This window comes from Balaenoptera borealis (genome assembly GCF_965194805.1).
Source record: "Balaenoptera borealis genome assembly, chromosome: 16".
Lineage (NCBI taxonomy): Eukaryota > Metazoa > Chordata > Mammalia > Artiodactyla > Balaenopteridae > Balaenoptera > Balaenoptera borealis.
In genome coordinates, this window is record NC_138872.1 from 21,288,915 (window position 1) to 21,346,358 (window position 57,444).

Here is a 57,444-nt window from a genome sequence, read left to right on the forward strand (position 1 = left end):
TTTGTTACATTTAACATTTGCAACCAAATTCAGAACAGGATGAGAGCCCATATTTTATCAGAACAGGTTCTTTGGGCCAGTTTTCTACGGCTCTCAGGAGACTGCTTTTCCAAGCTGGCAGGGGAAGAGGGAACATCTTTCTTATCTGAGATACTCTTCACTAGGAATTGTCAATAAGGAGGACCTCCAGTCTCAAGGCCAAGCCCTGGAATCCCATTAAATAGCAGGAAGTGAAAAGAGCAAACTCAAACTCAGAATATGTGAAAGAAAAGGGCAGTGAGAAGTTTTAAGATTCTGCCTCCAGAATTCACAAAGAGCTAAAACCAAGTTATTTCAGGTTCCCAAGATACACCTCTGCTCTGACTTTCTTCATCCAACCAGATTTCTCTGGAAACTTTTAAAAATTTGGTCCTTCTCCAAAATCAGCCCCAATTCAGAAAAGAACCTTTGGGAAATTTTGCATGTGTCATCGTTCATGCTCCCCAGAAAGCTGCTAGGTGGTACCAAAGAATCTGTTCCATAACCCGTGCCTTGGCACACACAGAGGGGATGCTGGGATTAATTGGGTGTAGTTGGTAGGTCCCCAAATTTCCCAGTGTATCTCAATAATCTTGTAAGAGATTTCTACTGTCAGATCCAGAATGTGGGAAAAGCTGCCAAGAAAAGGGGAAGATCATCCTGCCCCACATCCCGCCTGTCTTAGCATTTGGGCGTACCTTCTCACAATGGCTAAAGGACTGTCTATGACAAAAGCTGACAGGATCGCTATCAACAAAAGGATTAGTTCATACTCTTGGAATGCCCTTTACTATGAATAATGACCAGGGCACGGATACTGCTGGACTATAAAGCCTTACAGATTTAAAACAATGATGAAATCCAATCCAAATTACTGCTGAAGTGTCCCAAGCTGGGGAATGATCCAGCACGGAAAGAGGAGCTTTACCTCCCTCCACCATTAAAAGTAAAGAGTTTCCAGAAGTCCGTCCAGGCTGGGGAATGCCCATCAACCCGACTCCCAGGCAATCCCCAGATGGTTGCCCCGGCTGGGAAAGGTCTGGCATGATAAGATATAGCCCACCCTCAGTCAGATGTTTATCAAAACGTTATGCAGGCTGGAGAGTGCCAAGGAGCTGAATTCATCCCCCAATTCTTGTTGTTCAGGTTGGGGAATGGCTGTCAGGAGAATCCCACTGCATTTCCTCTGGAACAGCTAGGCACCAGCCAGAGGCGAAGCCCCCTCCCCCATCCTGTTCCGCATTCCTGAGAAGAATGTGCAGGCTGAGATTAGTAGCCAAGGAAATGTCCTCCTCCTGTCCCAACTTTCCTGTCCCAGGAAGAGCTGACAAGGAGGTAAACGTAAAAGACCATCTTTTTAGATTTCTCCAAGACTATTGACTAAATAAAACAATATTAACAATGTAATGTGGAACATAAGTAATAGTAAGTAATATAAATGATTGTAAAACATTAGTAATAGTAATAAGAACATAAGTAATAGTAAAACATAAGTAGAACATAAGTAATAGTAAAACACATGACACCGAAGGCAAATTCCCAAAGCGGCAAAAGGAGTTATACATGGTAACATTGTTACATTGTATGTGAAGTGTTACACATTAATTCATGGCAGACTGTAACAAATTAAGAATGTAGACTGTAATCTTTGGAACAGCTACCAAAAAAATAATATAGAGAGGCACAATTAGATAGAGATGAAATGGAATACTGAGAAATTACACGTGGCTAAATGATGTGCCTTGGTCAATGAAAGTTGAGTAGGTGTGACATGTGTTACTTCTGGGTGGAAGCATTTCGGAGCTGATACTTGACTCTGGAAGTTCTATTTTCTTGCTTTGTGTTGAGATGGCAGGATCCTAAGATGGTGTGTGCAGTGATTGTGCACAACAATTCCCCCCAACCTACACACACGCTGACATTCACTGAACACACAACATAGGAAATAAACCTTGTGTTAAGCCTCTGAGATTTTTGATATTTGATGGATACACTTGCATTCCTGGAATAAAATCCATTTGGTCACCATATAGTATTTTTTTAATGTGCTGGTAGATTCTGTTTGTAGATAATTTACTTGTGTTTACTTCATTGATATCTTTAAGTGAGATTGGGCTATGATTTTCTTTGTGTGTGTTTGTGGAACAGGGCGGGGGGTGGGGGGCGGTAATCTATCAGATTTTGATAACAATGTTATACTCATTACATCAAAATAATTTAGATGGTTTCTTCTGTTTCCTGTGTTCTGAAAAAGTTTAAGGAACATTGGAAATATCTAGTCTTTAAAGGTTAATAGAATTCTGTGAACTTAATTGGACTTGGAGTTTTCTTTGAGGGGATAGCTTTGGGGTACCTTTCTTTAGTTCATCTACGGAAATAGGTCTGTTTGGACTTTATGTATCTCTATTAGGACCAACTACATTTTTCTAAAAAATTAACTATTTCACCTAGATTTTCAAATGTATTTGCTGAGACTTGTGCAAGGTAGTTATACTCTTTTTCCTATTTTGATAATTGTTTCTTTTTTATTTTGTGTATTTGTGCTTTCTCTATTCTCTCTAGTAGTTTTAAAATTTTGTTGGTCTTTTCCTAGTAGGTTTTCTAGTAGTTCTTAAACTCTGTTGAATTAAAAAAAATAATAACAGCTGATTTATTTTACCATTTTTGTTTTTTAATTATTCGGTTTCTTTTATCAACTTTCTGGTCTTATACATTTCTGTTAGAGTTGGATGCCATTTAATTTTTCTTTATTGTGTAAGTCATCTTGTCTTTTTTTTCCTAGAGGCCAGAGGGTTTCTTTTTTTACCAGCACTTAGAGTTTGACATAATAATTTTGCTAGGATCTTTCTTAGAGTTAACACTTCTGAGTCAGTTTTCCCAACCATGCACATGGTGTGTCTTTACAGTATTTATATTCAGGGAGTTTTCCTTTCAGAGGGAGGAAAGTTTTACTGAATTACCATTTTGTTTATTTTGATTTATTTATTTATTTATTTTTGGCTGCGTTGGGTCTTTGTTGCTGAGCGCGGGCTTTCTCTAGTTGCAGCGAGCGGGGGCTACTCTTCGTTGCGGTGCACGGGCTTCTCACTGAGGTGGCTTCTCTTGCTGCGGAGCACGGGCTCTAGGCTCACAGGCTTCGGTAGTTGTGGCACGGGGGCTCAGTAGTTGTGGTTCTCGGGCTTAGGTGCTCCGCGGCATGTGGGATCTTCCTGGACCAGGGATCGAACCTGTGTCCCCTGCATTGGCAGGTGGATTCTTTTTTTTTAAATTAATTAATTAATTAATTTATGGCTGTGTTGGGTCTTCGTTTCTGTGCGAGGGCTTTCTCTAGTTGTGGCAAGTGGGGGCCACTCTTCATCGCGGTGCACGGGCCTCTCACTGTCGCGGCCTCTCTTGTTGCGGAGCACAGGCTCCAGACGCGCAGGCTCAGTAATTGTGGCTCACGGGCTCAGTTGCTCCGCGGCATGTGGGATCTTCCCAGACCAGGGCTCGAACCCGTGTCCACTGCATTGGCAGGCAGATTCTCAACCACTGCACCACCAGGGAAGCCCGGCAGGTGGATTCTTAACCACTGTGCCACCAGGAAAGTCCCTGAATTACCATTTTAAATATTAATTTTTTCCACTGTTTTTCTTCAATTCCTCTTCAATACAGGTCAATATAGTTGAATTTTCTTCTTCGACTATATTCAGTTTGACTCGATTTCCATTGCCTCTTTTCCTTACCTATAACTTTCTCTGATTTTCTTTCATTTTTTCCTTTCTTTTCAGTTGGATATCTTCACCCTTGTGCATCTTGAATCTAGGTTTATGAGATAATTTTTCCTTTTTATTCAGTTTCTTTGCTGAGTCCTGCCAGTTCCCGTTCCACATCTACCTCTGCTCAAAGTTTTTCACTTGCTTTGTGACTTCACTTGCATTGGCTTGTCTAATTTTTTTTTTAAGATTTTTTTTGATGTGGACCATTTTTAAAGTCTTTATTGGATTTATTACAATATTGCCTCTTTTCTATGTTTTGGTTTTTTTGGCCGCAAGACATGGGGGATCTTAGCTCCCTGACCAGGGATCAAACCCACACCCCCAGCATTGGACGGCAAAGGCTTAACCACTGAACCGCCAAGGAATTCCCTGGCTTGTCTAATTTTAATTCATGCTGGAATGCTGCATTACAGTTTTCTTTTGCCTGTAGTGGCTATTTCTTTTTTTTTTTTTTTTTTGGTTCTATCTACTAAAAAGTATTGGTCTTTTCTTACTGTATCCCCATAAGAGTGCCGCAGTTTTATTAATGTTCATATTTGGGCATGTTAAATTTACCTAAACGGCTATTAGCAGGAGGATGTGGACGAGGAGCGGGGCAGGGAGAGGGTTTGGGTTTTCTCAAGGGCTCCCCCTCCTGGTGCTATAGGGAGAGACAAATTCTTTACTATTGGGCACCTTTTTGTGGTCAGGCTTCCTCTGATCCAAACTTGCTTTAGTAAGTCTCGAATTGCCAGCCCCTTCTGTGCTTCCCTTCACGCCACCTCTGGCTTCCACGGTGCCTCCCTCACCCCCAGAAGGGGTGCCTTTCCAAGACTGTAAGCTCTGGTCCTGTGTACTTTCCAAGCCCCTCCCTTTCTTCTCCATCATTGCCAGTGCTTACTGGGGAATAAACCTTTGTTGTTATCCAGATTCTGATATTGTTAGGAATCCTCCCTCTTATGGGCAACTTATTTGCTTCTTTATGGCTTAACAACTTCCCATCCATACTCAGATTCTTTCCCAGACTCAACTTGGCCATTTGTTAGTTTCCCAGGGAGGCCATAACAAATTATCACAAGCTTGGTGCCTAAAACAACAGAGACTTATTCTCTCACAGTTCTGGATACCAAATCAGGTGTCATCGGGCCACACTCTATGAAGGCTCTAGGGGAGAAGCCATCCTCACCTCTCCCAGGCTCCTGGTATTCTTTGACTTGTGACAGCGTTAACTCCCATCTCTGCCTCTGTCTTCACATGGCCTTTGTCCCTTTGTTGTCAAATCTCCCCCTCCTTCCTCTTATAAGGACACCATTCATTGTATCTGGGGCCCACCCTATATCCAGGATATTGTTATCAAGATCCTTAACTTAATTACATTTGCAAAGAGTCTATTTCCAAATAAGGTCACATTCACAGGCTTAGGGCCTGGACGTATCATCTGGGGGAAGAGGGGACACAGTTCCAACCACTACACACACCACCCTGACTTTCCCCATAGCACAGACTCATCTTGAGCTCATGGTGACTTTGGTCAATGAAAATGTGGGAGACGTCTCCTGAGTCACCAGGACAATTGGATTCCACGGGGGTCCCTGGGCCTGAAAGGAAAAGGGGCAGATGGGCGAGCGGCAGTGAGAAGAGTGCCTGGGCCACGGTGGGTGCTCAGAACCAGAAGCTGAATTGGAGAATAGAGGAGAGGACTTTATGGAAGGAAGGGAACAGAAAGGGAAACACCAGAGTCTGTCTGTGTGACTTCCCAGCGCTCAGCTGTCTTAGTCGAGTTCTGATGCTCACCTGGCCTCCCTGACCTTGGCTTCTCCCCAAGGTGAGGCTCCTAGCCACCAAGCAGAGTGACAAGAGGACAGAGGTTTGCTGGGCAAGGGGAAATCCTGGGGCTGCCCTGGTTGCCAGGGGCTGCAGGAGGCTGAATGAGGGGAAGCAATGGAAAGAATAAAGTGGGGGGAAGGGGAAGGCTCAAGTCCCAGAAATCCCCAAGTCACCAGAATGCACTTGGGGGAATTATTTGCCTGTTTTTCCTATTGGGTTTTATCCAGCAGCCTCTGCATATGCCTGCTTCTATAGGAATGGCCCACAGGGTTTTGAGGGCCAGAGGGGCCAGCAGAGAGGCCAGAGGGAGAAGAGGAGGTAAACCTGTTGCTAGAGGATGAAAGGATGTGGCTTCTAGCTCAGGGTCCTCCCTTCCTCCTGAGCACAGCCATTCCAAAGACCATCAACCCCCATCCCAGCATTTCAGTGAGGCCAGTCCTTGGGAGGGCCCTAGGGAGAGGCTAGGAGTCCAGGTACGGCTGCCTAGCCTAACGTTCTCCTTTGCTCTGCCAAGGTACTGGACTTAGCCCAGAGCCTAGAAGTACCAGACACACCCCATTCCTGGATCTCATCTTCATCACAGCTCCTAAATAATGACCTCCCAAAAGCCAGGCACTATTTGTCAATTTCACTTCATGATTCTGTCGATTTGTGCTTTATACACTTTGAGGCTATTTTATCAGGGGCATATACGTTAGGTTCAGGCTCATTCTTTTTGTGAATTGTTTATTACTAAGTAAAGTTTCTCTTTCTAATAATACTTTTTGCTCTAAAGACTATTTTCCCGATGTTACTATTGCTATAGCAGATAAGCTGCTCAGTGTTCATTTGCCTGGTTTACCTTCCATTCCTTTACCTTTTATCTTTGTACCAAGTTTTCAAAGCATCTTTTGCAAACAGCTTACAACTATATGTGTATTTTAAAACCAATCTATTTCTTTTGTTTCTTTTGATAGGCCCATTTATAATTAATACTTGAACTCATTTATACCATTTTATTTTGTACTTTTTATTAACTAGGCTACCTCTTCTCCCCACCCCACCCACTCCCAAACTTTCCTTCTACTACTGGATTTGGCTTTCCCTAATGTTTATATTTACTTGCTCTATTTCTAGTCTCGCTCAGGTTACCCTTGCTGCATTAGTATTATTTATTCAGGGAGTTTATCCCTGGTTCCTCGTTTCATGAGGGCCCAGGCTACATATCTGGTCCCTGGTTAGGCATTTCAAAACTCGTGGTCCCTACCTACCCTTAGGGCTTATTTCTCAAATAAGCCCTGAAACCTCAGGCTTGCCTCAGTGCCAACTTTTGGTTACCAATCTGGCTATGATTTTTTGTACTCATTTCTGATTTCCAAGGTTTTCTGTGATATCTATGATTCTAAGTTCAGCATTACAACTTTTTAAGTTCTACTTTATCCCCTTTTTGTATAACTTTGTAGCAGGTGCAAGGGGGTCTTTCTGGGTCAGCTTAGTCTGCCATTTTCCTGAAATCCTTAAGTGATTTCATTCATTATCTCATTTACTCTTACTACAGGATAAAAGGAATTATTCCCATTTCCTAAATGAGGGGATAACTATCTGTCACACTGTTCTCTTTGTTTCATATTATTTAAAAAATTTTCCTCCTTAACAAATCCCCAATTAACAAGAAGTTAATGGGTTTTATTTTTATTTATTTTTAACCTACACTTTTAGTTAGAATAATGCTAGCTGCTGTAACAGATTAGGCCAAAGTTCTCAGTGGCTTAACACAGTAAGTTTATTTCTCACGCACTGAAGAATCTGCAGGGTCTCTGCTCTAAGAAGTCACTTAAGGATTCAGCTCCCTCCATCTTGTGGCCCCGTGCTCCTCTTGGGCCTTAGACGGTTCTCTATTCAGCCACACAACATGGAAAGAGAGGCTCTTGTGGGAGGTTCATGGAAGCCAGCCCTGGAAATGGTGTATATCTCTTCTGTCCATAACCTAGTGGCCGGAAGTCAAGCGGCTACCTGTTTGACGGCAAGGGAGGCTGGGAAATGTAGTGCAGCTGTGCGCCCAAAGGAAAGGGAGATGGATTTAGTGATCAGCCAGTCTCTCTGCCTACATTTTTTAATCCTCTGTTCTACCGTTTTCTAATTATCTGGAAATGATTTAATTACAAAGTTCTGTAATGATAAACTTCATCATATTCATTTAATCCCTTAGGTAGGCATGAAATAATCTTTGCATATGGTATTTGTATGAATTCAGTTTCTCCATTTCTTGGTTTAGTGTTCTCTGCCTATATTTTAACACTTATATTACTCTTAACTTCTATTTTCTTACCTTTTCGCCTTCTTTGTTGCTTTGGTAAAACTTTTTATTTCCAGAAATGCCAATGGAAGGCAGTGGGGGCAGAAGGAGGGACACCCCTACCACATCTTAGCCGGGGAGAGCGGCCCTAATCGCCCTAGGTGGCCACCCAACCTTCAGAGATGCTCTGACTCAAACGCAGAGCCGGGCTGACCCCCCATGCCAGACTCTCCCTCCCCTGGGCTATCTCCCCCTCCCACAACCCAGACAGAAGCCCGAAGCTGGGCTATGGGAATCTATTCCTTCACGGCTGCCTTCAGATCATTCAGCTACAGTCACACCCACCTTCTCTCCACGAACAGTCCTGACAGGGTCACAGAGAAGACTTGAGATGTCTCAATAAGTAGGGCTCCCCAGCTAAGGCGAAAGCCCTCAGTGTGGACCCGATTTGTTCCTCTCAACAGAGCGCACGAGTTAGTCACAAATTGTCTTTGTTCACAGATTTAGTCATTCACTTATCTACACAACCAGTTGGTCATTCATTCAAAATCCTGTGAGCCCACAGCACCCTCCAGGCCCAGCATTGGGCTGTGGATACTCCAAGCTGAATGAAACCCTCTTCCTGATCTTGGGGAACGCTTTACAGTCTATAAGTGACCATCTGGGGGCAGAGAAAAAGCTCTCAGTACCGTGATGAGTGCTGCTGGTGGTCTGTGTGAGGAAGGGCTGAGAGGTGTCAGCAGAGGTCAGTGTGAGGGCTTAGAGATAAAGCGGGAGAGCTTAAGGTCCAGCCTCACCGCAGCCCCAAACCTCCTCAGTTCCAGGCTACGGGCACCCCAACTAGGCCCGGCTTCACACTTGTTGTTGGACTACGCTGTAGCCCAGCTTACCTGCCCACACAGGGTCCTTCCCCACCAAGGCTGGACTTCCAGGGCAATCCTTCCACCTCACCACTGCTGTTCGGGCTGTTTAAAATGTTGACTGTGGGAGAAAGACCCCTGTCTCCCCAGGCCTATGGCAGTTAGCACAACTCCTCTTCCCAGAAACGTGATATGGAAACCTCTCCCATGAGGCGGGTCCTGCCTTCTTCGCATCTGTCCTTTCTTGGCAGCTCACGTTCACTCTCACCACCTCATCCGGCCTTGGGTCCAGCTGTGGACGGCCTGTGGCTCTTCGGCAGGGACGTGGGGGGTCCTGAGTTGGCCTGGATCTTCCGCTTCCTCCTCCACCACCACTGGCCCTTCCCGGTCTTCGGTATCGAAGCCCCGGAGAGCTGGCGACGCAGGTGACCATCCTTGGTGAACTGCAGCAGCAGACTGGTTCTGAGGTGGCCTCCTCAGAGGGGTGGGCCAGACATCCCATGGGATTTAAACGTACGGATTCTGTGACAAGGACGCTAGCAGCTCTGGAGGCTTCTGGGCTCAAGTACTGGGTGTGTTTGAGAGTTAAAATTCTCACCAAGCAATCTCTGTATAAGAGAGGGGTTATCTGTCTGTTTACGATGAGGCTGCAAAGGTCCAGGCGATGTGAGGCTGCGGCGAAACTGAAAAGGCTCCACAGCTCAGCTTTTCCAGTCTGCTTCTTTCTTCGGAAAGACCTGAAAAGTTAAGCAGCCAACACGCTCACAGGAAGAGAAGTTTTAAAAACTGTAGGAAGGCCTCACATCGTGGAAAAGTTTCCAGCAAAGAAAGTACGAACAAGAGTCGGGCCACTAGCCCCACACCTGCCCATTCAGAAGTGGGCACCGGGCAGGCCCCGAATGAGTGACTTCGTACTATCTGGTTCCCCTCTTTGGGGCCCCTTTTCCTTATTTCTAAGCAGAAAAAGAAAAAAGAGGGAAATATTTCTAGCCCCTGAGAGTTCGTGGTTGATTGTTCTTAGGATATAAATGTTACCTTTTTACCTGTATGTGAAAGAACTCCACCTGCTGGGCATTCGCACAATTTTGGAATAAATTTAGAAGACTATCTACACTGACAATATAAAATTTAAAGGATTTTTAAACAAAAAACAAGAAAGGCTTTAAAATGTGGTAAGAAGGAAGCCTGTGCAGACTGCACACCTCCGTCCCCCACCCTGTCTTCATTCACTGCTGCGGGAAGTGAAGGCCACGGCTCATCCATGGCTCAGCAAAGACAGCAGGCCACCTAAAGTCCCTTCACCGCCAACGCCCCCAAAAGAACACAGTTGCAGAGGGTAACTCCCAGTGGCGCTAAACTGTTCTCCCCAGGAGAAATCCATCTTGCAGCCAAATGTTCCCAGCAGACTCGGGCTGGACACAGCTGGCAGAGTCACCGTCCTGTGACACTGGCCGCCGGGGCCCAAGGTCCTGGAGGGGCCCCTGTGCTATGCCTGCTCGCCGGGCCCGCCTCCGCTGGCCGCCGAGCCTTTGCCGGATGCCTGGGCTTCCGTGGCGCGCGAAGCCTGCTTGGGCAGGCGGATGGGGACGTACACGTTGGAAGCACAGTGCTCCTTGAGGTAGCCTCCTCCCTTCTCTTCATATTCCTTCCTGGTGATCCAGACGTCCTCGTTGTCCAGGTGGTCCAAGGCCCAGTCGCGAGCACCGTACCAGGCGTCCAGCACAGGGTTCGAGGCCAGCTGAACCTGAAACATGAGCAGAGCAGTCACTGGACGGGCGTCTCCCCTCAGGGTCCGAGGACTGAATGTTCAGCAAGGCCAGCTACAGCCCCTACATTTTGTCCCCAGAAATACACACGCAGGAGGGCCCCCTTTAATTCCAAGACGGGGCAGGACTACCTGTGCACCCCCCAAACAGAGCTGAGTGAAATGCTCCAGACTCTTCAAGAAATCACGCAAACACGCAGAGCCCACCAGACACGACCTCACCGGATACGTGGTTATCAGCGACTTTACCAACACCAGACCTGCCACTCTGGGTGGGAGAGGCACCAGCTGCCCCACCTCCTGCCCCACGCTGTAGACCACAAGCCGTCAGGTGGAGAGACCTGGAGGGAAGGCCTTCCTGGACCTGATCCCCTCTCTGCCAGCAGAGGGAAGCAGAGGCCGATGCGAGGTGGCTCTGGCCACGGGGGCAAAGGAGCCTCAGGGGAAATGAGAGCAGAGAGGCTGACCTGGGCTCCCCATGATGCTGCCAGCACTCGGTTTCCACTGCTTATTAGGGGAGCGAGGCCGGGGTCAGCAGCCCTGTGAGTGCCCCTCAACTAAGCGGAGCTGAGCACCGGGCGGACCGCTCTCCAACTCAGATCGGGCCTCCTCTTCTCTGCAGTCGCCTGTCTGACCTCCCACCTCCCTCTTCCCTGCCCCACCCATAGAAGTCCCAGGATGGAATGGTGGTTTGGGAACTTTCTGGAGTAAAGGGCAGGTGGAATCAGCACAGCTGGAGGAGGATGAGGCGAGACTTGCGAGAAGGGATCATCAGCAAAATCAGGGTCACAAAAGCCCCGACCGCTCTGGCTTAGAAAGTGTGGGTGACGTGACGAGTGTAAGGCGCTCACTCTACTCCCTGCACCGGGGAAGGGCTCACTGCGATAAATCACGAGGAGGACTACGTGTTGAATCCTGTGAGTCCTTCTAGCGAATCGTGGAACCTGGAGTGTTCTTAGGGACCCTCAGCACAACAGCTGATGTCTGTTTATCACGCGCAGGCTCTGTGCTGAGCACCTGGCAGGCGAGGCGCGCTGCATGCTGGTAACAGGCACCAGGACGACCCCCTTCATACTGCGGAGAAAACTGAGGCCTGGCAAAATTCAGCGACGGCGGTGCCGGAGTCAGGACCAAAGCCCAGAGACCACCCCCTGAACACACAACACATCGTGCGGCACAGGGGGCCACAGCCGAGCCCCCAGCAGGACACAGAAGCTCTGCACCACGCGTGCCGTGCACACGGCCCTCCCCCGCTCCCCTGCACAGTCACGAGCTCCAGCCACACTCAGCTGCTCACCAACAAGCTTCCGGCCCGCGAGCCTTTGCTCCTGCTGGTCCCCGTCCGGAATGTTCTCTCCACCCCGCTCCCCTCCACGCTCTCTACCTGGCAAACACCTCCTCACGCTCAGAAGACTCACCTCCAAGAAGCCTGCTCTAGGCGCCTACGTCTGTATGCCCCTCGCGCTGTGGGCTATCCCGGCCTATTCATCTGCCTGCTGCCCCCTCAGGCAGCAAGCTCCTTGGGGCCGGGGCATCTGGTGTCTAGGACATCTCAGCATCCCAAGGTGCCTGGTCCACAACAGGAGCTCAGACTTGGTGATCGGGAATTTGGTAGATAAATTGTGGGGTTTCTTGGTGATGAGGAATTTGGTAGATAAATTGTGGGACATCCTCACCGTACAGTCATTTTTTAAAGTATTTTAGAAGAATAATGACACGGGAAAACATTCACGACAGGTTAAGAAATTCAGGTTACAAAGCAGTATACACTCAAGTGTGCAGAAAATATGTGAAAGAAAAATCTCCCCAGCCAGTCTCCTAGAGAATGCCTTATTCTCAGTGTACACTCTTGTACTCTCTGAATTTTTACTATATGCAGGCTTTCGTCAATTAAAACAAAGAAGTACGTAAAATACGATTTCCATTCTGCTTTAAATATTAAACATAGGGCTTCCCTGGTGGCTCAGTGGTTAAGAATCTGCCTGCCAATGCAGGGGACACGGTTTCGATCCCTGGTCCGGGAAGATCCCACATGCCGCAGAGCAACTAAGCCCATCGCCACAACTACTGAAGCCCGTGCGCCTAGAGCCCGTGCTCCACGACAAGAGAAGCCACGGCAATGAGAAGCCTGCACACCGCAACGAAGAGCAGCCCCGACTCACCACAACTAGAGAAAGCCCGCAAACAGCAATGAAGACCCAACGCAGCCAAAATTAAATAAATAAATACATAAATAAAAGTAAAAAAAAAAAAGAAAATTAAACATAGATAGAAGACCAGAAGGAAAGCCACAAACGTGTTAATAGTGGCTATCTCTGGATGATGGAATTATCAAGTAATTTTTCTCATTTACACTTTACTACTTTTGTAACCAGAAAACAAATAATTAAGGCTATTTTCAAAACAGTTGGTTACACAGACAATTGGTACCTGAAAGGAAGACTGAAAGGGTCTCATCTCCAACAGCTCCTTCTCGATTCTGACCTTCATCCCAGGATACATCATGTTCCCGCCAGTGAGGAAAACGTTCTGAACTAGCAACTCCTGAACATCCTTTGGGTACCTGGGGACAATACGATTCCTCTGCTCTAGTCCCTCCAACTTGAATATTGGAAGAGAATATGGATGTGGAAATGCAAGCTCTCAGTACAAAACAGAAAAGGTCTACGCAAAAAGTTAAAAAAAAAAAAAAAAAAAAGCCTTCCATTTTTCATTTGTGTCTTTACAGAATGCCAAATAGCTAGCCAAAACCTTAATTTGAATGGTCAATCCATTTCCTTAGCATGATTAAAATATTATGCCTTTCCAATACATGTTTTTGTAAAAAATTGACTTTATTGAGGATTACTTTAAATACATTTGGATGAAGTCTGACAAATTTATACACCCATCAACAGCAGTAACCATTACACAGTAACCATCACCACAACCAAGATACAGAACATTTCTATCACCCCCAGAAGTTCTGCCTCTCCTTTTGAGGACCCATCTCTCCATTTGTGCTTTTTTTTTTTTTTACTACTAGTTTTATCTTATTTGTGTTTGCTCACTTTCCCACCCACTGCTAGACAAAACTCAAAGCCACTCTAAGTAGCTGCAATGGCTTTTCTTCCTTGCTAGGTGTAAGTTTCCACCCTGTTTTAACCAATAGCAACCACAGTACCACAAAATTGTGTTCCCTACTTGTCCAACTTGTATTAGGAAAACTCACACTGCAGGAAAATACCTGTATAAATGGGTGCGGGGGAGGCATGTTCTTGTAGAAATGCAAACTCTTAAATAAATAAAATGCAAGGTGGGGAAAAAAACTAAGTTCTGCACGTTTTTAGGGTGATTTAGAATCACTAGTCTGCAATAATGTGAAGATTTATAGGAAAGCCAATGCACATATACCATGTTGCCCAAATTTTTCAAAGAAACTCTTAAAGCTCCTCAAATCAAGCATTTACACGTTGAGGATTTACACGTTGAGTATTTACATGTTCAGAAATGAATTAGAGAGCCCTAACTCTGTGCCACGCTTGGTGAGAGAGAAAGAATACCATCTGAGTGCAGCAAGTCAATGAAAAGGAGATGCCCGGCCATCAAATCCACTGTTCAATTCAAAATTCAAGGAAATGGTTCAGGAAAATAGAAGTAAAAGAAAGAAGTTTCAGTCTCACCTGTCCAGAATGTACTGGAGGGTCTCAGCTATGCCGGCCTGCTCCTCCCCGATGAGAGACGGCTGGAAGATAATTTCTGGAGCTCGAATTCTTTCTGTCCCAACAAACAGCTGATGATATGCTGCCAAGTTAAACACGGGCTTTAAAAACCCAAGGTTTAGAAGATATTTTTAGGCCATGAGAACAAACATCCCAGTTGCCAGTTTCTTCTAACTGCATTTCTTATTCCAACGTAGCTTCTGTCCTTTGTGCCAGAATAACCTCTCCCCAACTCTCTTGATTTGATAATTCGATTTTCTACCTTCTTCAACCTTTGGATTATAAACCGCTACACATCTGCTTCATGAAATGGTCCCTGAGATGCAGGGAAAGAGATTTGGTGAAGAGCAGCTGAGAAAGGCTGGTACTGGAAGACCAAGTGCCTGGCTCAGTCCCCAGTGCCCGCAGAGCCAGGAAGGGCTTCTCCCAGGTGTGTCTCAGCCTCACGCCAGTCCACCTGGCTGCCATCGTAATGACAGAAACACAGACCCAAATGAGGATGAAGCATTATGACACTGGCTGAAATGTAAATAAAATCATTAAAAGCTGGTCTTCGGGTCTGAAGTCCCCAGTTAGTTGCCCAAATGCTTCCACCCAGGAGACTGTTTCTCACAGATGCACGGAGCTTAGTGCTGGAACCCCAAACAATCACCACGGGGGGGAAAAAAAACCCTGACTTTGGAAGTTTTCGGTACTAGTACTCTCCCTTCTAGAAAATACAACTGGTATTTTAGGGAAAAGTATTCCTAAAGAAGCAGACTAAACCTGACTGGTCATTTATGTTAAGCTTCAAAGCATAAGCAAGGTGGAGGCTACGGGAGGCCAACCTGGACCGTGGTCACCGGCTTCTCCACCTCGGGCGTTTCCTCCGAAAACAAGGGCTCGAAATCGTTGATGTTTTCCACGTCTTCCAGAGACGGTTCGAGCTGCCCCAGGTCAGGGGTCTGAGAAGAGAAGAAACACAAGTGGACAGAACCTGTAATTCAGCAAGCCTTAGTTCTATGAGTTCACTGTCACCAAAAAGAACTGGGATCTTGCCTAATGTCCTAAAAGTACATCCACACATAAAAACTATGAAAAAGTTTCTAAACTGTTAAAAAAAAGGAACACACATGAACACAAAGGAACACACATGAACACAAGATTAAAAGACTAAAAAGCCAGGGATGAGCTTCGCTCTTATCCCCTACCCTTCCCACTGAGACAAGCCTCATCAACTCCCACCTTCTCTGAAGGCTTCTGAGGGGCAGCTCCAGCCTGGCGCCCCGGGGACGACTGGCTGCGTGCACCTGTCACACCGCCACGCACAGAGCTCTGGGGGAGAGGGTGTGAGAGCCGGTGTCCTACAAAGCAGCTTAGACTACGGGCAAAATCAAGTCAATCTCTTAATAATTAATAAACATATGTGCCAACACTAACAGGCTTAGCAATCAGTCCCCTTGAGGGCAGGTCCACTGGGCTGGAGATGTGACTGAAGGCTCCAAGGCGGCCGAATGCCTCCCATCCGTGGAGGCCTGCAGAACAGGCTTTCCTCTTCCACGACAATGACCCTGGGCGGGGCCTAGACACGCCGGCAAGGTTCCGAATTGGAGAGTTTAGGACACCTTTAATTTTGACCTGAACAAATGAAGTTGGGAGGGTGGAGGGATAGTTCTGGATGATGTCCTTGGGCATCTGTCATCCTCCCACATGAAAGGCAGATGAGTTGTACCTTCCGGACTCAAAGGGGAGAAGTTTCAGGAAGGAACTCTGTTGCATTCCCTGGAAGGAGGCTCTGACAGTGACAGCTATTGTAGAAAGGACTATCTGATGAGACGGCGTCCTGGGAGGGTTCGAGCAGATTCAACACCAACTGCCAAGGTTGCCTGAGAGGAGAGCCCTCCTCACTCTCAGAATCTATGACGTACGTAAATTACCGACGTAATTCAGAGTACTTAACTACACTTCTCTAGAACCTATTCATATCAGCTGCAAAGGTAAAATGCAAAATCACTCTTAAATAAGGCAATGCCCCTTGACATATGTTCTCTGGCTCCTCCCTCTCGGGAGCTCCCTCCTGGAAGTCAGTGGCCGCGCTGAGAAGCCCCAAGCGCATGGGGAGGCCGCAGGTGGGTGCTCAGGTCTGCGGAGTCCAGCCTCTGAGTCATCCCAGCCCAGATGCCAGGGAAGTGAAAAAACCCTCCAGAGAGTTCAGTTCCCAATTGTCCAAGTCCTCCCAGCTGAGGTCCCAGAGACCCCCGCTCCACTCTGTCTGAACTCCTGACCCGTCACATTCATGAGCACAGTAACACGGTTGTTGCCTCACACTGCCGAGTGTGGAGTGTTTTTTATGTATCAGCAGATACTTCAAACAGGCTTCTGGTGAGGCAGGACTAGAGCGAGCCCCAGACCGCTAGCAGGCCATCCCTTTGTCCCCGGTCAGCAGGTGTCTTAAACCTCTCCTTACACTCTTCCCTTCGGCTCCACCCAACCCCTCAGCAGTGGCCTTCCCCAGGCATTCTTCTCTTCCCACTCCCTGTGTGATTCTAGGTCCTTCCACAGCTGGGTCCTGGACAGTCCTGCCTGGTGTCCCACAGAGACTCCAGAGATGGGGGGCTCAGAACCCAGCTCATCGTCTCCCTAAGCTCGGTCCCCAGCGCCACCTCCCCCTGCTGCCTTTCAACCCAGCCTCAGTGACCGGAGACAATCTAGACCCGGACTGCTCGGGTCTCTCAGCTGCGCTGCTCCTAGCTGTGCAACCTTGGGCACGTTTCTTTCCTCGCCTCAGTGTCAGTTTCCTTATTCATAAAATGGGAATGAAGACAGTACTCACGGAATTGTGAAAATTAATCAAGATGATACTTGCCCAAGTGCCCAGCACAGGGTCTGGCACATGTTCTGTTATCATCAGCAACTGACACTCCTGAACGACACCAGGATCTTTGGCTCCTACCTTGGAAGTGTGTCCTCCTCCACCTTCCACCCCAACAGCCACTGACAAACTTCAGGCCACTGACAAGAATCAGCTCTCTTCTGGATGACTACACACATTTTAATCCTGTCTTCCCACCTCCAGCCTTGTCTCTCCCTAAAGCCATCATCCTAACTGCCACCAGTTATTTTCCTAAAATAAAATCTCATCAGATTATTGCCTTGCTCAGCACACTTTGAAGGCTCTGCCTGAAGGATAATATCTGGGCCGCTGGATAAAGACCTTAATAGGTGGCCACGGCCTCCCTTCCAGCTTCATCTCCCACGCTCTCTGTGCCCGATGTGCCCTGCTCCCTGCATGTGTGCTTCTTTCCATCTAAAATGTCCTTCCTTCCTAATTTGTTATCTGCTGAAATCAAATAATCTTTCAGGGCCCAGCTCAAACACCCCAATCCTGTCTCAAAACTCCTTCTGTATTCCCACACACATCTACCACCACACTTGATAAGTTTTATTACAGCCTGAGTATGGTTCTATAGCCCTATTTTTTGAGGTACCAAGGAGGACACGGATTGCATCTTAGTCACCTCTGTACCCCTAGTCTCTGGCAACCCTCAAATTTCTCTAGAATAAAGAGGATTGCAGAATGTCTGGGCTTCAAAAGGCTTCTTCAGCTGTGACAAAACTATTACTATCCACCTTCATATCTAGCTATATTCAAAAGCATCTCACCTTAAAAATAAGATAACTTTTAGCTTCACTAAAAATGATAAAAAGATAGTTTCCTTATCCCAATTCATATGATTCACAGAGAGGAACAAAGCTGGTAATTTCAATGCCGACAATACGCATGTAAGACAGAACATATTTCTCTACCATGGCTGCTTTCTCTCCCCCTAGGGTTTGCCAGGGTCTCCACGTGTACTGGGTGGCATGCGGGAACGTAAATATTCTGTTCTTTTGGAACTGAACAGAGCCAACAGTTTGCCAAAGTCCCTCAGGGAAGATGCAGCATGGTTCCTGGAACAGTCTGGAGCAGCATAAAAACAAGCAAAGGGCAGCTCTGATCTCGGCTCGTCAGGCCAGAGCACTTTCTGTATTTGGCCCATTGTCTTTTCCAACAAACAAGGGTGCTCGCAAGCAGTGCTCCCGCCTCCCATCCCCTTACGCTGCGCTCATAGCGATGCAAAATCAGCATCTTTTACTTTAAATACTTCATTAGGAGGTATTTTAAAGTATATTAAAAGTACTTAAAATTTTAAAAGCGTTTAAAATATTTTAAAAGTATATTAAAAGTATTGAAAAGGAAGCCTACTCCTTTACAACATCCTCGTCGAATACCTGCAGAATACCGAGGGCTGGCATGGATTGGTCTGCAGGAAAAAATGGATTTTATTTTTATTTATTTATTTTTTTTGGCCGCACCGCACATCATATGGGATCTTAGTTCCCCGACCAGGGATTGAACCAACACCCCTTGCACTGGAAGTGTGGCGTCTTAACCACTGGACTGCCAGGGAAGTCCCGAAAAAATGGATTTTAGAAAACACTGGAAGTTAAAAAATTTAGCTGTATTAATCCAGTGCAGCCAGTACTGCTTAGATTGCATTTCAGTATGAACTGTGGTCCACACAAATCTGTTCTCTCCATTCTAAAAGAATTATATTGTTGGAAAATATAACAAATACTTTTTGAAAGGTAGAACTGGCTGGCCAGTGTTGTGGCCAAGTTTATTCCATGAATGTTACTGTAATCAATCTAATCTCTAACAATCACCCTGACCATTAAAGCTTTGGGGACAGATCGATTCATCAAATTTGTTGTACGTAAGGAAACCTTTTAAAGTACATTTCAAAATCACCCCAAGCCCAGAAAATTTGAATATGTACCCTTAGAGCACAGAACAAAGTAGGGACTTAATAAGTATCTGCTGAATGAATAAACAGAGTGACTGAATCAGGGCATGGAACAAATGCAGAAAAATGAAAAAAGAAAAGGAAAAACTGGTTCCCCGACTGCTTGGGAATCACATCTTCACAGTTGCTTGTTTTTTTCTTTTTAAATCTGAAATCCTCCACGTGCATGTGGCTTAGTGGTCCATCTCTGATATTAAGATGCTGACGTCCTGTGGACATGTTGATAAGCATGATAAAACTGACTACAGATGAATAAACAACAAAGGCAACGTGGATCTGGATCCTAGGAAACAACAGCTCAAATCTGAAACACAGACCTGAAAAGGAGCAAACTAGACAAGGCACATTAGTCCTCTGGAAGCTGATCTGGGACGCTGTGCGAGAATAAGATGGCGGTCAAGGCACTTCTACCCTGGATCTCAGTGATCCAGCACGCTGTGCCGAGGAAGCCTGACTCAGGATCTGCTTCATCAGTCACGCATGCTCACGGCCAGTCACTGTCCTCACGTGGTCTACAGCCTGTCGGAGAGGTGGGGAAGGTGAGGCTGAGAGCAGGAACCGAGAGCCAGCCTCCAGCTGAGACAGTCACTGCAAAGCAGGCTGCCTGCCGAGCCAAGGATGGCCCTGAGGTCCCTGGTAAGCACCACACGACACCCAGCAGCAAACTGGAGTCTTCCACAAGACTGTTTCTTTCTAAAAGTATAAGTAAGGTTGATTTAAAAACAAAAATCAAGTTGGACTGGCTAATCTTGCCCCACAAGTGTCATAAGGCAATGAACAAGTTCCTTTGTTTTAGCACTCTAGAGATGACAGATTCAGCAACAATGTGTCCACTTATTAACACTTTCGTCCAGTTCTAGAGACAGGAGCACCAACCAGTGACTTGGGGCTGAGGTGTGACCTGCAGGCAGCCCCTTCACCATGCGGGGCCCAGTGCGACGGTATGAATTACCCGGGATCCTATCTCAGCCCCGCCACCTGCCCTTTTGGCCACATCAACACTAACAGCCCACTGGCAGGGAAACGAAAAGGAGAGAGAAGATCAAAGAGTCAGTGTTTAGTAACTAACAAAAGGCTGATCTTAAATCAACCTACAAATATCTTAGTGAGCATGTCTATTAGCGGCTGTAAAAAATTCCTAAACTATACATGAAGCATGATCCCCTGTCCTTAGGGAGCACGGAGATGAAAAGGAGGTGCATGGAAGAGCAACCATGATATATTTAATAGAAGATCAGAAGAAAGTTAAGGGGGCATATGACTAACTGCCCAGGAACCATCAGAGGGGCAGGTTCAGGTTCAAGATGGGCCACACGATAGGCGTGTGTATGTTCTTCCTACTCTACTCGCACACATCTCCTTCCCGGGGCCAGAGCTCTACCGGCTGAAACCCCTTGGGTCAGAACTTCAGTTGGTACAAGGTTAGTGCCATCCCTGCCCTCATCCGTGTCCCCGTGGATATCACACACCACTCTGCTCTCCTTCCCCCGAGTCTGGTCACAACCCCCTTGATGTCAGCCTTCTCCGGACACTCCTTCCGCCCTCCAAAAGGGCTGTTCTCTCTACACCAGTGGTCCCCAACCTTTCTGGCACCAGGGACCGGTTTCATGGAAGACAATTTTTCCACGGACGGTGGGGGGATGGTTCCAGTGGTAAGGCGAGCTACGGGGAGCGGCAGATGAAGCTTCACCCTCTCGCCCACTGCTCACCTCCTGCTCTGCGGCCCGGGGGCTGGGGACCCCTGCTCGACAGCACCCCGCGGGACCTCCCTCCCGAGGCCCGCAGTACCTCTGGCTTGCTGTCCACCACGTCCACCTCGAGGCTGGCTTCTGCTTGAAGGATCTTCTGCTTCGCCTGCTCCACTGCGGCACTGAGCTTCTGTATGTAGGACTGCAGCTCTTCCGGGGAGTCCATGTTCAGCTCTATCAGGGCCTTGTGAAACTGATCCATCTGGCCGTCCTCTAGGAGCTCCTGCAAGCCGAGCAGTCACAATCCATCCTCAAAAATGTGCATCGGGGCAATCGCGCACGGGAAGGAGAGATGGAACTTAGACACTGGACAGAGAACGACGGTGGGAGAGGGCTCCCCGAGCTCCCTGAGCCGGCCCCCCCCAAAGACCCACCACCACCGCCACCAAAGCTTCGCAACGAAGCCCTCCTCCCCAGCCATCTCTGGGCTCCCGTGCGTCACCATCTCAGCACCACCGGAGCAGGCAAAACTCATCTATGGGGACAGACGTCAGAAATGTTAGCTTCCGGGTGAGAAGAGATGGGAAAGTTACTAAGAGGAGGCTGAGGGAGGCTTCTGGGCTGCTGGTAATGCTCTGTTTCTTGACCTGGATACATCATGTGTTTCAGTGGTGAAAATTCATTGAGCTGGACACTTAGGATTTGTGCGCTTTGCATCACGTGTGCTACATTTAAACCAGAAGTTAAAAATCAAACAAAGGGGACCACAAGGATAAAATAAATCAACAAGGCCTGGTCCACAGCTCTCAGGTCCTGCTGCTACACCGTCCTCTACACGCACGATCTCTACATGGATGACCCCCCCCACCAGACCCCTTCTTGACCCCAAGTCAAAAAGATGCATGACGCATTTTATGGAGCGAGGCTGAGGTCCCACCCTGGGGGGTCCGCTGTCACCTGCACGTAGAGCAGCCGGTCCAGCCGCTCCTGATCCAGCTGCAGCTTCTCCTCCCGCCGCCGCGCGTTCAGCTCCTGCAGCCGCCGCAGTTGCTGCTGCCGCCTCTCCTGCTTCTCCTCGGAGGTCAGGGTGCTGCCCAGGAGCTTGCTGGAAAACGGGAGCTGCATCTTGTGGACATTGTTCTCATAGTAATCGGGGCACCGCCATTTCTGCAATTCTTCAACAGAATGATTTTGGAAGTTAGGAAATGGGAACACTATTAGCACTGAGATTAGAAAGTCAGCGCCAGGGTTCCAGGTGCGGGTAAGATGGAGGAAGCACACTCCCTCCCATCTCTGAAGCCACCCAATCGGCGAAATGCAGCTATAAGACCTGGACACAACCAACACACCTGCTCTGAGCGAATTGCTAAATAAAGTTCTTCAGACGGAAAGGATACCATCTAGAGTACCAGGAATGAAGGGAAAGCAACAGAAATGATGAAAATCTGATTAAACATAGTAATTAACCTCCTCTTGAGCTCCTTAAAATACATTGACAATCGGAAGTAAAAACCATGATGACGTCTGATGGGTTTCCAATGTATGTAGATGTGACACAGAAGACAAGTCTGACATAAAGGAGGAAGGATAAAGGGGCCTCTGGGGACTTCCCTGGTGGCACAGTGGTTAAGAATCCGCCTGCCAGTGCAGGGGACATGGGTTCGAGCCCTGGTCTGGGAAGATCCCACATGCCGCAGAGCAACTGAGCCCGTGCACCACAACTACTGAGCCTGTGCTCTGCAGCCCGCGAGCCACAACTACTGAAGCCCGTGCGCCTAGAAGCCCGTGTTCCGCAACAGGAGAAGCCATCGCAATGAGAAGCCAGCGCACTGCAATGAAGAGTAGCCCCCGCTCGCCGCAACTAGAGAAAGCCTGCAAGCAGCAGCGAAGACCCAATACAGCCAAAAATAAATAAAATAAATTAATTTAAAAAAAAAAAAAAAGGGGGGCCTCTAGCGTGCTGACATCTCCACGTTCCACTTGAACTGGTAAAACAGAGATTCTAAGAAGACTGTGAAAAGCCTATTTACTGTCATCTCTAGAGCAACAGCTAAAAAAACCTACACGAGAAATATCCAGTGAAAAACACAATAGACAAATTAAAATGGAATACCAAAAAAAATTTTTCAAATGTTCAAATAACCCAAAGAAGGCAAGAGAGAGCAATAAGAACAACAAAGAGAAGGAATAACAGAAAACAAATAATCAAATGGTGGACCTAAACCCAAACATAAGAAGAATTAAATTAATTGGAAATAGTCTTATCATATCAATTAAAAGATAGAGACTGACAGAAGGGATCTTTTTTTTTAAAAAAAGGACCCAACTATTAAGACACTTACTTTGAATATAATGATACAGGTAGATTAAAAGGCCAGAAAGACACACCAATCAGAAGAAAGTTGGAGTGGCTATGTTAATGTCCAAACAGACTTCAAAGCAAAGAAAACTGCAAGGGATAAAAAGGACACTATATAATGGTCAAAGAGCAACTGCCAAGAAGACGTAAGAATCCTCAATGTTTACCTAACAAAAGAGCTTCAGACACTCGAAAGCAAAAACTGACAGAACTGAGAGGAGAAATAGGAAAATTCACAATTGTCCCTGGAGATTTCAACACCCTTAATAATCAATATGGCTTGATGGAAAATGAAGAGGCGTATAGAAGAACTGAACACCACCATCAACCAACAGAACCTAAATGGCATCACAGAATACTCCACCCAACAACAGCAGGATACACATTCTTTGCAAGTGTATATGGAATATTTGCCAAAGCAGATCGTGCCTGGGTCCTAAAACAAATCTTCACAAGTTTAACTGATACCAGACAACATAAGTTCTTTGACCATAATGAAATTAAACTAGAAATCAACCACAGAAAGATAACAAGGAAGTCTCCAAACACTTGGATATAAAACAATATATTTCTAAATAATCAATGGTTCCAAATAAAAAAGGCTTGAGCGAAATTGGAAAATATGTGAACTCAGTAAAAAAGAAAACATAACATACCAAAATCTGTGACATGTAGATAAAGCACTGCTGAGAGGGAAATTCAAGCTTTAAATGCCTATATTAAAAAGAAGTTATCATAATAATCTAAGCTTCTACCTTAAGAAACTAGAAAAAAAGAGCAAAATAAACCTCAAGCAAAAAAGAAGACACCAATGCAATCACCTAAATAGTCCTACTTCTATTAAAGAAACTGAATTCATTCAGAAAAAGAAATCCCCAGGCTCAAATGGTTCTACTGGAGAATTCTATCAAACATTTAAAGAAAAAAATAATATCAATTATTTACACAGTCTTTTCCAGAAAGTAGACGAGAACACTTTCTAGCTCATTTAATAAGACCAGCATTGCCATGATACCAAAACAAGACAAAGACAGTACAAAAAAGTATAGATTAATATTCCCCATGAATATACACAAAAACGTCATAAAGTTTACCAAACTGAATCCAGCAATATATTAAAAAATAATATGAATAAGTGGGGTTTATCCCCCCAAATCAAGGCTAGTTCAATATTTGAAAAGAATCATGATACTCTCCTATATGAACAGTCCAAAGCACAAACACCACAGGATCATATCAGATGCAGAAAAAGCATTTCACAAAATTCAAAATCCATTCATGATTAAAATGATCAGCAAAACTAGGCACAGAAAGGAACTTCCTCAATTTGATAAAGGATATCTGTAAAAAAACTAGAGGTTAAAAAAAAAAAAAAAAACTAGAGGTAACATCATATAATTAATAGGGAAAGACTAAAGGCTTTCCCCACCACAAGATCAGCAATTAGGAACAAGGCAAAAATGTCCACTCTTACCACTCCTAAAGAAACAAAGGCAAACAGATTGGAAAGGAAGAAATTAAAATGTCCCTATTCCCAGATGACATGTGTACCTAGAAATTCCCAAGGAATCTCCAAAAACTAGAACTAGTAAATTTCACAAGGTCACAGGATACAAGGTAAACACATAAAAATTAATTGCATTTCTATACAATAGCAATGAGCAACTGAAAACTGAAATGAAAAAAAACAAGGAAAGAAATAATTAGGCATAAATCTAATAAAACATGTACAGGTCTATACACTGAAAATCATAAAATGCTGATGAAAGAAATCAATAAAGACCTAGATAAATGGAAAGACATACTATGTTCATGGATCAGAAGCCTCAACATAGTAAAAAAAAATGTCAATTCTCCCCAATCTGGATTTAACATTATATCTGAATCTACATTTAGAATGTTGTTGTTTTATATACAAACTGATCTACAGATTTAATGTTCTTTCAATCACAATCCCAACAGAACTTTTTTGTAGATATGGACAAACTGGTCCTAATATTTATATGGAAAGGCAAAGGAACCAGAGTAGCCAAAACGATGTTGAAAAAGAACCTACATATGCAAGTTACCAATTAATTGAAAAAGTCTGTTAGGAAATACCAAAAAGGGAAGGGAATGCTAAAAAGTACTAAGAGTAAAAAAGTGAGCGAAAGAGTCACCCTGGGAACAATTTAAGGAACACCCCAAAGGTAGACAACATTCGAAAGCTGCAAGCAAACATCCTCTTTGTACCTTCCACATAATCCTCAGCGATGTAGCTGTGCTCGTGCAGGATCTCCTCCATGCGGCTGAGAGTGATGGCTGCCAGGTGCCCAGGATACTTCAGCTGCAGGAGACGCTGGAGGTAGCCAGCTGCTTGGCTTCCTCCCAGGTTGATGCGTTTGCAGTTTTTAGCATCCAACCTACAACCAAGGGATGGAAACAGCACTGAAATTTCTGGCAATGTGGAGGAGAGAATATGGAGCACGTGCACTAGGGCAGAGGATAGTTTGATGTAGACTAATAAGGAAGCAACTGACCAGCTGGGGGAAATAAAACCTAACAGTTGGAAGGAACTTTAAAGTTGCCTTAGTGCAACCTCTTACCCAATGCAGGCCTTCCTAGAGCACATCCAAACAGACACATGAACATCTAACTTCTGGCAAGCATCTCGGAAGGACTCATCTGCTCTGGGAAGGGCCTAGAAATATGCATTTTTCCCCAGGAATATGCATTTTGACAAGCTTCCCAAATCCCTCTAGTGTAGGCCAGAGTTTGAGTACCCCTCCCCTAGACACTCCACTTCTACTTATGCAAACACATTAAGTAATCACATACACATTGGCTTATTGTAATCTCCTAAGAGAACCAGGTCCCTCTGACATGAAGTGAAGGGGAGGAGAACCAGAGTACCTTTATTTTCTCAATGTGAGAAAGTTAGAGGAGCAGAGCACTAGGAACTTGCTGTGTACTAAAATGTCACTGCTATATCACACCTCACCAGCAGATGCCAGCATAGAACATGATATGCCCCAATCTGATCATTTCTTAGCCTTTGGGTAAAATCACTTTCTCTCAATATAACATAACATAAAATAATAATATTATTTTTAATTTCTGCATATTCTGGTTACATAAGATATAAAACTCTATAGCAGGAGTGTTTGGTAATGTCTAAGAATTACTTTTTTCTTCATAAATTTTTGTAAGAACTTCAAGAGAAATTCCCACTATAGGGCTCAATAAATTCAACAGCATTTATTTTCACTTAAATATTCAGACTGTTTTACAAAGTGCCATCACCTACATTATCTCGTTTCGTTCTCAAGGTAACCCTGAGAAACCAGTTTTTCCCAAGTGTGTATGTTAGGAAACTAAGTAAAGAAGTTAAGTACTTCATCCTCAGCAGAGCTGCAAACCCAGGCTTTCAATTCCGAAGCCAGGCCTTCTCTCACTACTTACACACCCTCTCTATCTCTATGCAAAGAGAAACCTTCTCAGGAGAGCATGATGCTGGCCTAGTCTCTCTCTTTTTTTTTAATTTTTAATTTTTTATTGAAGTATAGTTAATTTACAGTGTTTCAGGTGTACAGCAAAGTGATTCAGTTATATATACCTTCTTTTTCAGTTTCTTTTCCATTATAGATTATTACAAGATATTGAATTCTGTGTGTATATAGTAAATCCTTGTTGTTTCTCTGTTTTATATATAGTAGTGTGCATCTGTTAATCCCAAATTCTCAATTTATCCCTCCCTCCCCGGCCTAGTCTCTTTATCAGACAACGAAAACCCAGCTATAAAACAAGATTTTAAACACGACAGAAACTACCCTCACTTTTTATAGAACTTGAAAACATCTACTAAGTACCTATTATGTACCAGGTACAGTAGTTAAAAAGAAAGGTCTAAATAATTGTCATTAAATAGCTTTAAATAAAAAAATAAAAAATCTCTTATTAAAAAGTGACTCCAGAACACGACAGTCTAAATTAAATCTATTTAAATAATTTACTCAGAACATTTTTATTGAGCACCTACTACCTACAGGTATGGTGTTAGCCATCTCACCATTAAGTCAGAACCATAAAGTTCTAGAATTATGGATTTGGACTTCAGGGACCATCTACCCCAACTCGATCCAGGAGGTCACAAAGGATGGACGATGAAGTGACATCTATACTCACACAGTGAGGGAGGTCAGAACTAAGCCCAGAGGCCAGTTCATGGTCCTGTCCTTGCTCTTTCCACTCCACCTTTAAATCAGGCGCCCAATAAACGTTTTCTGAATGCTTCTCAAAACAGCACCCAAATGCCATAAGTGCAACTCACCTCCCTTCTAAGATGGGTAAAATATGTGTACACTGGTATCCAGATGAAATGATGAGCCCGCTGGAAATCAAGTTCTTTGGATTATTGTGGTAGAAGCTGAAGAGGCTGTCTATTCCATAGGCAACCGTAGGAATCCCATAGCACTCAAAGAGAAGCTCGGACATCATCTGTCGTGAATACAGTGGGTTGCACACGGCTTCTGTCAAAACTATGGGATGATCGACACAGCCCTACTTGGAAAGAAAAGAGTAAATTGGTAGGTGCTAAGAGAATACTCCTTTTAAAGCCTAAAAAGAAACAGAAATCCTTATTGCAAGGGCTCAACTGGCTTTTGGTCTCCAATCAAAAAACTGAATCAGAAGTAACTGTAAAACACCCATCTTTCCTGGAAGTTGCTTTGGAAAATATGAAAGTAGGGTCAACTTAAGTCAAGCCCCATCCAAACTGTCAGCCAATCATCTGGCTCCATCTTCAAAATATCTCCAGAATCCAACTGCTTCTTATCACATCCTCAACTCCTCCCTCATCTAAGTCACCATCATCCCTCACCTCCTAACTGCAACAGCCTTCTAACTGGTCTCCCTGTTTCTACCCTATGACCCCAGGCAGTCCATTCTCCATACAGCAGCTATGGTGATCCTTTTGGAACATAAGCAACGTCCCTCTTTTGTTCAACACCCTGCAACGGCTCCCCATTTCACTCAGCGTAGAAGCCTATAAGGTGTGTGACTTGTCCCCTCATTACCTCTCCGACTTCCTCTTCCACTGACTACCCTCCCCCTCACTCTGGCTGCCCTCAGTTAGCATTAGGGTACACTCCTGCTTCAGGGCCTTTTTACTGGCTGTGCCCTCTCTCCGGAATACTATTCCCTCAGATATTCACAAGGACCGCTCCCTCAATCATCTCCTTTAGTTCTTGCTCAAACAACACCTTGTTCCCGAGTCCTCCCCCAACCATCTTATTGAAAACATGCAACCCTCTCCTGTCCTTCTATCATGCGACAGAGTATACTACTTAATTCTATCGTTTATTGTGTTGTCTTTTCATACTAGAGCGACTTTCCACACCCGCTCCATAAGCACAGGAGATTTCGTGTCACGTTCACGGACGTATTTCAAACACCTAGAAAAGTGCCTGACACAAAGTAGATGCTCAATACATATCTGATAATAAATTAATGTATTAAACGAACCCGAATATGTGCTCCAAGAGAAAAGGGCGTTGTTTTTGCTCACTGCCATACCCCAAGCGCCTAGCACAGGACTTACACACGTTAGGCGCCTAATATTTGATCAACTGACTAAATCAATGACTAAATGACAATCAGAACTACTGGAATGACTATTATCCCTCGGAGAGCGGAGTGAGCGGGGACACGACCTCACCCCTCCCCTCAAGCCTAACCCCACCCCACCCTTCACCTGTGAGGAGACACCCAGATGCTGGAAGCTGTAGTCAAGCAGCAGCTCCTGCAGCTCCAGGTTCACCGGCACGTTGCGGTCGAAGGGCGATCGCAGCATCCAGCGCAGCGGCTCCAGGCTGCCCAGCGCGTTGCCTACCTGCGGACCCGCCCCGCCCCGAGCCCCGCCCCGCCCGCGGGCGCACACGGCGCGAAACTGCAGCCGGGGCTCGGGGCCCGGGTCCGGCCCGGGGCAAGCCCAGCCTGCGCGGGCCTGGAACGACCCGTTGTCCAGCACCAGAGGCACCGGCAGTGGCCCGTGCGCCACCGGACCGGCCTCCAACACCGGATCCGGCGCGGCGCGGGCATCGCGGAATGGGAACACGTTCGTAGGCGGCCCTGCTGCACTGGCCGCCGCCATCTTGGAGCGCGCGCGCTGACCCCGCCCCTCGCCGCAGCGTCCGCCCAAACGCCGCGAAGCCCCGCCCCCGACGCAGCGCCCGCCCAGATCGCGCGAGACTCCGCCCCCGCACATCAGAGGGGCTTCTCCAAGCCTCCTCTCCTCTCTAAGCCCGGCCGGCCTTTCCACGTAACTCGCCACTGGTGGCCCAGGCCGCCTTCGGGATCGCTAGGCCCCGCCCTCCCTGCCTGTGGCTTAACCTCGCCCCCACCATCCAACCTGACCACGCCCCTTCGCTGTAGCCGGGACTCTGGGCCAGCAAGCCCCGCCCCGAGTGCGTAACGCCAAGGGCCCAGCCCCTTCCTGGCCTCCAGAACTGAGCTCCGCGGGGCTCCCTTTTCCGCTTAGCCACGCCCTATTGGCCGGGTATCATCTTCAACCGCCCTTGGCTCCGCCCCCACATGATTACGTCGCCGTTAGCCTTGCTGTCAAGGAACCAAACTCGGGGGCACCGACCGCTCAATTTCTTGACCAAGGAGCTCGCTACTCAGGCGTGTTCACTTTGTGAAAATTCATCAAACCGTCCTCTTTACGATTTGTGCACTTTTCTGCACGTGTGTTATATTTTATAATACAATATAAAGTTTTAAAATAGATTTATTTATTAAGACCTACAGACTGTACCCTCTCACAGACCTCAAACGCTGAGAAAAGGACTAATTGTTACCTACTACGTGCATATTCTCTTTCTTCCTTTTTGTGGTATAATTCCCCTGCACGGTCATCTAGTTTGTTGTGATCATGTGACTCTCCCCCCCCCCCACCCCCGCCTTAGTTTTAGCTCTAAAAGGACTGGGCACGCTCTCCCCTGCCCTATTTCCCCCTTTCCACCAGCCAAGGGGGTTGCAAGAATTAGAGCAGCTGCCTTGGCTCTACCCTCCCAGCTCTGGAACACTTTGAGAGATAAAAGCAGGTTAATTATAAAAGGTGGTTGTAAATAAACATCCTTAGCAAGAGATGAGACCCCAAAACGTTCTCAAGAAACTCTAGGAGCACTTCTAGGCCAAATAGGGAGCCAGTTAGTGGCAAAACCAGATTAAAGATGTTGCCTTTCAACACAAGCCATTTTCTCAGACATCTGAAGGAATCCATCATTAAACTGAGAAAGTGAGGAGGAGCAGAACACAGTAAAAATAAGTGAATGTAAGTTTAAGAACTACACCTAAGTATACTAATACGGAAGAATCTCCAAGATAAATATTTAAAAGAAATAAGGCAGTACAGTTTATAGGAAACTCCCTTTAAGAAAGGGGGTGGGGAGAAAATATATATGTTTTTGCTTGTATTTTCATGCAGATGGACAAGAAACTAAGAAAAGAGTTCGCCTGTAAAAGAAAGGGACCAGGTGAGTGTGTCAGGTGTGGGAGACTTTTTCACTGCATACTTTTTCATATACTTTTTATTTTTTAACCGTGTGAAAGTATTACCTTTTAAGGGGGGGAAAAAGCACTATGTATAGGCGATGTAGATTGGATTATTGTTCCCAGTTCTTCACTCCTCTATAATAGGATTATAGAGGAGTGAACATCCGTACCATCTGCCATGTAACTTTGTTGGACCTCTCTCACCCTAGACATTGATATTGGGCTTGGCCATGGGACTCACTTTTAGCCAGTGGACTGTTAGCCAGACGTGATCTGAGCAGAGGCTTCAAATGTGCTTGTGTGGCTTAGACTGCCCTCTTACTCTCCTGCTGTTAGTCATGAGAAGAACATGCCCTGAGTCTAAAGAGGATGAGAGACACATGGAGAAAACCCAACACAAACTGTAGCCTGGAGCCAAGTCCAGCCAACCTGCCACCTAAAGCTGGGCTGTTCCATGGATACCAGAAGTGTTTGTTTTTATAATCCACTGAAATTCTGGGGTTGCTATGCAACATTATTGCAGGAAAAAACCGACTGATACACTCGACCAATGGTGTTCAGTAGTTCTTTCTGTTTTGATGGGAATGTTCTACGATCTGCAATGTCTAATGCAGTAGCCACTAACCACATGTGACCACAGAGCACTTGAAATGTGAGCAGTGCGACTGAGGAATGGAATTTTTATTTAATTTTAATTTACGTTTAAGCTTAAATAACCATATATGGCTAGTGGCTACTCCGTTGCACAATGTAGCACCAGACGAAATCCATGTTTGTATTTATTTGCCCATGGAAATGGCTAGAAGATAGATCAGAAGCCTACTGTGTTAGTTTCCTAGGGCTGCCATAACAGAGTACCACAAAGTGAAATGGCTGAAAACAACAGAAATTTATTCTCTCACGGTCCTGGATGCTAGAAGTCCAAAATCAAGGTATCAGCAAGCCCATGCTCTTTCTGAAAGCTCCAGGGGAGAATCTGTTCCTGGCCTTGCTCTCAGCTTCTGGTATTGCTGGCAGTCTTTGGCTTGTAGACCCAACCCTGCACTCTCTGCCTGCATTGTCATGTGGTGTTCTGCCTGTGTCTCTCTCTGTGTGTATCTCTTTTCCTCTTCTGATAAAGATACCAGTCATATTGGATTAAGGACCCACCCTACTTCAGTATGACCTCATCCTAACTAATTACATCTGTACCTCTGCAACAGTCTTATTTCCAGATAAGATTACATTCACAGGTACAAGACATTAGGACTTCAACATATCTTTTTGAGGGGCACAATTGAACCTACAGGGTCAACACTAAGTTTCGAGGGAATTGTATTGTCAAGAAACCACAAGCCTGGGCTCCAAAATTCTGTATATATTTGACTTGTAAGGTAACCCTAGGATCCCAAACCTGCACCAGGAGGAAGCTGAGTGTGAAAGCTGTGCCACCCCAAGGAGGGCATACTCTCTGAGATCCCCAGGAGGTTCATGGATATGAAAGAACTTCTCAGAGGGCAAAGCCAAGAGCACTGAGAACAGTGGACAATGGAGTTCCCCCAGGAAAGGAGAGGCAGAGAGAGCTCTAACCCAGAAGTTACTCCACTGCCAGGGAAGGAAATCCATAAATTCCTGACCAGCACATTTTGATCATTGCTATCAACCTATGACTGCTGTGTGGGGAGCTTGCAAAAGTGCTAATGCCTGGGTCCCACCCCTAGAGATTCTGCTTTCATCCTATGTGGTGAGACCTGGGCATGGGGAGCTTTCTAATCTCCCCAGATGATGGTAGAAGGAAGCAAAATTTGAGAATCAGTGCTCCAGGGCCTTGCACCTCCAAGTGTGGATTGCAGCCCAGCAGCCTCACCATTACCTGGGAGCTTGTTAGAAATGCAAAACCTCCAGCTCCACCAGAGATCCAGTGAATCAGGAACCTGAATTTTAAGAAGATTCCCAAATGATTCACATGCATATTAAAATTTGAGAAGCATGGGTCTGGACCTCTTACCAGCTCTGATTTTTATGTGAGAAGGAAATACAACTTCTGTTTTGCTTAAGGCACTCTCATGTTGGTCTCTGAACTCACACACACACACACACACACACACACACACACACACACACCACTACATATACACACTGCACATTTAGGTGATCAGACAATGCATATGCTCTTATTCCTGAGGGAGTCTGCACAGCAGGACTCAGATGATAGAGCCATTAGAAAACTGTTCCAAGGAGATATGTGCTTCCCAGTCTGCCTGATGCTTGGCCAGGAGGGTGTGATGGGAACGGGCATCAAATTTGGCTGTTGAAGCTCACTATCAAAAAAACAAACAACCCAATCAAAAAATGGGCAGAAGGTCTAAAAAGACATTTCTCCAAAGAAGACAGATGGCCAAGAGGCACATGAAAAGATGCTCAACACCGCTAATTATTAGAGAAATGCAAATCAAAATTACAATGAGGTGTCACCTCACACCAGTCAGAATGACCATCATCAAAAAGTCTACAAACAGTAAATGCTGGAAAGTGTGTGGAGAAAAAGGAATCCTCCTACAGTGTTGGTGGGAATGTAAATTGGTGCATCCACGATGGAGAACGGTATGGAGGTTCCTTAAAAATAGAGCTACCATATGATCCTGCCATCCCACTCTTGGGCATATTTCTGGAGAAAAACATAATTTGAAAAGATACACGCACCCCAATGTTCATTGAAGCACAATTTACAATAGTCAAGACATGGAAGCTACCTAAGTGTCCATCGACAGATGAATGGATAAAGATGTGTTTTGTGTGTGTATGTATATATATATATATATATATATATATATATATATATATATATATATATATATATATATATATATTACTCAGCCATTAAAAAAGAATGAAATGATGCCATTTGCAGCAACATGGATGGACCTGGAGATTATCATACTACGTGAAGTAAGCCAGACAGAGAAAGACACATATCATATGATATCGCCTATATCTGGAATCTAAAAAAAGGATACAAATGAACTTATTTACAAAACAGAAATAGACTCACAGACATAGAAAACAACCTTATGGTTACCAAAGGAAAGGTGGGGAAAGGGATACGTTAGGAGTTTGGGATTAAAATATACACACTACTATATATAAAATAGATAACCAACAAGGGCCTACTGTATAGCACAGGGAATTATACTCAATATCTTGTAATAACCTATAATGGAATAGAATATAAAAAAAAATACATATATTTATATATATGTATAACTGAATCACTTTACTGTACACCTGTAACTAACACAACATTGTATATCAACTATATTTCAATAAAATTTTTTTTAAAAAAGGAAAAAAATTTGGCTGTTGAGCTGTGATTCATCATGGTGGACTAAGACCTTGTGCTCAGCCTGGCTCAGGGCTCCTTGAGCCCACTGCCTGGGAAAAGGAAGAGATATTATGTAGCTCAGGAGGCAAGCAGCAGACTTGGGCTAGAGACAAGGAACTTAGCACAGGGTTTCCAGCTTCTCCCCAGATTCTGCCAACGCACCAATAGGCTCATTGGATAGAGGGGATGCTGTGGCTTTTTTTTTTGGCCGCTGCACAGCTTGCGGGATCCTAGCTCCCTGACCAGGGATGGAACCCAGGCCCTCGGCAGTGAAAGCATGGCGTACCAACCACTGGGCTGCGGGGGAATTCCCTGCTGTGGCCTTTTAGTAGCCTGTCCCTTTGCACATACTGTTGACACAGCCTGAGATGCTCTACCCTGTATCACCTGCCCCTAGAATCCCACTCATTCTTCAAGGCCCAGCTCAAATGTTACCTTGGTCTTTCTTTGCTAGGGGACAGAGCAGAGCGTCCCATAAGATGCTTGCCATGGGCAGGTTCCCCTCACCACAGATGAGTGAGAGCCCTGATTGGTGGAAATGTGATAGGTAAGTCAGTGCTCTGTCTTCCACTCAGCCCTCAGAACAAGGCATTTGCTCCAGCTGAAATCCCTGGTAAAATGACAAAGCCCAGAAGAGAGAAATAGATAATATGGTCTGGGAGATCAGCAGCCCCTTCAAGAGTTTCACAAGGGCTCAGGCAGCTTTGAGATTTTGAGGCTCCTTTCCATTACATAGGTCCTCTCACACTTAGATTTATCTGGTCTTGGGAAAACAGAGTTTAATCAAGATCAACATTTTTGTTGAGGGTGCCCTTGACCCTCAGCTAACATTGGAAGTCTCTTGAACTTGAGGCTTGGGCCAAATAACATTATTCTCATTTAAGTCTCCAAGACTTAAGACAAGGGCCCTGCAAAAGATACTGTTGGAGCCCTGGGCACTTCCAGCGCCCATGCACACCAGCCCACTGGCTTTTATGTAAGCTCTGTGCCTTGCTGTATGAGGGCTTTCTATGACTGTAGGAACATGCTGGGGTTGGCACAGAGCAGCCTAGAAATGCTTGTGAGTTGCCCCCATGAGCCGCCCTCCACCAGTAACTGATGGAAATTGGGGGAAAAATACCAATTAATTGAATTGAATTGAATTTATTATCCAATTACGCACAGGGGCTTACTTGCCCATAAAGTTCCCTTAATTTGCTTTCTTCCTTTCCTTCTCTTCCCCCACTTCTCCACTGTGCTTCAGTACTTCCTGGTATCAGTTCCCACGTGAACTACTTGCATTCAAATTCTTGTGTCAGGGTCTGTTGCTGGGGAGACTCAACCCAAGGCCACCCTCTTTGAGTCCTCATCTTCATTGACCTGTTGTTGAGCTTCCTCTTTCTTCAGCTTCCCTTGGTCTGCCTTACTTACTGGTGTTCTTAGACATCCCTCTTTATACATCCCCCTTTAGAGTGGATCCTTCATTAGAACTGTTTCTCAGTCCTGGTCTCACTCTTCTTTGAAAAGCTTCTAGGTATGTTTCTTCTACTCCAAGCTCTGAGATTTAGAGACAAAAGATACCCACATCCCCATTCCTGGTCCAAATCAGATGCTATTTGTCCAGAGAAAGGAAACAAATTTTTGTCCTTTCCTGCTTCTTACAACCTGTCCTTCTTCAACCCCAGAACATCATTGTCTTTATTCTTCCCCTACCTCTCTGACTATTCTTTATCAGACTTGAATTCTCCTCTTCCTTACCCTCCTTTGCCTGAACTTGAAATATTGCTGTTCCGCAAGGTCCTTGGCCCAGTGCTTTTCTTATTTTCATCCATTCTCCTGGTTGACCTCGGTTGGGCTGTATCCTGCAGGCCTGCAAGCCTTGTAAATGCCCAGCCTTGAGACTAAAGAAAGACCGCAGAGACAGCAACAGAGACAACAATGTTTTATTGGATAGGGGATCTTACACATCTGAAGCAAAAGGTCCTGGAGTGATACCCCACCCCTTGTATGACAGACAGCAGGTACGACACGGTGGCAATCTTCACTACTCGGGGGCGGGGGGTGAGGGCAGAGAGAAGGAGGCTATCATTTTTTTAAATTTAATTTTTATTTTATATTGGGGTATAGTTGATTTACATTGTTGTGTTAGTTTCGGGTGTACAGCAGAGTTGTTCAGTTAGACATATACATATATCCATTCTTTTTCAGATTCTTTTCCCATATAGGTTGTTAGAATATTGAGTAGAGTTCCCTGTGCTATACAGTAGGTCTTTGTTGACTATCTATTTTATATATATTAGTATATATTAGTAGGGTGTATATTTTAATCCCAAACTCATAATTTATCCCTCCCTGCTACCTTTCCTCTTTGGTAACCATAAGTTTGTTTTTGAAGTCTGTGAGTCTGTTTCTGTTTTGTAAATAAGTTCGTTTGTATCATCTTTTTAGATTCCACATATAAGTGATATCATATGATATTTGTCTTTGTCTGACTTACTTCACTTAGTATGATCATCTCTAGGTCCATGTTGCTGCAAAGGGCATTATTACATTTCTTTTTTATGGCTGAGTAATATTCCATTGTATATATGTACCACTTCTTCTTTATCCATTCCTCTGTTGATGGACACTTATGTTGCTTCCATGTCTTGGCTGTTGTAAATAGCGCTGCTGTGAACATTTGGGTGCATGTATCTTTTCAAATTATGTTTTTCTCTGGATATATGCCCAGAAGAGGGATTGCAGAATCATATGGCAGCTCTATTTTTAGTTTTTTTAAGGAATCTTCATACTGTTCTCCATAGTGACTGTATCAGTTTACATTCCCACCAACATTGTAGGAGGGTTCTTTTTTCTCCACACCCTCTCCAGCATTTATTGTTTGTAGACTTTTTGATGATGGTCATTCTGACTGGTGTGAGGTGATACCTCATTGTACTTTTGATTTGCATTTCTCTAATAATTAGTGATGTTGAGCATTTTTTCATGCGTGTTTTGCCCATCCATATGTCTTCTTTAGAGAAATGTCCTTTTAGCTCTTCTGCCCATTTTTTGATGGGATTGTTCATTTTTTTTTATATTGAGCTGCATGAGTTGTTTGTATATTTTGGAGATTAATCCCTTGTTGATCGCTTCATTTGCAGATATTTTCTCCCATTCTGTGGGTTGTCTTTTTGTTTGTTTATGGTTTCCTTTGCTATGCAAAAGCTTTTAAGTTTAATTAGGTCCCATTTGTGTATTTTTGCTTTTATTTTCATTACTCTAGGAAGTGGATTAAAAAAATATTGCTGCAATTTATCTCGAAGAGTTTTCTGCCTATGTTTTCCTTTAAGAGTTTTATAGAATCTGGTCTTACATTTAGGTCTTTAATCCATTTTGAGTTTACTTTTGTGTATGGTGTTAGAGAATGTTCTAATTTCATTCTTGTACACGTAGCTGTTCAGTTTTCCCAGCACCACGTATTGAAGAGACTGTCTATTCTCCATTGTATATTCTTGCCTCCATTGGTGTAGATTAATTGACCACAGATGCAAGAGTTTATTTCTGAGCTTTCTATCCTGTTCCCTTGATCTATACTTCTGTTTTTGTGCCAGTACCACACTGTTTTGATTACTGTAGCTTTGTAGTATAGTTTGAAGTCAGGGAGCCTGATTCCTCCAGCTCCGTTTTTCTTTCTCTGATTGCTTTAGCTATTTGGGGTCTTTTGTGTTTCCATACAAATTAAAAATTTTTTGTTCTAGTTCTGTGAAAAATGTCACTGGTAATTTGATAGGAATTGCACTGAATCTGTACATTGCCTTGGGTAGTATAGTCATTTTAACAACATTGGTTCTCCCAATCCAAGTACATGGTATATCTTTCCATCTGTTTGTGTCGTCTTTGATTTCTTTCATCAGCATCTTATAGTTTTCAGAGCACAGGTCTTTTGCCTCCTTAGGTAGGTTTATTCCTAGGTATTTTATTATTTTTGATGCAATTGTAAATGGAATTGTTTCCTTAAGGAGGCTACCATTTATAGGGGGAATTAACATCAGGTTGGCTCATCAGTTACCAGGGAAACCAGTGGCTGGGGCAGGGAGCAAGCACATAGGTAGTTACTGATTAAGCCCTATGATTAGGGTACAGGTGAAGCAAGGACTAGTCAAGCAGGGGATGTACAGAGAGCAAAAGAACAGCCATCTTGAATGGCATGACCATACAACCTCATACTTTCCTGTGACTCCAAAACTATTTATGTGTTGATGATCTTTTTGAAAAGAAATTACTTATTCATTTATTTGTTTGTTGAACAAAATGTATTAAGTACATTCTGCATATCAGATCCTGTGTTAGATAGTGGAGATACAGTAGGGAGCCCAGCAAAGACTATGCCCACTCTTGTGGCACTTACTGTGCTTAAAGTTTGTTGCCATAGACCCATTTATCCTTCCCTCTTTTCTTCCTTTCACCTATTGATCCATCCACTGATCCACCTTTTCATCTGTTCATCCCCTGACCCATTCTTCTGTCTATCCATCTTTTCCTTCATCCACTGATCCATCTATTAGTCAACGGCTCATCTACCCAACCATTGACCTTCAGAGCACATACCCACTGACCCATCCATCTACTTGTTCATCCGTCAATCCATTGACCTAACTTTCTCTATATTAGTGATCCCAAACCAGTGGCACATCAGGAACTTAAATATCTGAATCTAGGGGTGAAGGCAGGGAACAGGAATCTCTGAAAACCTCCCTATTTGATTCTATTCACCTTGCCTGGCACCTGTCTAAGGATGTATATTTGGGAATCACTGTCCGAGATTAAAAGCACTGTGAATACAGGAGCTGTCTTAGTTTAGCTTTCTTGGAAAGCAGACACTGAGACAAGGACTCAGTTGCAGTTAATCATTTGCAAGGCGATCCCAGAAAGGACAAGTGAGGTAGTAGGGAAAGGGAGACAGGGAAGGGGAGGGGAAGCCAAATAAAAGGTGCTTTGATGAGCTTGTGGACACATGAGGTTCAATCCTGCTGGGAACCATCTGAGATACCTTGAGGAATAGACCACAAATAATCCCAATATAGGACAGGAGCCATTCATTTATTGCCAATTGACTGGGTGTTTGGGAGCTTTTAACTCCCCAGCAATTCCAAGTTGTTCTTCCAAGGTATTCTAGAAAGCCCTCGGGCAGAGGAGAGAGAGACAGATGGAGAGAGGCACTTTGTCATGGTTCGCTGTCAGGTTCCGGAGAAGTGTCCACAACTTCTGGTGAACTCAGATGCATCTAAGGACATAGGATAGGGCATTGACCCCTACCACAGAGGCCATGTCTATCTTGTTTATTGCTGCATCCCTAGGGACTAGAACAGTCCTTAGTCCAGTGGCCTATAGTAGGTGCTCAACAAATATTTGATAAATAAATCCTGTGCACCTACCAGAATTTGTGCCAGGTACTTGGAAACAATTCCTTTAATTGTGCTCTCCCTTTGGACTGTACTTCCTTCTCCAATCTAGAGTCTGTACCATCCCCTCTGCATCCTCAATCTCTCTACCCTGTTTTCACCCCATCCGCAGAAGGTTGCTGGGAGCTGCTGGAAGCTCATATGGTTGGGCCCTCAGCACTGCTGGATCATCCTGCTGGGTGTCCCTGGCCAGAGGACCCTCCTCGCCTGGCCCCTCCTGGACCCCATAACTGGCAGAGGTGGTACCCACAGCATGACTGTAGCATCAACTGTAGCCAGACTCTTGAAAAGTCTCAATCCAAACTTCCAGGGAGTAGAACTCATTTCCCAAGCCCTACCTCACACCCAGTGCTGGCACTAGTGTGAGAAAGTGAAGCATTTGTTTAGAGAGCAAAATATAAAAGGATGCCAAAAAATTCAATAGTCAAGATCAAATTTTATGCAATCTTTTTAAAAATCAAAAGTCAAAAGTGAACCATGTGTTCAAAATAACACGATGAACGGATAATAAAATTTAAAGACAGGATTGTATTGCTGATATTTCCTTTTGCCTCAGACTCCATATGGCCGAGCATTGTGCCACTACTGGACCTGTGCTTATCTCAGTGTCACGCTTACTGACCCTGCCTGCCTAAGTATTTGGGAGGGAAATATACTGAGGTCTTCAATTCTTCAAAGTTACATTAAAAAATGGATTATTGAATGGATTGATGGATAGATATAGGATAGATAATCCAGCACCATAAAATGTTAATTGTTCAAGTTAAGCTGTGGAATTCTTTCACCTTTTCTGTATGTTTGAACTTTTTTTTTTTTTTTTTGTAATTTTGGAGAAGAAAAAATAAAGAGCAGTGGGAAGGACCCCCGAGGCTGGCTCCCTGGGGTCAAACCAGCTCCACCCCCTTAACCCCTGGATGTCCAGGCCTGGCTTCCCCACCACACCTTAGCTTGCAGTGAGGACATAGCGGTCCAGCCAGCCTGCCCCTCCTTGACCTAAGCCTGTCTCTGGCCCTGCGTTTGAGATCCCTGCTCCCCACCAATAGAAAGGCCTGGATCCTCTCCACTTCCTGACTGGTGCCCCTGGAGTCCGGTTGACTCCCTCCTTCCCTCCAAGGTCCTTAAGTGGGGAACATATTAGTCCCTGGGGTAGGGTTTGTCACTTAACAAAACATGTCCTATGATATAGCATCCTTCTATGTTTGGGGGGAAGAAAACCCCATCGAATTGTCACTTGAAATATGGAGGACCTGAAAGTAAAGCACTAGAAATAAGCAATCATTATCAACTGGGCGGGGAGGTGAGAGTGCGGGGTGGCAGGGAGGGAAGAAGCATTTAGAAATCTAAAAGTGGAGAACCTTCTCTCACCGCTGGGGAGCGAGGCAGGGCTGGCTCGGGACAGGGTGGTGGCTTCCTCCAGGATCTTGGTGGTTCCCAAAGCACAGAACTGGGTCAGGGTCCGAAGGGCGTGGAGCCAGGATTCGTCATAAGAACCGATAGGAACTGAGGGAACCCTGGTGGGCGGGGGGAGGGGAAGGGTCGGGTCCTGACGTGGATTCCCTCCCTCCTCAATTCCTTCACTGAATGAACCTTGCCGGCCCTATCTGCCTCCCTCGAATTCGGATTGCGAACTCACAGCGGACCCGAGGAGAGCTCAGGAGTTCTTTTCAACTTCTAGCCATGCACTTTGGTGTTGGCGGGTAGGTGTGGGAGATGCAGAGATGGGTCGCATCTTCTCCTGCTGCCTATTTCTCCCGTCGGCCTGAATGCGAGTCTGGGGATGGGTGTATTGCCCACGAGGGGGCAAGGTTTCCCTTGGGGCGCCTAGGAGCTTGGCTCTCCCGCCTCTGCCTTTCTGGGCCCGCGCAGGGTGACGGGTGGGGGACCCGGGCTCCAGGGAGCTGAGCACAAAGCCGGGAGCTAAGATGCAGTGCAGCGGCTCCAGGCGAGTCCGCGGAGATGGCAGCCGCTGTCCGGGGCCTGCCTGGTGTCTCATTTGTCCTTTTAAAGACGGGAAGGACGGAGCTGGTGCAGCGTGACGCTCCCTCCTTCCCTTCCACTGCAGAAGTCAGGGCTTTTTCTGAAGGCTACAGACCGAGCTCCAACTCAGATCGTACCCGAGGCTGGGTGGACCTGCCGAGGAGCAGCGCAGGTGGGGCAAGGGCGATGAACGGTCAGTTCTCCCGGCCTGGGAGGCATCAGAGGGCGTAGAGGGGCGGGAAACTGAGAATCCTCTGGTCAGCTCTGGATCCTGACTCGAGACAATAGGGACAAAGGGGCATCAGGTGGATGACAGCGGACATCTCAAATGGCCCGTTCAAATCGTCAGAGCCGCAGGCGGCCGAGGGGACCGAACTTTATCCCCCTTGCGCTTCCACACTTGTTGGATGGCTGCAGAAGCAGGGCGGTGCGAGGTCACCTCTGTCGCAGGCACGCGCTCAGGGATGGTCTGCACACACAGGCAAGCACACGCATTCATCAAAGCTCGCACAAGACACAGATACAGCCTCCCACCCCCAGCCCCGCACATCTTCGTGTAGGCGCTCTCTCTCACACAAGCACACACTCACCCACGCCGTGGCAGCGGGCAGGGAGAAATGGCCACCGTGCATAGGCATTCTCCCCGTTCTTTCCTGTGCGCCCATTGCACCTGGAGAAATCGTTCCAAACGAGGCCTCTGCCTTGGTGGGAGAGATCAAGAACCTCCCACCGTGGCTTCTCTCCCAGTGAGAACGGCCTAGCCTTCCTGAGCTCCCAGATTCCATCTGGAGAGTCTGACCGTGATCCATTCCACTGGACCCAGGAATGGCGCCTCTGGAAGCAACACGAGGGCTGCCCTTGCAGTAGGATCTGCATAAAAAAGGACAGGGTCCTCTGGGTAATTTAAGCAAACACATTCTCAAACAGGCTGCTCAAGAAAAGGGGAGGCTGGGGCAAAAACGGCTCTGCCTGGTGAATCTAAACAGCCAGATCTCTTCACTGTGGCTGTGTAAACCCCACCTTGGACTTGAGGGGGGTTCTCCAGGGTGAGAGATGACTGGAATGCTAGGTTGGCAAACCCTGGGAAATACACAACGGCCCTGCTGACTTCCTTTATAGCTCTCTTCACAGCCGGCAGTCATACTGTGGATTTCAGAGTCCCGATCTATCGCCTGTCTCTCCTCTACTAGACTGTGAGCTCCAGGAGGGCAGGGCTGAGTTTGTTTCTCCTAGCAGCCAGCACGGTCCCAGCCCTGGTGGGCTGTCTATAAATATTTGTTGAACAACTCTGTAGGGCTTTTGTACATAAGCAAAACTTTTTTCCCCTTCTTTATTTTAGGATTGGAGTTCGAGAGCGTCCACCAAATTCTCAGATGGATCCAACCCCCGGGGAAAGATTTGGGGAAAAAAAAAAAAAGCCTAGTCCTGGCGGCTGGGGGACCAAGGCCACACTGAAACCATGGGCGCACCACATGCTCCTTTGCCTGAGTCCCCCAGGCACTCAGAAAGCCTCCCCTTGGTGCTGACCACCCCTCACGTTCCCCGGAGCTCTGCAGGGACCCTTTAACTACAGCTGCTTCTCCATCCCCACTTGCTTCACGGGGCGGGCCAGAGTCGGTTCCCTCGCCAACCAGCGCCAGGATTCCGGCGGGTGCGAAAATGCAGAACTGAGACAGGGCCGCGAGCGCCTTTGTTTCTTCTTTATTTGCGGATATAATTATGCACCGCACTCTAAATTAGAGATAGATTTTTTTTTTCTGATATACATTTCATCTTATTCACCACGAGCACACCACACGCACAGTAGAACAGTTCCACAACCTGATAAATTGCACGAGATGAGTTTGGATTCCTGAAAAGCGGCAGGCAAGCCGGCCCCGCCGGGGCTTCTCGCCTCCCTGCTTCGGCGAAGGAAATCGCCCATCCGAAACGGATTTCCCGGCCAGCCTTTCCCGCTGAAGGGTTGAAATGTCTCCGGAATGGGAATCGTTCTTGCTGGAAATGGCTGGACGCTGCAGATTCCAAGCACTGATGGCTGTGAAATGTGCCCGCAAGGTCAAGTTTCTGCGCCTGCGGGTTGCGGCCCCTCTCCCTCCCTTCCCACCCCCCCTCGGTGACAGGGACCAAAGTGTCGGGGCCCCTCCTGAAAGGACAGAAAACCCTGCCCACAGATGCGCCCCCGCCTCCCCCGAAACCAGGGTGTTGTGGAAAAGAAAGGACAACAGAAACGCAGACGTGATGGATTGTGGATCCCTATCCCCTCCCGCCCCCAACCCCCAAAATCAGAGACGGGGAACCAGAGATGTTTAAAGCTTGGCTTCCCGAGCGCGGCGGCAGGGCGCACGGGTTTGTTGGGGGAGGGGTGAATGGGGAGGAGGGAGAGCGCGGGAGGGCGGCCGGGGCTGGCCCTAGCGCCCTAGTCCTCCGCGTTGGTTCGGTAGGCCTCAATGAGGCCCTCCAGCGAGTGCACGAAGCCGGACACGCTGCAGATGCCGCCGATGACGAAGATGGCGACGTCGAAGAAGACCTGGTGCCACAGCAGCTTGCGCCAGAGCAGGCGCAGGTGGAAGAGGCTGGGCAGCAGGAAGCAGAGGCCGGCGCCCGTGAGGCTGCCGGTGAGGCCCATAAGCAGCGCGAAGTGCGGCACGTAGATGGCCATGAGCAGCGTGAAGACGACCAGCGCACAGCGCAGCGTCAGGCCCCACGACTTGAGGCGCCCGTCGCCGCCGTAGCAGGCGGGAAAGAAGGCGCGGCTGCCTTCCTGGAAGAGCGACTTCTCCAGCACCTCGACAGCAGCGAAGAAGGGCAACGGGTAGGACAACAGTGCCTTGGCCACCAGGAAGATGTTGACCACGGCGCGGATGGAACCGGGCAGGTTATCCGTGATGACCTCCTTGGTCTCATCGGCCCACGTGAGGTAGGCGACGAGCGCGAAGAGGCCTTTGAGCACGCAGGCGGCGATGTGCGTCCAGTTCATCATGCAGTGGAACTCGCTGGGCTGCTGCATATTGCCCTCCAGCGAAGGCAGGAAGATCTGCGACGTGTAGCTGAACACGATGATGCCAATGGAGATGGGAAACTTCTTGACGTCGATATAGAACTTGACCTTCTCCCAGGCCCAATCGCGCGCCCTCGATAAGCAGTAGGCAATGACCAGAATGTTGATGACGAAGTGGGCCAAAGTGCACAGCAGGCTGAACTTGGACACCGCCTTGAGGTTCTTAAGGAAGGCGCAGGGCAGCAGCACCGCCGTGGCGATGATGGACCAGGACTTCTGCGACACGGGCAGCCCTGGGAAGCTGTTGTACATGAGGTTGCCGCTCACCACCACATACAGGATGCAAGTCATCACCAGCTCGATGATCTGCGCCACGTTCACTACGCGGCCGCCCAGCGTGGGGAAGCGCGGAGCGCAGCAAGCGTTGGCGATGGCCACATACGAGTCCCGCACGCGTACCACCTCGCCGTCCTCGTTCTCCTCGTACAGGCATGCGATGAGGATCTTGCCAGTGTAGCAGCACACCACGGCGGCGAAGATGATGAGGAACAATCCCAGGTAGCCGCCGTGCAGGATGGCGTAGGGCAGGCCCAGCACGAACATGCCCTGCGGAACGAAAAGGCAACCAGACCCGGGAGCTCAGTGGATGCGGTATCGGAATACGGGGTCTGGGGGAGTGACTTAAGGGTGTAGCCGGAAGGGGGCGCTAAGTGCGAACTGGGCCTAAGCCACTGGGAGGAGAGGGTAAGGATAGGCTGGAGTGGAGGTGTAGAGCGGTCTAATGGGGAGCCTGGGTATTGAGTCAGAGGTGGAGAGGGGGGTGTTGAAGGACAAAACTGAGAAGGAGAGGTGTGCTTAATGGCTGGGAGGTAGGGAGGGGGCTGAGTAAGGGGTCAAGCCGCAAAGAGGGAAGGGGTACGAGGAGATACCTGGGGGTGGTTCGGAAAAAGATGAGAAGGGGCTGGAGGGGGTTGACCGGAAAAGGACGAGGAGAAAGGTAGAGAGCTGGGCCTGAGCCACTAGGAAAAGGGGACACAGAATCTAAGATGGGGCTGGAATGGGGTGCAAGGAAGCCAATGAGGGAAACGCAGGTGTCTAAGGGCCGAACTGGAGAAGGAAACCGTTGTAAGCGGCAGCGGGAGAGAAAGGAGACAGGGTAGGGAGGAAGGGGGGCTGAGCGTGGGGCAAGCGGCAGGGAGGCAAGAACACAGGGAACGTGGGGTTTGCTGGCGAAGTGCTTTGGGTGGGGTGAGGCCAGAGGCGTGGGGACGGGGAGACAGGGTTGGGCAGTCTTAGGGCCAGGCCGAAACTGGGGCGGAGAGACCGATCCCTAAGGAAGGGGACTAAGTGGTAGAGGCAAGCAGGATTAGGGGCCCACGGGGAAAGCGCAAGCGCTTTGTGAACGGCGAACTCAAGCGGGAGTCAACAACCAGAACCTGCGGGATCGGGCGGGCAGAGCTGTGGAAGAAGGGTTTAGAATCCACATAGGGAAGCAAAGCTAACGAAATCCAGGGTTCCCGAGGCTTGCAGGCCTCCAGCCTTCCACCCTGGCCTCCATCAAGGCCTACGGAACGGGGCCTTTAAAGATGCCCCAGGTGAAGGCGGGGGCAGCAACCGAAGCTGGTGCGCTCCCCCCGGGTCCCTGGTTGCGCTTGGCCGTCCGGCCCGGCCCTGGAGCGGAAGGCGCCTCGGGTTGGGTCACTTACTGAGCAGGGCCCCGAGGACCCCTGCGGAGCCCGGGTCCCGGGACAACCCCATCTCGGCCTCCAGCTCCCGGGAAACCCACGTTCTGCGCCCCAACGACCTGTGCGCTCCGGGGACGCCGAGGGTGGGAGATGGGAGGCAAGCCGCAGGGCCCGGGGACGCGTGGGGCGGAGGCCCTCTCTGCCCCTCGAGCTGCGGCCTGCTCGCCTTCTCCAGCTCCCGGGGTCGTTGTGCAGGTTCCAAACCCGCTCCCGGCGGAGTCCGGCGCCGCCTGGTGGGGACTGAGGGTTGAGAGTAGGGGTGACGGGGTGGCGGGCCTGGAGACCAGAGGCTGTTCAGAGCATCTGGAGGCGGCTTCGCCAGGGTCACACGCGGAGGAGCTTTTTGCGGTGTAGCTGGGATTTCGAGCGAGAGGTGTGTCTGTGCGCAGGTAGCGCTGAGGTACCAGGGACCGTATTGTGCTTGTGTGGTCATACGTATGTCTGTGTGTGTGTGCATGTTTGTGTATACCTGTTTGTCCCCGACAGGGCTGCACCTGAGAGAGCGGGTGGATCCTGTGTGCATGAGTCTGTGCATGTGTGCGTGTGTTACGTTCAGACGGGTTTATGTGTGTGCCCTTGGTATGTACAGGTGTTTCTGTGTGGGGGAGGTGTAGGGGTGTATGAAGGTGCATTTGAGGATAATTCTGTGGTCTATATATAGATGTATGTCGTGTGCACCTGTGACCGGTGTTTCTTCGGGGGAGGGGGGCTGTGGGCATGTGTGCCTGCCTATGTACATGCGTGCTGTCTATGCGTGTGTGTCTTGTGTGTCGGGGGAGAAGACTCCCAGCTCAGCTCTTTCCCCCTCTCCTTTTCTGCCGAAAATGCAGCTGTGAATCCATTCCGGAGCCCCAGGCCATACTGTTCCCTCCAATCCTGATTTTCTTTCTCCCTCACCCCTCCCCACTCCCCCTCCTCCTGTTTCCCTCGCTTCGGCAGAGTCTCCGGAAAGCTTCTCTGACAGAACCTCAGCCTAGCTGTCCGGCGGCCCGGGATACGGGAGGGGGCCGGATGGGGTGGGGGGAGACACCACATGGGGACGTAGATCCCCGCGCAGGGCTGGAAGGGATGGGGGCAGGCGAGATTCCTGGTACAGGAAGGGGTCTTGAGGCTGAGATCTCCAGGGGACTCTACTGCGAGTAGAGCCTGGTGCGCAGACCTGGGGGCGGGGGGGGGGGCGGGGGGGGCGGGGGGGGGGGAGAGGCAGAGCTGGGAATCCCGCGCTCACCTGGATAGCGTTGGTCACGTTCCAGCCCGCCTCCCACGCCGTGATCTTGGGCTTGTCGTGGCCCCCGAACTCGCCACCAGCTCCCAGGGCCTGGTCCTTGGAGCCCGAGGGCGGCAGGGGCGCGCCGCCGCCTCGCTGGTAATGGATGTCTCCCTCGACGGGCGGTTCAGCGCCCTCGTCCCCGCAGGGCTCGCCCTCGGTTTTCAGGATGTCCATCTGCAGGCCCTGACGGTGCTCAAAGTCGAGGTCGTCGCAGTGCGCGAAGCCCACCGCCTCCTCGTCGGTGGCCGCCTGAAAACCCATCCTGGCGAACATGCCGCTCACCTTGGCCTGGGACTTGTTGGACACGGACGTGGCCACGTTGGACAGCTTGCTGCGGAGCAGGGTGGCCATGGCGGCAGCGGGGCCCGAGAAAAGGACGGAAGGGGCTGGGGACGCGGGGGACGCACGGCAAGGCGGTGAGGGCCACGGGGGCGTGAGACCGCTATCTTCGCTCGCTTTCCCCGCGGTGCCCCGGGGCGCTCTGTCTCATGACCCCCTCGGCTGGCGTCTGAGGCTCGCTCAAGGCCGACCCGGCGGGCGGGCAGCGGGGCTGGCGGAGCGGCGGTGGCGAGTGCACTGCGGAGCTGCCGCGGGGCGCGGGCTGGGCTGCGGAGGGCGGCGGCGGCGGCGGCGTCAGAGCAGCTACGCGAAGCTGGCGCGGCGCCCCCAACCGCGCGCAGCCCAAAGCGCTCCCGCCCCTCGGAATCAGGCGGGGGCGGAGGGGCTGGGGAGGGAGAAACTCCGGGAGGTAGGAGGAGTGAGGAGAGGGCAAGGAGAAGAGAAAGGGGGCACCAAGGGACTCCGGAGAACCGAGATGGGGACAGGAGAAGGGCGCCCACGGAAGGGAGCAGGAGGGAGCGCGCGAAGGAGGGGTGTGGAAGGCGGGGTGGGGGCCGGAGTGCTGCATTTCTGGAGGAGGTGCTAAACTCCGATCCTGGCCCTTCCCACCTCGCCGCCGCAGGAAGGGAGGGGGCCCGAGCGGGCAGATCCTCTTGGTCCCCTGTCCCTGGCTACCCCCTCCAGAGTTCGCGAGCCTTTCAGCCCCAGATCCTCTGGCCAAGGACTGGTCTAGACGCCCAGAAAGGCAGCAGGACAGTTACCTGTCTCCGGCGGCCCAGGCCGTCTGGGCATCGCTCTGTCTCCCTGGCACCCATCACCAGCACTTCAACCTGGTCGCGAGCCCCCCTTGAAGGCAGAAGTGTCCGGCAGAAGTGGAGGAACGCTCTCAAGGAGGCTCAGCCCCGGTCTCGGACACTGGGGCTGTCTCCTCCCGTCCAGGGACGCCGAGATGGAAGTGATTCTGCGGGATGTTCGCCACCAACCGTTCTCCAAACGTGTGCATAATGAGGGCGAAAGGTTGGCTGTTCGCTTTCTTTTCGTTTGGGGGTCTGGAAGGAGGAAGGACTGAAGGCACCTGTCAACAGCCTCGAGGCGGGTCTGCGAGTGCCCGCGCCGCGGAGGGGCGCAGCTGGTGCCTGGCACAGAGGAAGGAAGGGCTCGCGGCGGGCCCAGGGTGGGGAGGCGCGCTGTGCGCTCCGGCCCTGCTAGCCCGGCGGCTGCCGGGGGCTGTGCAAACCTACACTGTTTCTGTTGAGTGGGTTGCGTGTAGCTCGAGAGCAGGAGAAAGACCCAGAGACAAAGACCGACACTGTACCAGGTATTGCTACGGGCTGGAGCTGAGCGGACTCCGAGGGTGAGATTTGGTAACCATGTTTATTCTGTAAATGCATAGTTTTGCGCGCATTTGTGCCTGTGTGTGCACAGAGCTTGTGTGCTGGATTGGATGTGTATATGTATTCCTGAATGGGTTGCTTGCGGTTTTGCCTGTAGGAGTCCTTTTGTAGTTGTGTCTCCGTGCGGGTCCGCGGCTCAGTGTGTTCCCAGCTGGACTCCTGCCCCGGGCTCTTAGGCAGTAAACAGCAGCGTCGGCGACCTGGCTGTCCCAGCCTAGGTGCAGGAGGACTAATGGCTGTGACTGGGGGTGGAATGGGGAGAATCTGAAGGAAAGGAAAAGAAAGGGGCTCCCAGTGACCCCCTTCCCAAGACCCAGTCTCTCTGAGAACCCCAGTCTCCTCCTCCCCTGCTGTATTTCTAGATTAGCTCAGGTCAGCGCACAAGTAGGACGGCCTGAGGGCTTTGACCATCAAGTTGGAGCTGCCAGGAGAAGACAGGCTTCCCCTCTACCTCCTACCCCTCCCTGCCCACACCCCCAGCGCCTCACAGTCTCTGAGAAACTCCTCTCCGGATACAGAACCTCCACCACATTGGGCAGAGATGCTAGTAATCGCTCCCAGGTACCCCCTTAAATTCCCCCAAGAGCCTGCCTGCCAGAAAAGAAAACAGAAACCCTCTGCCCTAGCGTGAAGCATTCCCCACCACCACTATGACAAGAAAACCTCTCCGTAGAGCCTTCTCCCAAACACAGACCCTCCAAATCATGATAGGACTCAGAACAAAGACAGGACAGAGATCCTTCCCCCAAACACAGAGATTCACTCCTCCAAAGAGGCTTTGAAAAAAACAAAACAAAACAAAATAACTGATCTCCCAACCCGGAGATTTGCCCTAGAGACAGACCCTCCCCACCCCAAACCCCAGATGCTAGGGAGAGAGAGCCTTTTCCCTACAGATTTCTATAGACAAAGATCTCTATCTCCTAATCCTCATCCCTCCCCTTCTGTTCTTGGTGAAATTCTTTAGTTGCACAGGAGATAATCTGGGCAGAGACAACAGTTCCCTAGGGCTCCCTTCTACCCCATGCATACCCAGACCTGAAGATGGTCATTGATGCCTTCTTTTACAAGTGATTCAATAACACATATGTATCAGTTGGTCATTGCCAATTCGTGTGTGGATTTTATGAGGGTCCGGAGTGCTTATCCTCTCTTTCCTTTTCCCTACTGGTGTTCACTGTTGTAGGACCCAAGGTGAGCTGTGAAGTTCTTGTAGTATTGAGAAATGAGGTCATTCATTCACTCATTTATTCATTCATTCAGCAAAATTTCTCAAAGCTTATTCTGTGTGTGACTCTCTTTTGGCTGAAGATGACACAAGCATGGTCCCTGTTTCTGCTTCTCACCCCAATTCTTGGGACTGCGGGTGGGGACCCCAGAGAGCACTCAGGCCAATCACCCTCTCTGCAATGCTTCAACCATCCCTAAAACATCCCAACAGAGCCTCACTTTCATTCCCATTGCACAGAGAAGCAAACCCAGGCCCAGCGGGAAGGTGTCCTGTGCAAGGTCACGCAGAGTCCAGGGTAGAGCTGGGCTACGATGAAGGAACCCTGATGCTCCTCCAGTGTGCCTTCGCCTCCATGACCTCATCTTGCAAAGTCCTGCTCCATCATGTACTAGCTGTGTGCCATTGGATGACTCACTTAACATGTCCTAGCTTCCATTTCCTCATCACTAAAATGTGAAAATAACAACAGACTCCTGGAGTTCTTGAGGGGATTCAACGAGATTGTGTATATCAAATTCTTAGCATGGGCTAAGGGTCCCAATACATGGTAGCAATTATTTTATTATTGTTGTTGTTATCGCTATAACCCAATGGCCATTTTTCATTGTTTGGGGGAAAGTGAGTGTACGAGAAAAAGCCTGTGATCGGGGCTGAGAGTCGAAGTGAGTTGAATGCACACTCTCTGGCTTTGCCGCATCTCCCTGTCCTCACCCCTTCCAGTCCTGGGCTGACCTGGAGGGAAAAGAATGAAGGGCAGGAGGAGTGCAGAGGGCAGGGGGCCTGGCAGGCAGCCGCAGGAGACGACCAGGACAACCTATCTATCTGGGATCGAGCTGGGCTGTGCTCTAGTGAAGCCATCAACTTCTGAATTCTCCTACTTGCTCCTCTAGGGGCACCCTCGGGAGGGGAATTTGCAGCTGCTTGGCCCCCTGAGTTGAAACACAACATGAGCATACACACATCCACTCACACACAGATAATGACAAGCCAGTTGACAGATGCACAAAGAAATGAGGACCAACGCACAGATTCAAGTACGTTAGCAGATTCACACAGCTTAACAGAGCAACACACACAGGTCAGAGACAGGCCAGCACATACACACACTGACAGACACCCAGACACAGGAACACACACACACACACACACACACACACACACACACACAGATTCACAATGAGACCAATCATCAGGCACCCACAAAAGCAAGAATACCCCTATGTGATCACGAAAGGGAAAAGAGGAGAGAACAAAGAGAGGAAAGGGGCAGAGGAGACATAAAAATGAACATGCTAGAAGAGGCAGCAGGGAGACAGAGCGGGACGTGCCAGACAGAGACAGCAGCCGGGGGGGCACAGAAGAGACGGAGCTGCCACAGCCTTACACTTGGCCGATGTCAGAACCCAGAGCTGTGACTAAGATAATGTGGACGGTGGGTGAGGGAGCAGGAGCTGCCCCTGCTGCCTGTCCTGGGAGTGGGGACGGGGGTTCTCCTCCCAGGGCCACACAAAGCCCCACCCTCCTGGGGGACCTGGGCTGCCTGAGAGGGAGCAGTGAAGGACTCCCAGGACTCCTGCCAAGTCCCATGAAGCTAAACCCTTATTCTGGATCGGTCCTGCCACCCGGACCAGGGTCGGGGTGGGGGGTGGGGGGTGGGTGTCCCTCTTCCAAATAAGATTATTCTATTTTTGATGCCTTCAGTAGCCAAAGGGTTAAACACCTGGCTCGCAGAGATGGAGGACACTTTGGGGGAATAAATAGGGTTAAATAGAACTGGGCTTATCTCCCAGAGCAGGCAGCACCATGGGGGTGGGGCATGGAGCCCTTGAATTAATGGCCTGGAAAGCCAACATCATGAGCATCGTTTCGGGGCTGAATGATCACAGACAGACCCCCCCCTCCTCTTCCTTTTCCCGAGCATATTCTGTCCGTGAGCCTTTTCCTGCTACGGGGACAGGCACTGGCTCTATAAATCACCCTTCCCCCATCAAGCTAGTGCATTGGCTTGAGAATGTCATGCCCATCTTGCCTCAAACCAGAACCCAATTTCCTGATGCTGAGTCCATGGGCACAAGGGCGGGGAGGGGGCAGCAATCCATGCCCGGAACAAAGACCCTGATCCTTTTCCCTTTGGTGAGACAAATCAGGGGGCACCATGGATGGTGAAGACGCTGCCTCTGCTAGCTCAGGGTGAAACATATTAAAATGTATTAATGACTTTGTAAATATTAGCATTTTTCCTTGCTGAAATAGAGAGCATGCCATCTCTGGAGGCATGCAGGCAAAGGCTGGATGTCCTCTCAGAGATCATGTGGAGTCCTGCCTCAGGGCAAGGGAGGCTGGATTTCACGAGTTCTGGGCTTCTAGGCTCACGCCTTTGTGTGCATGGCTCTGAGAAGAGACCAGGGAGCAGGGGACATTGGGGACCCAGGCCTGGCCCTTGGCAGCCTTTGAAACCAGAGGAAGCTGCCTGGAACTGAAGCAAGAGCCCTGGACTGAACCCTTAGACCAAGGGTTCCTGCCTTTATGAGAACACAGCCTCCTATTACACTGGGAAGCAGGGAGAATGACAACCTCATTCCCCACTGGGTCCCTAGCACACAGTAGACACTGAATAAACATTTGTGGGTTGGATTAAATCCATATCACAAAACCATTTCCCCCCATGAACTTTTAGTATAATTGGTTGAGGAAACACACATAGGCAATGGCCAGAATTTAGCTCTGAATTCTGAATTCTGTAGCTCTTCTAAACTGATTCATCTTTAATGCTCACATTACCTTCGACATAGTAGGAAGCCAGTCATACATACATGTGTGAGATGTGATTTTTGTTCAGAGAGGGCTTGGGGTACACACCCAGATTCAAAGACTCCTTGCAAGACCTCTCAGCAACCCTTAGGAATCTGTGGGTCACCAGTTATAACTGGGAGAGATAGCTGTGGTGGAGGCTCTGACTCCAATGAGCCCTGCTGCAAGGCCCCTGAACTCCAGGAGTGCAAAGGTGCTGTGGGTCTGACCTCCTGGACCTTCAAACCTGTTGGTGCAGAGCTAACCTTTATTGAGTGCTCTTTCTGTGCCAGGCATTGTTGAAAGAACTCTGGGGATTGCCTACTTAAATTCCCATAATCCTTAGGTTAGGCTACTGTCACCGTCAGAGGCTGCAGGCAGGGACTGGGGGAGATGGTGCTGGATGGGCACAAGCAGGGAAAAGGGGAAGGTTGGAAGGATTATGCAAAGTGAGAGATGTTAGATTTGGAGGGCCAGGGGAACTGGAGGTGATCCTTGCTTAGAAGGGTTAAGGGCTAGCCTCTGCTGGTCAAAACTTTCACTCACCCAGATAGCCTACCTTCCTGAGTGATATGGATCAAATTGCGTCCACTCAAAATTCACTATGTTGAAGCCCTAACCCCCAATGTGACTATTTGGAGATAGACCCTCTATGGAAGTAACTAAGGTTAAATGAGGTCATAAGGGAGGGGCCCTGATCCAATAGGATTAGTGTCCTTATAAGAGGCACCAGATCTTGCTTGCTCTCTCCGCTATGTGAGTACACAGTGAGAAGGTGGCCATCTATGGACCAGGAAGAGAGTCCTCACCAGAAATCAACACTGCCACATCTTAATCTGGGACTTCTAGCATCCAGTACTGTGAGAAAATAAATGCCTGTTGTGTAAGCCACCCAGTCTGTTGTATTTTGTTATGTTGTTCAAGCCAAGACACTGAGTGATCTGCCAACCCCTGACCAGCACTACCTCAGTGGCCTAAGATTTTTCTAGGTCACAACCTCTTTGAACATCTAATGAGGCTGAAGATCCTCCTTCCACAAACACACACAAAATGTCACACAGAATTTCAAATCCTCTATTGTCCACTCATGATAACTCTATGGTCTCCAGTCTAAGGGCTAACTCTAGAAGTTTCTTTCTCTTCCAATTCTGCTGAGAGCTGGAGTCAGGTGAGATATCAATCAGGTGAGATATCAACATTAATATTTAACAAATGCTTATTCTATGCCGGGTTCTAGAGTAAGTGCTTTGTCTGTGTTCTCTCACTATTGCCTTAAAGCATCTCTCTGAGCTTGCGTTGGTTTCATGTCCATTACAGATGAGGACTCTGGCATACAGAGAAGTTAAGTAACTTGTCCAAGATCTCACAGCTAGGAAGTGGAGGATCCAGTATTCAAACCCAGGATCAGAGCTGACCTTATAACCTCCACACTCTAGGTGAGTCTGCCAGGAAGAGCTTAGGCCTTGGACTCCAGGGAGGGGCTGAAGTCCAGATCTGGCTCCCACTGGCGAAACAGATCTCCATGTCTGCTCTTGGGCATTCTTCCTGCACTGAGAGGTATATATGTCTACTCTGGTCACCCTCATCTTCCTCCTGACCACACAGGCAACTCCTCTGGGACAGGAGGTTGGGAGGCACAGGGACAGGCATACAGTAGGTGCTCAGAAGAGCTTGTGGATTTCACTAAAGTCTGGGTGGCCTTTGAGGGCCAGGCCCTGTATCCTGGGCTTTCCAGCCTCAAGAGCACATGGCTCTTCCCCATGGGATGGCTTAGCCTAGTACAGCTGATAAAGGCTCCTGGGACATTGACTGTTTCTTAACTTGGGGTGTATGAACTCTCGCCCAGAACTGGTTAATTTTATGTTGTATCATTTTATACCTAAAGTATCTACCAGCAAATTCTAGATCCCCTGGATGACCAAATACTGCTTTAATTGTTGTGGGCCTTATGACAAAAGAACAGAGGGGGGCTAAATGCTGAAGCATACAGCACAATACTCACTGTGCAAGTGGCGATTTAATTTCAGCGACACATCATCCATCACATTAAATTAATCGTGTCATTTTGAAATTTCTGATTTTGTAGCTTTGTTTGTATCATGTGGGTACATTGTGTTTGCTTTTCCAGTTGTATAAAGCTAAAAGGATACGAATTTATACTTAGCTTTATGTTTGTACATATTTCAGTAAAATCATAATAAAGATAGTTTGTCAGTTGTAGGGAGGGGGCTGTGATTTTTTTCCCCTTTGAAAAGCAGCTCGTGTATTAGTCAAGTGTGAGAAGCACGCGTTTAATTCATTCTGACCAAGTAGAAAATAAGCTTCACACATTGGTGCCCCCCACACACAGCCCCTGCCACCTGCATGGGTCCCCATCCTCCGTTCGGCTCCCCCACTGCTGCCTCGGAGGGGAAATATGACAGCGTAATGAACAGTTGTACGACGTGCTATAAAAAGGCAATTAAGGGAACTATTGGACTGGGACAAGCCAGCGTGACCTGGTTAATAGCTCTGAGCAGAGCTGGGCCGTGGGGAGGGGGAGGGGAAGGGGGGAAGGGGGCTTGCTGCTTTACAGTGAGGAGTTGAGCTGATCCGCCGCCCACTGCCTGCTAGGTACTGAGGGCACCCGGGCTGGCCTCACGACTAACAGGTCCAGGGGCAGCCTGAGGGGGATGTTGGTTCAGAGCTCAGCTCCAGAGTCTACTCTGCCACTCCTGGTTGAGTGACCCGGGCCGGTGACTCAGGGTCTCTTAGTTTTAGTTTACTCATCTGTTAAATGGGAATAAAAATGATTGTCCTAGAATGATGTCCTGGCAGTGGGAGGAAGGAGTGGGTCATTCATTATTTAACTGGTCAGTGCTCAGAGCTGCCTAGGGAGTCCAAAGGAAGATTTGGAAGAGGCTTTTACTTTGTGTTTAAGTAGGATCTTCGATACAACACAGTCCGTGTGTGTGTGTGTGTGTGTGTGTGTGTGTGTGTGTGTGTATTGTGGTCAGCTCACCCAGGCTCTCCACCCTACATGGGATGTGAGTTCTTTGATTGGATCTCCTGGAGTCACCCATGTGGTCATGCATTGTGCGGTCACCCCTCCCCTTTGGACCCTCTCTCATCTCCTCAGCCCTTCAGTCTCTGTGCTCCCCACATGCCCCTATTTGTGAACCATCTTTGGCATATACCAACCTTTAGGATGGAGACAGAAACACTTCCTGCCCCATCCAAGCACATCCTTGACCCTACTTCACTGTGTTGGTGGAAGGATTAATGAGACAGCACTTGAAAAGTAGGTAGCGAAGCACCTGGCACATAGTACGTGCTCAATAAAAGCAAGCTACTCTCATAAATTAACTATATTTCAATAAGAATTAAAAAGAAAAGCTTATCTATAAAAAGCGAGCTATTCTTGTGGTCACAATGAGAAAAGCTCTGAGTTTATATTTAACACTTAGTGCACTGCCTGACACATAGTAGGTGCTGAATAAATGTTTGTAGACTGAATTAATGAATGAAACCCCACTTGGTCCCATTATCTACTACCTATGATTGTACATTAACCCCTCTCTGAGCCTCAGGTACTCATTAGTCAAATAGGGATGTGATCCTGCCCCCTGGTCAGAGAGACGCCTTGCAAACTGTAAAGTCCTGCCCACTGTTGGAACCGGTTCTATTCACCTCCACACCCACCCCCACTCATCTGTGCCTGGCACCTGGATTTCTGAGAGCCCGGGGGCTCAGCCCCGCAGCACACGCATTTATCCTAAAATAGGAAACCAGCACACACATTGGCTGCATGGCCCCCTCCTCCTCCCCACAGCCTCAAATGGAAGTGAAGCTGACAGCCAGCCAGCGACAAAGGAGCAATCAGGAGTCATTATGGCTAATTTAGGGTGGGCTTGGTGATTGGCTGAGAAGGCCCGCTCGCTCCTCACTCAAGAGGAAGAGGGTCTGAGCGAGGCAGCTGGAAACCAGTCCCTCGGCTACTTCTCTCCGGCGCCCAACCCCAAGGGGGGCTGTGAGAGGCAGGTGGGTCTCAGAAAGAGACCCTGTCCTCCAGGGAGGTGGTGGCACTCCAGGCCTAGGCACCGACGTCCCCAGCCACTGAAGGCTAATCTATGGGCCTGATGCTGACTTGGTAGAGTTCTGAAGCCAAGTCTGGCCATCTCTGTCACCCAACTGCACTCACGATGAAGTGCAAACTCCCTCCCCTGCCCGTGCAGCTTATAGGACCCTGTGTGTCCTGACCCCCGCCTGCCTCAACAGCTTCCTGTCCAGCAGTAAAACTGGATCTTCGTTTTCAGAGAGTGACCTTCTTCCTACCCCCACTCCCACT

General features: G+C 48.1%; 2 protein-coding genes and 1 long non-coding RNA gene across 3 annotated transcripts; 1 reads left to right on the forward strand and 2 right to left on the reverse strand.

Annotated features, from left to right (window-relative positions):
- Positions 1-2,980: 2,980 nt before the first annotated feature.
- Positions 2,981-29,223, reverse strand: ACTR5 (actin related protein 5). The gene is made up of 9 exons (XM_082361953.1): positions 28,788-29,223; positions 27,366-27,595; positions 25,289-25,458; positions 21,655-21,872; positions 20,798-20,980; positions 15,011-15,127; positions 14,145-14,284; positions 12,913-13,045; positions 2,981-10,461 (listed from the first exon to the last, which is right to left on the reverse strand). The coding sequence occupies exons 1-9, from the start codon at positions 29,184-29,186 to the stop codon at positions 10,204-10,206; spliced, it is 1,848 nt and encodes a 615-aa protein (XP_082218079.1). The 5' UTR covers positions 29,187-29,223; the 3' UTR covers positions 2,981-10,203.
- Positions 29,224-43,035: 13,812 nt separating this feature from the next.
- Positions 43,036-48,486, reverse strand: SLC32A1 (solute carrier family 32 member 1). Its single transcript, XM_082359861.1, has 3 exons — positions 48,464-48,486; positions 47,322-47,969; positions 43,036-44,954 (listed from the first exon to the last, which is right to left on the reverse strand). The coding sequence occupies exons 2-3, from the start codon at positions 47,712-47,714 to the stop codon at positions 43,767-43,769; spliced, it is 1,581 nt and encodes a 526-aa protein (XP_082215987.1). The 5' UTR covers positions 47,715-47,969; positions 48,464-48,486; the 3' UTR covers positions 43,036-43,766.
- Positions 48,487-50,374: 1,888 nt separating this feature from the next.
- On the forward strand, positions 50,375-55,337 carry LOC309613255. The gene is made up of 2 exons (XR_014235614.1): positions 50,375-50,462; positions 50,565-55,337. It is a non-coding gene; the product is annotated as an uncharacterized lncRNA (long non-coding RNA).
- The last annotated feature ends 2,107 nt before the right edge of the window (positions 55,338-57,444 follow it).

Coding starts and splice junctions, on each gene's coding strand:
- ACTR5 (XM_082361953.1), bottom strand. CDS start 29,186: ATGGCGGCGGCCAGTGCAGCAGGGCCGCCTACGAACGTGTTCCCATTC. Junction 27,596..28,787: donor ATCTGGGTGTCTCCTCACAG/GTGAAGGGTGGG, acceptor CTTTCCAAGTAG/GGCTGTGTCGATCATCCCAT. Junction 13,046..14,144: donor CTCCAGTACATTCTGGACAG/GTGAGACTGAAA, acceptor TATTGTCCCCAG/GTACCCAAAGGATGTTCAGG.
- SLC32A1 (XM_082359861.1), bottom strand. CDS start 47,714: ATGGCCACCCTGCTCCGCAGCAAGCTGTCCAACGTGGCCACGTCCGTG. Junction 44,955..47,321: donor ACGTGACCAACGCTATCCAG/GTGAGCGCGGGA, acceptor TTCGTTCCGCAG/GGCATGTTCGTGCTGGGCCT.